Genomic DNA, 72,089 nt, shown 5'->3' on the forward strand with positions numbered 1-72,089 from the left:
ATGTGTTTCCCACTAGTTTGACTCTTCATTGCACCGAATTAAATAAGTGTAGGCCCTCCGACGCCCCATGGCAGCTTCCAAGTGCCAGGTTTGCACTTTGCTGCATTTTCATCTGCCGTCCACTTTGCAGCAGTTGACTCCATTACGCACGAGGTAACGCCAAAGAAGAAAGGCGGGTCTCCACCTCATCATAGAGGGGAGGAGTAAGTCAGCCCCACTCATCCAACCCAGAATGAGGGGTTTGGCTTGAGAGGGCAGAGAGAGAACGTTTGGGGAAGGTTCGAAAAGGGTGAAGGGCGGGGCCTATATAACCCGCTGCGGGATGCTCCCAAAAGGAGATGAGCTGAGAGGAGGGATGAGTTCTGGGTCCAGGAGATGCGCTGGAGATGAGCAGGTGTGACCGAACCGCCGTGAGACGTGCCGCGCTGCAGGAGAAACGGACCGGGGCAACGCAAAGAGCGCACAAGGCAGTACGGAGAAAGGAACTTCGCCCGCGCAGTTTGGGACCAAAGCTCGGCTTCTTGACGGCGGTGCCTTCTGGCCCGACCGTGCCCAGCACCCGCTGAACCTTCCTTGCCTCTAAAAGCCACCCATCTCCAAGCCATTCCTCCCTGCCTGCATTTCCCCGTGTAAGTGTGATCGTCCGTCTGTCTTTAATGTTGTCCTGCGGTTTATTAATTAAGCTTGAATAGGTAAGCTAATGATTTCACTGTGTGTCTGCTCCTTCCATTTTCTGTATATAACCGACTGCTCTCGTTGCTTTGGCTTGTGAAAATACTTAATAAATCCTGTTATTCCTCCGTACTTCTTCTTCTTCTTCATTCTCGTTCGGTCGCTTTAGAGGTTTCCATATTGAGTAGCTGCGGCGCGATACGGCCAAAGTTTGGGGTGAATCGGGTTTTAGTCAGGGAAGCACTGTTCGGTCGCGGAGCCTCCGCTCGGCAAACATACCATCTTTAACCGCGTACCGTAACAATATTATTACTGTTACGGAGTCCTCTACAATCTCCTGGTCTTGGTAACCTCCGAACCCTGAGAGGAACCTCGGCAAAAAGATAGAAATGTTATTCCGTGTCGAAATCAATAGGGAAACCACACCATGAGTTATCCACAACCAAAGAATATATTAAAGAGCACACAGGAATCACGATACAACAATAATAGTAATCAACACGACAATCAATATCTTAAGATGGTACCACCTTATCTAGTAACTTAACCCCAAACTCACGGCACTCCCAGGAAATGGAACCGAGCCCTCCTCAATGTCTCTATAACCCTCCAAGGCGAAGTTGATTCGCTCCAGCGATCGTTGGAACCATGTCCGATCCAGATCAAGTGAAGCGTAGGCGGTCGACGCGACACTGAAGTCACGTGGTCCAACACCCAGCAAACTCACGGTAGAATGGAAAATCTCCAAAGACGCGCGCCGACGTACACGTTTGCTGTTCAATCAGCGAATCGCCGTGTACTCCTCAAACGCTGCTTTATTGCACAGCCTTCCCTGGCAAACCACCAGAGGATAAGCCCAACCGACGCGACAAAAACCTTTTCCGATGAAGGTAGTGCGCGGGGCGAAATGGCGGACGGCTCTCACTTGAGCCAGAGCCTCTAGGCAAGGATTCTCCGGAATCTCAATGCCGATACCCGACTATGCAGGCTCCACAATACTCCGGCGATATCACCTATCGCACGAACTTCCTTTCAAGGACTCAAAGTCCACTCGCGACATTCGCTCAACCACGCTTGCAACGGAGCTTCAAGACACGTTTCGTCTTCCACCTTTTCCTCACTACTTCTTCTTCTTCACTGCCTTTTTCTTCCGGGTCGGTTTCCTGTATCATTTTACATTAACCTTTTAAACTTTAGATAGCTGTTCCTGAATAATAAACTTTTTGAGAATAATAATAATACATGATATCAGAAACATGTCAAGTGGGGGAAAACCCCAAACGGAAGTGACGAATCCATAACACTTCCCCCCCTCGAGAAAGAAAGTTTGGACACAGCGAAAACTTTCTTTGCAGACCACCTCAGATTTTTATTTTTTCATTTTTTTAATGAATGTTATGGGGCTGTGATCAAAATCCCAAGTCAAGCAAGTCCACAGCACTTTTCCCCGGGAGGCCGGGCTGAAAGCCAGGTTCCATGGTGGTTGGGTGGTGAGGCCTGGAAGTATTCACTACATGGATGCCTTTAGGAACGTGATGTTCACGGTTAATCCGTGTAGGAATCCTGGCTCAGCGGCTCCGCAGCATTCAGTGCTTCAACTTTTCCGAACTTTCATAATAATTATGGTGGGACCGCTTGTCACTGTAGTCACATGAATAGCGGTCTCCTTCTCGGCCACTACCCTGATAATCCTTCCTTCGGGAGCTGCCGTAACTCTGGGAGCCTCCATAATAATATCGATTGCGGCCACCACCAATACTACTACTCCGTTTTCCTCTTCTGTAGCTCCCACGACACCTATGAAATGCCTTTCCTACTGTTATGGTCCGAACCTCCAACTCCTTGCTATTCAGATCCTTGTCTGCCTTTCTGGCGTCCTTTGAGTTTTGAAACGTGACAAAGCCAAACCCCCTTGACTTTTGTGTCTCCCTGTCTTTTATCAGCAGCACTTCCAAAAGTGGTCCATATTTGCTGAAGGCAGACTCCAGAACATCTTCCTTTGTTTTGAAGTTCAGTCCACCTACAAATAACTTGCTAAATTTGTCGGCCTCCGTAACTGGTGTGGTGTTATTTTCCCAACTGGGCTTTTTAACAACCATCGGGTTACCATAAACTTGACCACCGGCCAAATCATTCCCGATAACAACAGATACTCCCTCTACAGGAATAGTGGCTTGTAAACCTACGGTGACCGGTCCTGACACCACATTGGACTCCAAATGGATGGCATGAAGTGGAGCTCTAACACAGCCACCAATCCCCTGTAAACGAACACTATCACCAGTTGCCGTCTCCTCTGACAATGGCAAGATGCCTTGAAGCATTAAAGATTGATGTGCTCCGGTGTCCCTCAATACCCTGACAGGTCTCCGGTTAGCCGAGGCTCCATCCAGTGACACAAACCCCTCTGAAATAAATGGTTGGTAACCCTTTTGAGGGCGATTACTCACATTTGCCATTGCATTCGGAGTGGTACTGGTCGAACTCCCCTCCTGATTTTCCTTTCCCAGAGCATAACAGTGGGACATCAAGTGTCCCGGTTTATGGCAAAAAGCGCAAGTAGGCCCGGAGGAGAACCTTGTGGTCTGCCTCGAGACCCCCGGAGGATACGCCTGCCTTGGAACTCTTGTCTTCGGATTCCTAGAAGTCGTGGTATCAGAGTGGTCCTCATAGTCATCTCGAGTCTGCACCCATGAATTTTCGTTCTCCACCCCTGATGTGCCATAGCTCCCCTGGCTAAGTCTAGGCGAGTAGGTAGGTTTGTGGAACCCCATCCTGTGTTTTAAGGCATAGTCATCTGCCAAGGTTGCTGCCTCATACAACTTTGGTACTTTCCTTTCCTCCAGATGTACTTTAATGTCCTCGTGGACACACTGTTGGAATTCCTCCACCAGTATCAATTGTCGTAATAGTTCGAAGTCTTTCCTAACCCCTTTTGAATCACACCACCTATCAAACATGGTTTCTTTCATTCTGGCAAACTCCACATGGGTCTCACTCTCCCTCTTCCTGGCGTTCCAGAATTTTTGCCGGTAGCTTCAGGGACCAATTAATAGGCCTTGAGAATGTTTTTCTTCAAAATCTCATAATCTGCACATTGGTCAATCGGTAAAGCCGAATAAATATCTTGAGCTTTACCCACCAGAACACTTTGCACTAATATGGTCAAGGACTCCTCAGGCCAGTTTATCAGTTGAGCCACCTTCTCAAAGTGTGAAAAAAATTGGCTACCTCCTTTTCATTGAAGGGTGGAACCAGCCTCACATGTCTGCCAACATCCCAGGTGTTCCGACTACGTGTCGAACCAGTCGGCATGGATGGTACCTCTCCCCGTTCTTTCATTACATCCAGCTCCTTGAGTCTAATTTCCTGCTGAAGCGCCATTTCACGGTCCTTTAACTCCCTGTCGGCTTTTCTCTCCTCTGCTTCGAGTTCCCTTGCAGCTCTCCTTTCCTCTGCTTTTTTCTCTTCTAACCTTTCCTGGAGTTCTCGTTCCTGTGCTGCTCTTTTTTCCTGGAGTTCTCTTTCCACTCTCCTTTCTTCTGCTTCTTTCTCTTCTAACCTTTCCTGGAGTTCTCTTTCCTGTTCTGCTCTTTCCTTTTCTGCTTTCCTTTCCTCTGCTTTTAACCTTTCCTGGAGTTCTCGTTCCTGTTCTGCTCTTCTTTCCTCGAGTTCTCGTTCCACTCTCCTTTCCTCTGCTTTTCTTTCTTCGAGTTCTCTTGCAGCTCTCCTTTCCTCTGATTTTTCCCTTTCCTGGCTCAGTAATTGCAACTCCAGTTTCCGGAGCTCCACATCTTCTGGTTCCTCGGGTAACCAATCCCAGGCTACCTCTTCCCATGTTCTTAATCCCACCATAGATTGTATCACCACTGTCTGCATCTCTGCCTTCCTCATATTAGTTCGGACCTCCAAGCTAAAATGTTTGGCCAATTTCAAGAGGTCCAATTTTACCAGCGCTCTGAACTGTGCTTCACTAGAGGTCACCGCAAACTTCTCTGCGTCAAACTCCATGGTGACTATTGTTAACACCTGTTAACCTTCACACAAGAAATAAATATATTGTTTGTTTTTTTGGAAAAATTTGGGAATGTTGGAACAAGTTCCAAATTTGGGAATTCTGGGAATGTTAGGGAATTCTTTCCCAGACTAAATTTAGGGAATTTTAGATCCCGGACGCAGACCCAATTTCGAGCCCACGAGTCAATTGGACGAGCCCCCAATTTCTGTTACGGAGTCCTCTACAATCTCCTGGTCTCGGTAACCTCCGAACCCCGAGAGGAACCCCAGCAGAAAGATATATATGTTATTCCGTGTCGAAATCAATAGGGAAACCACACCATGAGTTATCCACAACCAAAGAATATATTAAAGAGCACACAGGAATCACGATACAACAATAATAGTAATCAACCCTACAATCAATATCTTAAGATGCTACCACCTTATCTAGTAACTTAACCCCAAACTCACGGCACTCCCAGGAAATGGAACCGAGCCCTCCTCAATGTCTCGATAACCCTCCAAGGCGAAGTTGATTCGCTCCAGCGATCGTTGGAACCATGTCCGATCCAGATCAAGTGAGGCATAGGCTGTCGATGCGACACCGAAGTCACGTGGTCCAACACCCAGCAAACTCGCGGTAAAATGTAAAATCTCCAAAGACGCGCGCCGACGTACACGTTTGCCGTTCAGTCAGCAAATCCCCGTGTACTCCTCAAACGCCGCTTTATTGCACAGCCGTCCCTGGCAAACCACCGGAGGATAAGCCCAACCGACGCGACAAAAACCTTTCCCGATGAAGGTAGCGCGCGGGGCGAAATGGTAGACGGCTCTCACTCGAGCCAGAGCTTCTAGGCAAGGATTCTCCGGAATCTCAATGCCGATACCCGACTACGCAGGCTCCACAATACTCCGGCGATATCACCTATCGCACGAACTTCCTTTCAAGGACTCAAAGTCCACTCGCGATGTTCGCTCAACCATGCTCGCAACGGAGCTTCAAGACACGTTTCGTCTTCCACCTTTTCCTCACGACTTCTTCTTCTTCACCGCCTTTTTCTTCCGGGTCGGTTTCCTGTATCATTTTACGTTAACCTTTTAAACTTTAGATAGCTGTTCCTGAATAATAAACCTTTTGAGAATAATAATAATACATGATATCAGAAACATGTCAAGTGGGGGAAAACCCCAAACGGAAGTGACGAATCAGTAACATTACTCAGTAAAAATAAAGCGACTGAATACTGAAGTTCGCGAACAAACAGAAGTCTAATTATATTTTTCCATACCCCTGGGGTGTTTGTTTTAAGCAAATAAACTCTTTCCCAACCATCAAATTACACAATACAGTACTTCAAAAATGTACATAATAATGTAAACTAACTATGGAATACAATATTTATTAATAACGTTTAGTTTTAATATATTTTTTACTTTGTAAAGCGATAGGTTATCGATACATTCATGTAATGTATCAGGCTGGGAAGACAGTTTGAGTGCACCATCGGTCGTTTATTGCGCAGCCGGGGAAAACCACACGTGCCCAGCGTAGGCCCAGCTTCCTCTGCCATGCCGTATGCCCCGCCTCTTCTATGACCGCCTTCCGTTTAATCCCATGCAATATTACATAACATCTCCCCCCCCCCCCCCTCCTATTAACAGTGAAAATGCATACAACAAGCATACAAATGCATACAAGAATGCAAACATACAAAATTGCAAAATTACAAATGCAAAATTGAATGCAAAAATTGAATTGAATGAAATTGAAAATCGAATGCAATATGCATACAAGAATATTAGCTACAAGTCAAGGCGGATAGGCGCCTTTTGAAATCTGGATGATCGTCGGGGTGCGAATCCGCCACACGGCCCCACTGGTGATGCTGCAACAGCGTTATTGGGGTCAGCCTCAGGGAGTGGTGCAGTACTATCTGCGGCAACAATATCGCTGTTCAAAGGTTCAGGAAGTGGCGAGATATCATTTGTGAAAATGACAGGATCACAGGACCGATACCGGACGTGATCAAGGTGCCTCCGGACGACTCGATTGTCCTCTAGTTTGATAACGTAGGACAATGGTCCCTCATTTTTGTGAACCCGCCCTGGTAACCAAACCATTCCGCGACCAAAGTTTCTCACAAACACCGGGTCCCCGATCTTTATAGAGCGCTGTACAGCATGTTTGTCATGGTGAAGTCTCTGTTTCCACTGATTTTGATACACGACCGACCCCACGTCTGGTCTTAGACAATCCAGTCGTGTCCGCAAACGTCGTTTCATCAGCAGCTCAGCTGGTGTCACCCCTGATGTTGTGTGGGGAGTGATGTGGTGAGCGAAAAGCACATGTGATAGTCTGGTCTGAAGGCTTCCGCCGTATCTTACAGAGACCAGACTTTACAAAACTCACAGAGCTTTCAGATATTCCATTTGAAGCTTGATGGTATGGGCTCACAAACTTGTGAATTATACCATTCAGGCGGGTGAATTCAGTGAATTCAGAACTTGAGAAACAGGTCCCATTGTCAGTGACTATCAAGTATGGCAAACCATGAGTGGCAAAGCACTGGTGCAGCCTCTCTATGGTAGCATGTGAGGTTGCTGTATGTGTTACATAGGCGTCGATCCATTTAGTGTGAGCATCCGTAACAACAAGGATCATACGGCCTTCGATAGGTCCAGCGTAGTCAAGCTGAATCCTCTGCCATGGTTCAGTGGGCCATTCCCAGGGGTGTAGTGGTGCCTTAGCAGGGGCGTTTCGACTGCTTTGGCATGGATAACAATGTTTCACACACTGTTCGATATCAGAGTCGAGGTGAGGCCACCAGACATAGTTTCTTGCCAGCGATTTCATCCTTACAATGCCTGGGTGACAATCGTGAAGCTGATCCACAATCTTTGTGCGCAAGTTTGGGGGAATGACCACTCGGCATCCCCACAGCAAGCAGCCATTCTCCACACTTAGTTCATTTTGCCTGGCCTTGTAAGAATTCAATTCAGGGTCAGCATCGCGTAGAAGGCCCCACCCATGCCCAGTAGCACGAATGACCTTGGAAAGAAGTGGGTCACGCCTGGTGTAGGTCCGTATCTGGTTGGCATCAATTGGGTTGTCATTCAAAAAGTCCATCAGAGATATCACGCTGCCAGGTACCGGGGGGGGGGGGGGGGGGGGTCAAACACTGTATCCGGAAGTGGTAGGCGACTCATGGCGTCTACATTTGAAATTGTGGAGGCAGGTGTGTACGTAATATCGTAATCATAAGCCGAGAGTGAAAGTGACCAGCGTATGATCCGAGGCGGTAAGACCTCTGAGGTAGCCTTTGATGGACCAAACAAACTAATCAGTGGCTTGTGGTCCGTGTAAATCGTGAAATGCCGACAGAAAACGTACTGGTGAAATTTCTTAACACCGAATACAATGCCGAGTCCTTCTTTGTCCAGCTGACTGTAGTTCTTCTCAGCAGGAGACGGTGTACGAGATGCGAATGCTATTGGTCTCTCTGTGCGGTCTGGCATGATGTGTGACAAAACAGCACCAACCCCGTACTGACTCGCATCACACGACAGGACCATGTCTTTGTCTGAGTCGTAGTGAACTAGCACATTTGAAGACCGCAACATGTCTTTTGACTTCTGGAAGGCTGCTGACTCCGGAATGTCCCATTTCCAGCTGAGGCCTTTTTTTAACAGGCAATACAGTGGGCCAAACATGGTAGCGATGTTTGGAATATACCTGCTGTAGTACTGCAGCATGCCAATGTAAGCCTTGAGTTCAGTGATGTTGGTCGGAGCAGGGGCGTCTTTGATTGCTCTGACCTTCTCTTATGTGGGATGTAAGCCTTCGGCGTCGATACGATGGCCCAAATAGGTCACGGACGGAACCATGAACTCACACTTGTCTCTCCGCAGGCGTAGTCCGGAGTCGGAAATAATACGTAGAACACGTTTGAGGTTGTCCAGATGATGAAGCTCTGAGCGGCTAGTGACTAGGATGTCATCTTGGTAAACAACAACGTGTGGTTCAGCAGCGAACAGGCTATCCATACAACGTTGGTAGATTCCTGGCGCTGATTTGACACCAAAAGTCAAGCGGTTGTATCTGTAGAGCCCCCGATGCGTGTTGATGGTGAAATATTCTTTGGAATCCTCATCTAGAACGACTTGTAGGTAGGCCGATCTCATGTCGAGCTTGGTGAAGGACTGTCCTCCACTCAGTTTTGCGTATAAGTCATCGATCCTTGGTATGGGATATTTGTCCAAGGTGGAACATTTGTTGATCGACATTTTGTAATCCCCGCAAAGGCGTATCAATCTCTCTGCCTTCACAACAGGAACAACTGGAGCAGCCCAATTTGAGTACTGAACTGACGCAATGATACCTAACTTTTCCAGTCTGGCTAATTCTGCATCAACGTTTTCTTGCAATGCGAGAGGGACTGGGCGTGCTTTGCAGAAAATTGGCTTCACATCTTTCTCAACGTTGAGCTTGGCAGTGAAGCCCTTCAATGTCCCGAGTTAATCCTTGAAGATATCCGGGTATCTCACGAGGAGGTGCTGCAGTACAGTTGCTGGCTTGGAAGCCTGTAGTTGGTGGATGTGTTCCCGATTGAGTTTGACAACATCGAGCCAGTTTCGCCCGAGAAGTGTGGGTCCATCCCCAAGGACGACCAAGAGTTGTAATTGGTGAGTGCTGATTCCGTAGGTTACTGTGACATCACACGACCCGTGGGCTTGTATTGACTCACCAGTATAGGTGGTGAGTCGGATCGGGGACAAATGGAGGCTGGGTTGTTCACAATTCCCCCACAGGTTACGGAAAGCTGCTTCGCTCATGAGTGAGATGGCAGCCCCCGTGTCTATTTCCATTTCCACGTTCCGTCCGTCTATATCTACTATAACCAGTATTGGAGTAGACTGTCTGCCAGACTTTGTGTGGAAAAGGTCATACGACTGAACACTGTGGCTGTTAGGGCTGTCTCCATCAGTCACATCTTCTTGGTTATGCTCTGAGTCAAGGAGGTGGGTTTTGCATTCCTCTCTCCTTTCCCTCCGTTTTCGAGACAAGCACGCAGAGGCGATATGACCACCTTGTGGCAGTAGTTGCAAGCGGCATTCTTGAAACGGCACGTAGTGGGAGAATGCTCCCCATTTCAGCGGAAACATTTTGCCAGCACCAGCTGCCAAGCAGTTTCCAGGGGTTTTGGCGTCGGATTTTCTGGTCGGATGTTGTCCCACACGATTGACAGAAGACAGGTCAGCTCTAGGCTGGTAAGTGATGGAGCGTACAATATCTGCAGCATTTTTGTCTGCACACTCCATTGCGATAGCAATGTCCTTTGCACTGTAAAATGTCAGAGTCCGTTCAGCAAGTAGGCGCCGGCGAATTCGATCTTGCTCCACTCCCACTACGAGCAAGTCCCTTAGCATGTCGTCGAATGTAGCACCAAACTGGCAATGCTAGGCAAGGTGTTTCAGGTGAGCTATGAATGCCAAAATGGACTGCGTTGAGGTTTGGCGACACATGTAAAAATTGAATCGACTCACAATGACTGAGGGTGTAGGTTCGCAGTGCTCCTTCATAGCTGCGACAAGCTTGGCGTGTGTTAAATCCATCGTGGTCTTGGGCATGGCGAGTTTCTTTAGAATAGTAAACGTCTCGCTGCCGCATACCGACATCAGGATTGCTTTCTTCCTGGCATCATCCTCGATGCCGTTAGCTTGGTAGTAATACTGTAGAAGCTCAATGTACACCTCCCAGCTTCCTTCGCGCGGGTTGAACTCGTCAATCCGGCCATAGGACATGGTGATCAAGTCGCGTATTCCGTGAAATAACGAGTTGGTAGGCCAACAGCTAACTGCAATAGCTCAGCTTGCTTTGCATGCGTTCACCAGAATCCGATCCTCGTCGCCATGTAATGTATCAGGCTGGGAAGACAGTTTGACTGCACCATCGGTCGTTTATTGCGCAGCCGGGAAAACCACAAACGCCCAGCGTTGGCCCAGCTTCCTCTGCCATGCAGTATGCCCCGCCTTTTCTATGACCGCCTTCCGGTTAATCCAATGCAATAATACATAACAATTCAAGTTTTAAAATGAAGAAGAGTCATGGGCTCTATCGGCCTCCGAGCCGTCTCTGTATGCTCGGTATGTCTGTATGATTGGATGTGCATTTTAAGACTCAATCAACACGTCTTCGATCATGAATTACTTTTTGAACAACTCAAGCAAAGGAAACGAGGTAATGCCTGTTTCGTTCGGAGTGATTATACACCGCCCAAATAAAATGCGTTTCATAGCTACAGGTGTGTGTGTGTGTGTGTGTGCGTGTGTGAGAGAGAGAGAGACACTCCCCCATGTGCGAGTGTGTGTGTGAGACCCACTCTCACGTGTGCGAGTGTGACCCACTCCCCCATGTGCGACTGTGTGTGTGTGACCCATGTGTGAGAGTGTGTGTGACCCACGCTCCCATGTGTGAGTGTGTGTGTGTGTGTGTGATCCACTCTCCAGTGTGTGAGTGTGACCCACTCCCCCGTGTGTGTGTGTGTGCGCATGTACAGTGGGGAGAACAAGTATTTGATACACTGCCGATTTTGCAGGTTTTCCCACTTACAAAGCACGACAAGGTCTGTAATTTTTATCATAGGTACACTTCAACTGTGGAAGACGGAATCTAAAACAAAAATCCTGAAAATCACATTGTATGATTTTAAAGTAATTAATTTGCATTTTATTGCATGAAATAAGTATTTGATACATCAGAAAAACAGAACTTAATATTTGGTACAGAAACCTTTGTTTGCAATTACAGAGATCAGACGTTTCCTGTAGTTCTTAACCAGGTTTGCACACACTGCAGCAGGGATTTTGGCCCACTCCTCCATACAGATCTTCACCAGATCCTTCAGGTTTCGGGGCTGTCGCTGCGCAACACAGACTTTCAGCTCCCTCCAAAGATTTTCTATTGGGTTCAGGTCTGGAGACTGGCTAGGCCACTCCAGGACCTTGAGATGCTTCGTACGGAGCCACTCCTTAGTTGCCCTGGCTGTGTGTTTCGGGTCGTTGTCATGCTGGAAGACCCAGCCACGCCCCATCTTCAATGCTCTTATTGAGGGAAGGAGATTGTTGGCCAAGATCTCGCGATACATGGCCCCATCCATCCTCCCCTCAATACGGTGCAGTCGTCCTGTCCCCTTTGCAGAAAAGCATCCCCAAAGAATGATGTTTCCACCTCCATGCTTCACGGTTGGGATGGTGTTCTTGGGGTTGTACTCATCCTTCTTCTTCCTCCAAACACGGCGAGTGGAGTTTAAACCAAAAAGCTCTATTTTGGTCTCATCAGACCACATGACCTTCTCCCATTCCTCCTCTGGATCATCCAGATGGTCATTGGCAAACTTCAGACGGGCCTGGACATGCGCTGGCTTGAGCAGAGGGACCTTGCGTGCGCTGCAGGATTTTAATCCATGACGGCGTAGTGTGTTACTTATGGTTTTCTTTGATACTGTGGTCCCAGCTCTCTTCAGGTCATTGACCAGGTCCTGCCGTGTAGTTCTGGGCTGATCCCTCACCTTTCTCATGATCATTGAGGCTCCACGAGGTGAGATCTTGCATGGAGCCCCAGACCGAGGGAGATTGACTGTCATCTTGAACTTCTTCCATTTTCTAATAATTGCGCCAACAGTTGTTGCCTTCTCACCAAGCTGCTTGCCTATTGTCCTGTAGCCCATCCCAGCCTTGTGCAAGTCTACAAATTTGTCCCTGATGTCCTTAGACAGCTCTCTGGTCTTGCCCATTGTGGAGAGGTTGGAGTCTGATTGAGTGTGGACAGGTCTGGAGACGGCTTTGCGGTCGGTCTTTGCGGTCTTTGTGGTCGGAGACGGTCTGGAGACGTCTTTTATGCAGATAACGAGTTCAAACAGGTGCAGTTAATACAGGTAATGAGTGGAGAATGGGAGGGCTTCTTAAAGAAAAAACTAACAGGTCTGTGAGAGCCGGAATTCTTACTGGTTGGTAGGTGATCAAATACTTATTTCATGCAATAAAATGCAAATTAATTACTTTAAAATCATACAATGTGATTTTCAGGATTTTTGTTTTAGATTCCGTCTTCCACAGTTGAAGTGTACCTATGATAAAAATTACAGACCTTTACGTGCTTTGTAAGTGGGAAAACCTGCAAAATCGGCAGTGTATCAAATACTTGTTCTCCCCACTGTATGTGTGACCCACCCCCTGTATGTGTGTGTGACCCACTCCCCTGTGTGTGTGACCCATACCCCTGTGTGTGTGTGTGTGTGTGTGTGTGTGAGTGTGTGTGACACACTCGCCCCCCCCCAAGGTGTGTGTGACCCATTCCCCCCCCCCCCGTGTGTGTGAAGTGTGTGTGTGACCCACTCCCCCCCGTGTGTGTGTGTGAAGTGTGTGTGTGACCCACCCCCCTCCCCCCCGGGTGTGTGCGTATGCGTGTCTGACCCACTCTGTGTGTGTGTGTGTGTGTGTGTGTGTGTGTGTGTGTGCGTGTGTGTGTGTGTGTGTGTGTGTGTGTGTATGGCTCACTCCCCAGTGTGTGTGTGTGACCCACTTCCGTGTGTGTGTGTGACCCACTTCCGTGTGTGTGTGTGACCCACTCCCCAGTTTGTGTGACCCACTCCCGTGTGTGTGCGACCCACTCCTGTGTGTGTGTGTGTGTGTGTGTGTGTGTGTGTGTGTGTGTGTGTGTGTGACCCACCCCCACGTGTGTGTCTGACCCACTCCCCTGTGGGTGATCCACTCCCTGGTGCAGTGTGCGTGATGTGGAAGGGATGGGGAGTGGGGGTTGGGGGGGGGAGGGGGAGTATTTGAGCTCTTGAAGTCACGTTTTACATGAGATGTAACGACACATTTCAAACTGTATTTCCCATGTGCATGCACTTGCATTCACATGTTATCAGAAGTAAATACATTGTGTAGATTACATCATTTGTAGATCTGATAAATTGGCAGTAACCTTGTTGGAACCCATCTGTGGATCGGTCCCATCGGCCGATGGGTCTGACCCATCTGTGGATGCACGAGAAATGACAATGCAGACCCATCGGCCGATGGGTCTTCGCCATCTGCGGATGTGTTGTTCACCTTGAAGGAATGTGTTGACAGAATGGTGCTCTTCAATCAGGTACACAGTCATTGGAATTACATGTGGTAGGAATTTAACAGAGAAGATTTTTTAATGTTTAACAGATTAAACCACATGTCACGGACTGCTTTATAAACATTTATGACATCAATTGCTTATTTTTAGGTTCAAATAAACATACTCATCCACCATTGATGCATAGGAAACACAGATGGGTTCACCTTCAAGGTGAACAACACATCCGCAGATGGCGCAGACCCATCGGCCGATGGGTCTGCATTGTCATTTTTCGTGCATCCACAGATGGGTCAGACCCATCGGCCGATGGGACCGATGCACAGATGGGTTCCAACAACCTGTTTGTAAAACTGACTGTGCAGCAACTAAATAAAGACGTGCATGCCCGTGGGATTCCCACGGCTGACCCCACTAGTATATCAAATCGACTTATTGACCATATTTTTGAAATTCGCATCATTGATTGTGGATGTTATCAGCACATCATTAAATTATGGGCAATGTCGATGATCTAATACTTCTAAAAATACGAATAAACGACCCCAATCATTTCCACCTTCTTGTGCTGTGTGATCAGCCAGGGAATTATATGGGTCCAAGTCTTTCACGAAACGGTTGGCCACCTTGACGTTCGAATGAAGATGCTTTGGGCAGGAATTTGTAATTCGTTTAAGGTTCCGCTAATAATTTGCCTCGAGTCTCACATCCATCCGATGGACGACGTGCACATTGATGTCTTGGCTGCGAAACACCAGGATGACAGTTTTTAACTCGGTCGAGCACCATCATACTCCTTGGAGGTCTCCACGCCAATTATTGGAAGAAGAAGAAGAAGAAGAAGAAGATTAGGGGGAGGTGGAAACGGCAGGTGATGAAACGTTGCTGCAATTAAAAAAAAAATTGGGGTAGATTGTGTCTCGAGGGGGTCAGATAACAATATCAGTAAAATGAGCTCTTTATTTCCATTGATACACAATGTTCTCCACTCTACAGATACAGGACACTACGCTCGAATGTTATCAACAGACTACAAAGGCTACAAATGCCTGTTTGGTGTTCCATTCGGATCTTAAATCATGATGCTGGGACTCTCAGCTTTAAATCCGATGTCGGTTTTCCTATTGTCTACTGATGTCCTTGTAATTAATTTAAAAAGTACACTCATGTCTAAACGCATGTAATTCCCCTACATGTGATACAGAAACAAGCTCCTCCAGGAGCCTTTGAGCTTTGTCGAAAGAAGTCAGCACAATACGTCAAACATGAACACGGATAGGTAGGTATACAAAAAAACTTGTCTAAGGTGTGCATCTCACAAAGTTGTCAAAGGTATAACGATACAGTGGGACTAAACCAAGAAACAGGGTAATATCCTTCATGGATCAGTTTCACGATGGAAAGGCAAAGCGTTCTCCCATGACCTTGTACTGTCATTTGAAACTCACAGCTCCAAGCACTAAATTAATGACATATTCCTGCTTCTGGCTTTAGACAGCTAATTACACTACATACACTCATCGCTATTCATTACAATCTTCTGTTCTGTATGTAATATGTGTATATAACATGCAATATTTGTATATATGTATGTTTGTATATATGTGGGTGCATATAAATATATACAGACTTGGCATTTAATATGGAATATTTTTTTTGTGGGGGTGAACTTACTTTTCAAGATGACTTAGAACCAAAAGTTCATTGGAATTATGTTGAAATTATTCTAGATTTTGTTAATGTGACCTTTAAAAGAAGCAAAAACCACATTTGACATTTCGAAGCAAATAAATTGATCCTTGAAAGTGATGGAAACTGATATCGAACTCAATTCACGGACAGTACTGTGTTAAAGTTCTGTACGTTTTCCAGAAGTATCTCTTTATTTTACACATGACCCAAAAAAAATTTCAACAAAAACAAAAGTTAAATTATGACTGGGATTATGGACAGTAAAATTACAGTTCAGTACTTAGTGTAACCCCCACGAGCGTTCAGGAGAGCACGTACACGTCGAGGCATGCTGTTCACGAGATTTGCCAAGGTTTGGACAGGAATCGCTTGCGATGCAGTGACAATAGCCTGCTGCAATTCACGCACAGAGGTCGGCTGCTGGACCAAGTTGTCGATTTGACGCGTTAATTCTGCCCACAAGTTCTCTCGGATTCATATCCGGGGACATGGCAGGCCACTCCATATGCTCTACACCACGGTCAACAAGAAAGTGTTGGATCATGCGAGCACGATGAGGCCGTGCATTGTCATCTTGGAAGACAAAGTTTCCTCGAAAGGCTGCACGAGCAAATGGAAGCAATGTTTCTTCCAGAATGGCCCTGTGCTTGAACTGGTTCAGGTTTCCATTCAGAACAACCAGGTCCGTTTTGCCCCCTGCATGAAAAGCAGCCCAAACGGTCACCCCACCACCTCCAGCCTGGACTCTTGGCACTACACAATCTTCGTTGTAGGCTTCATGCACTTGTCTGCACACTCGGACGCGGCCATCTTGGCGATAGACCAGAAATCTAGACTCGTCACTGAAGGTCACGTGCTGCCATTGACGGTGCTCTCTGGCCCACTGCAATCGGCGCTGGCTGTGTTGTCTGGTCAGGCGTGGCTTTCTCAGGGGATGCCTGGCACGATAGCCTGCTTGAACCAGTCATTGGTTGACGAGCCTTCTGGATACAGGCACATTTGTCAGTTGCTGTCACTCAGCCCTCAGCCGATTATCTGACTTGGTACGGCCATTGCAGACTAACTGGTGCAGCTGGCGATCATCTCTCCATGTGATTCTGCGGGGACGTCCTGGCCTCGGTATTGGAGTAGGGACACCCCTCTGAGCATTTCGTTTCAGGATCTTTGACACCTGACCTTGAGTGATGCCATACTGCCAAGCAATAGCATGCTGTTTCATGCTGGAATTTCGTAAAGCCACCACTCCATGACAAACAGCATTGTCGAGTTGACAGACCATCTCCAGAGGAAGCGGCAATAACTTTTGTAGACGTGCAGCAGTTGTTTTCCAGTAACACAGAACGCAACAACCGTTATATACCCGATTGTGAAGCCAATCGTCAAATGTACCTGTCCTTACATTTTGTCATGCCACCTGTGATATTAGCCTGTTATTGACTTCTTGCTGCGAAAGACAATCAGTGACATGGTTCTTTTGACAAAGAAATCACCGAAGCGTAAAATAAACTCACCAGATTGATATACTGAGTTCAGAAAGTAAACCCAAGTCAAGAATAAAAAAAATATTCCATATTAAATGCCAAATCTGTATGTACAAAAGAAACACACATTATATTGTTATTAACCACACATTATATATATTATATATTATATTGTTATGTTTGTAGATGGTAGGCAATACCTTAGTCCAAGTACAATGCATAGATTGGGGTGCTCCGACTGTCGTGAAGAAGAAGAATCCTCGATTTATCATAAGTAGGAAATTTGTGTACACCGGATGTCGTGTAAGTGTATCTTCCATGAGAGGGGTGGGGTTTGTTAATTAGCGAGGGATTATGGGTAATTAATCCCCTGTATGTAATTGCCTCTGTAATCTTTTCCTGTGTCCTTATGACACCACACTAGACACCTTGTAAGAAATCGGCCATTAACCACACTAATTAAAAACTAACCGGAAACAAGACAATGAGCACTATCGCTGATAACACTGACTTGGTGAGCACACAGGACAGACAGGCCACGCCTCAAAGAGAAGTGATTGGCAGGGATTTGATTGGCACAGACTGCTAAGATGAGACTCGCTGATAGGAGCGGGGACACGGAGACGTCATGGGATGATGTCAGAGCCTCAAGTACAAAATAATTGGAGCGGCGGACATTTTGTCTTTTCGGGTTCTGGATCTAGTCGTGAACAGTCGTGTGACGACATTTCTCTTCTCGCCCCTTCTCGTTCTGGATCCCATAGCGAACAATCGCATTTTGTCTTCTTGCGCAAGGGAGATTGATCACGAACGGTCGTGTTCCGACATCTTGCTAGTGGTCGTGAGGAGGAAGAGCTGCAACCGAGAGCTGCGGTTTCCCAAGTGAGAACAACGAGTGGACAGGCACTGTCTGCTCGCTGGCTCTCGGTGAAGCCAGGAGTGAGCTGACACGCAGCAAGGCCAAGTTTGTGAGCACGAACGCATTTTCTTGCCAAGATATCAGACGATCTTTGACGATTCCTGATGAGATACACCAGCCGATTTGAGCTAAGTGGCACAAACAACACATTTATTTTTCAGTTCTTTTATCCCTTGTCTGTATTCGGGTCTGTGGACCTCGCTTTGCACACAGGGGCATTGCCATGCTAAAACAGGAAAGGGCCTTCCCCGAACTGTCGCCACAAAGTTGGAAGCACACAATTGTCTGGAACATCATTGTATGCTGTAGCGTTATGATTTCTCTTCACTGGAACTAAGGGGCTGGGCCCGAACCATGAAAAACAGCCCCAAACCATTATTCCTCCTCCACCAAACTTTACAGTTGGCACTATGCATTTGGCCAGGTAGCGTTCTCCTGGCATCCGCCAAACCCAGATTCGTCCGTCGGACTGGCAGATGGTGAAGCGTGATTCATCACTCCAGAGAATGTGTTTCGACTGCTACAGAGTCCAATGGCAGCGAGCTTTACACCACTCCAGCCGACGCTTGGCATTGCGCATGGTGATCTTAGGCTTGTGTGCGGTTGCTCGGCCATGGAAACCCATTTCATGAAGCTCCCGATGAACAGTTGTTGTACTGACACTGCTTCCAGAGGCAGTTTGGAACTTGGCAGTGAGTGTTGCAACCAAGGACAGACGATTTTTACGCACTACGCACTTTAGCACTGGATGGTCCCGTTCTGTGAGCATGTGTGGCCTACCACTTTGTGGCTGAGCTGTTGTTGCTCCTAGACGTTTCCACTTCACAATAACCGCATTTAAAGTTGACCGGAGAAGCTCTAGCAGGGCAGAAATTTGACGAACTGACTTGTTGGAAAGTGGCATCCTATGACAGTGCCACGCTGAAAGTCACTGAGCTCTTCAGTATGGCCCGTTCCACTGCCAATGTTTGTCTATGGAGATTGCATGGCTGTGTGCTTGATTATAATATATAATGTCAGCAATGGGTGTGGCTGAAACAGCTGAATCCACTAATTAGAAGGGGTGTCTGCATACATTTGGGCATGTAGTGTATGTAAATATATAAATATATAAATATAAATAAATATATATATATATATATATATATATATATATATATATATATATATATATACTAGCTTGGCTCGGCTAGCTGCGCTCGCCTCACCAAGCGTTGTTACTGAGGAACGGGCTTATTTTAGCTGAGAATAATGACTGTACCTGAGTTGCTGTGTTGTCATGATTTACACCAATCATAATACAAACAATTATTTTGCACAAATGTATTTGTTGTGTTTGTGATATTACATTTTTATAAGCAAATTAGGTTGAAGATTCAGGTTGAATGTTTCTTTTTTCAAGAAAGAACCCCTCAGCACATACATAGGGGAGGGGGTAGGTGCAGACTGTAAGTGGGACGATTACACCTCACCAACACGTAATTCAAAACACCTCACCAACACGTAATTCAAAACACCTCACCACCACGAAATTGAAAACACATCACAGCCATAAAACACGGAATAAAAACACCTCACAGCCATAAAACACGAAATAAAAACACATCAGAGCCATAAAACACGTAATAAAAACACCTTACCACCACGAAATTAAAAACACCTCACAGCCATAAAACACATAATAAAAATACCTCACAGCCACAAAATTAAAAACACCTCACCACCACATCATTTAAAAACACCTCACCACCAAGTAATTCAAAACACCTCACCACCACGTAATTCAAAACACCTCATCACCACAAAATTAAAAACACCTCACCACCACGTAATTATAAATACCTCACCACCACGTAATTCAAAAGACCTCACCACCGTGTGATTTAAAAACACCTCACCACCATGTGATTTAAAAACACCTCACCAGCACGTCATTTAAAAACACCTCACCACCATATAATTCAAAATACCTCACCACCACGTGATTCAAAACCACCACAACGTTATTAAAAACACTTCACAACCACGGAAACAAAAGTTTGAGGGAGTCGTTAAGTGACAACACAGACACTGCCCAGATGTGTAGATATATAGATGAATGACTGTACCCGAGTTGCCGTTTTGTCATGGTTTAAACCAATCATAATTCAAACAATTATTTTGCACAAATGTATTTGTAATATACGTGATATCACATTTTATAAACAATTGAAGTTGAAAAAAAAAATTCCCCCAAAAAATTCCCCCCCAAAAAAAAAAAATCGAAATTTTTTCAAAATAAATACCCTTAGTACAGGGTCCGGCTGGGAGGTGTGACGATTTTCAGAAAACTCGTACACAGTTATTTTTAGTCGAATTTCAATTTTTATTTTTCTTAAAGACTACATAATATATAATGCCATGTAATACACTGTAACAAAGACATTTTAAAAATGTAATTCATGTTTGAATTGGGTATAAAAATGCAAGTGGGGGGTCTAGCGCATGCGTGATGGCTGTTGGTTACTCGTTGTTAGATGCCATTTCAGTAGCCATGGAGCTGTGGACGATTGAACATCGCATCTTTGTTGTTGAGACGTTTATTCAAACGGGTAGTTTGGTGGTGCTTACACAGCACAGATTTCGTACTCACTTCAATGTTGGTCGACGTGGCGCCATTCCGTCTCGAAACACGATATTGAAGTGGGTAAAAAAACTTCAGGACAACTGGATCTGTGAGGCCGGGAGCAGCTCGGGGAGGTGATCGAACCGTTAGGACCCCGGAAAACATCGAAAGGGTTCGACAAGCTGTGGAGGCCAGCCCTCGTCGGTCAGCGGTACGGCACGCTCGCGCTCTACGGATGTCAGACAGATCAGTTCGTCGAATTTTGCACTTGGACCTTCATTATCACACGTACAAAATCATGGTGGTTCAAGAACTGCAGCAGAATGATTTCGTACGGCGGTTTACGTTCGCAGAAAGAATGCTGGAACTGCTGAGGGATGCTGCTGTGCTGAGAAATGCTGGAACTTTTCCGCGTGTCTGCAAGAATGCTTGGACAAGAACGGCCGCCATTTAGATGATGTCATTTTTCAAACATGAATTACATTTTTAAAATGTCTTTGTTGCAGTGTATTACATGGCATTATATATGTAGTCTTTAAAAAATATATAAATTGAAATTCGACTAAAAATAACTGTGTACGAGTTTTCTGAAAATCGTTACACCTCCCTGACGGACCCTGTACATACCGACTGGAGAGATATGTGCATACCAGAAGTTTGGTACGATTTCACAAAAGTTTGAGAAAGTAGTTCAGTGACAAGACAACACAAGACAACACAACACAAGACAGACACTGCACAGATATATATATATATATATATATATATATATATATATATATATATATATATATATATATATATATATATATATATATATACATATACATATATATATATATATATATATATATATATATACATATACATATATATATATATATATATACATATATATATATATATATATATATATATATATATATATATATATATATATATATATATATATATATATATATATATATATATATATATCCGACCGAGTATCCGACCTTTATTTTTCGTGCGTAAAAAAAATAGAAGCTAGGGAGGCGTTGATTGGTGCACGTATGTAGGCGATCCTAATGCACACGCGTGAATTTTTTCCCACCTGCAGAAGCTGTCATTCGACGGCAGACCACCGATGAGTGAGGACATGTAAGTGAGCGCCGTCGGATTTTCGTTTTTGACAAAATGACCTCCACCCCCCCAAACCTTCACTTCCGTTTCCGGTCTTGCTGGCGACGGTTCGTTTTTTCGCAGGTCTCCACGCTCTCCATCGAAATCGAAGTTAAGTCATTGTTCCAATTTGTATTTTCGTTATAACTGTATTTCTTTTATGGTGTATGTACGTATATTGTCCCGCCAAAGATTTTCGGTGCAAATCTTTCATACCTGTATTGAAAATCGCGTTAATTCGTGTCGTCTCGAGGCCCTGTACAGTGTACACTGTACAGTGTACAACCTTGAGGCTTTGTTTTTCTCTCAGCGCCTGTCGTTTGTGATTCAATAACTTTCGTTCTCTGTTTTCGCAGTCTTTCCACCCCAAAGCCTACTTCCTTATGTAAATCTCAACTCAAAAAAACAAAAAAAAAAGACATTACCTTCTCTGTGCTCATTCGTTTATTCTTTCTTATTCGTTCGTTCGTTCGTTCTTCGACCACGTGTTTCTCCCCCATTTCCCCAGATAGATTGTCAAATTTCAATTCGTTATTTTATCGTCCATGTGATATTGTTTGATTATAGTTAGTTTTGGTTTGAATTTCCTGTAACTCGTATTTAATTAATCGTGTTCTGCTCCTCGTGTGTGGCCTTGTACTGTAGTTGTACCCCCGTCGGTGTTTTGTTAACTTAAGTGTGTTTTGCTTGGCTCTTGGTTTTTTCCCTTCTACCCCGAACATAATACTGTCTAACGTTCTAAATCCCCACCCCCCCCCCCCCCCCCAAAAAAAAAAAAAACCAAAAACATTTATTTTATTTTCTCCACGTGTACTGTTGTCTCATCCTGTATTTTCTGTCCAGGTGTGCTGTTCGCCCCACCCCCATTATCTCCTTGCCATCCACCGTTTGCCCTGTTCACGTGACTCGTGGTGGTCCCTCTCGGCTCTCCCCCCGTTGGTATTTTTGTGCATATAAGATTGTTCATAGTTCTGTTTAAATATTTTTAAATATGTTTAACCTTTCCCCTTCTGTTTTTTATTCAGTGGTATATTACAACACGCTGTTTTTCTTCCTATTTAGAAGGCTTTTCTCAATTTCCTCTCCAACTCATTCCACTTCAAAAAAAAGAAATTCAATATCTTATACGTCTCCCTCACTACATGGTCTAAATTCACATTCATTCCATCCCTCCTCCATCATCCTGAACCGGATTGCTAACTTGAAAATCACAACAAACCCAATTTGTTATCAATGTTCGTCTTTCATTAATCATCCACTTTCTAAACTCCCCTCTTGCCCCTCCCATCCAAATCCCCCCCCTTTCACCTACACTCCGAAACTTCCCCCTTGCCCCTCCACTCTTAAACTCCCCCCTTGCCCCTCCACTCCTGAACTCCCCCCTTGCCCTTCCCCTCCTAAACTTCCCCTTTGCCCCTCCCCTCCTAATCCCCCCCCTTGCCCCTCCACTCCTGATCTCCCCCCTTTCCCCTTCCCTCCAAAACTCCCCCCTTGCCCCTCCCCTCCTAAACTCCCCCCTCACTCCTCCCCTTCAAAACTCCCCCCCAATCCCTCCCATTCAATTCTCCCCCCATACCATTCCTCTCCAATTCTCTCTCCTCCCCCCTCCTCCTCCAAGCTGCCTCCTCCCCACTTCGTCTCCCTTCTATCTCATACCTCCACCCCCCCAAACCTTCTACTTTCCTCTGCCCCCCCTCAAACAACCCCTCACTGTGCCGCATCCCTTCACCAGCAAACCTTTCATCCTCCTCATCCTTCCCTTTCTTGGAACTCTTCTGCAACATCTGAAACACTATCAACTGCTCTCCCTACCTCCCCCTCTCATCCTTCATCTTACCCTACTCCTCCCCTCCCCTGTCCTGTACCCGATGCTCCCCCTCTCTCTTCAGTAACGGTATGGACCTCAAACATCCGGGGCCTTCGCTCAAACCTGACTGATCTCTCCATACAGGTTGCTTCTGACAATCCAGACTTGATCTGCTTAACAGAGACTTTCCTCCTTCAAGATGTCTCTGATTCCTTAATATCTCTTCCTGGTTACTCCCTCCTCCGGTATGATAGACCTGAGCCTCGGCCTGGTGGTGGGGTGGCTATCTTTGTCAAAAACTCTCTTCCTCACTCTCCTTGCACTGCTCTCTTTCCTCCTCACCCGCAGGAGTACCTCTGGTTACGGCTTCCTCTCCGCTCCCACCTTTTGTTCATATGTGTTCTGTACCGTCCCCCAAACAGTGATGACTCCATCTACATTTCAATGTCTGACAACATGGACCAACTTCTATCCACTCATCCCAACTCTCTCTTCCTCATATGTGGTGACTTCAACTGTCATCATGCCACCTGGTTGGGTGTGGGTTCCTCTCTCACTAGTCATGGCACCTCAGCAAAGGACTTCTGTGACTCACTGGGATTGACACAATCTGTCAATTTCCCGACCCGGATCTCAGCCAATGGAGTATCTTCTCTTCTAGACTTGGTTATGACAAACTTCCCTGCTAATGTCTGCTGCTCTTCTTCTGCTCCAATCGGTTCTTCTGATCATGTGCTTGTCAAAGTGGACATCTCTCTGGCCATTCTCAGAGAGCCTCCTCAGCGTCGACGAGTCTGGCATTTCACTCAGGCCGACTGGGACGGTCTTCAAGCAGCCATCAATCGTCTGGATTGGTCTCCCATCTCCACTGCCTCTGACATCAATTCCTCCTGGGAATTCTTCCAAAGCAAACTGATCTCTCTCATGCACAGATTTATCCCATCTCGCCTTCAATTGTCTTACCCTTCCTCCCGTCCATGGTACACTGAATCTTGTGGTGAGGCAGTTGCCCTGAAACAACTTGCCTTTGCCTCTTGGAAGGCTAATCCAACTGAAGGAAATCTCAGTTCCTTCCACCAAGCTCGGAACAAGTGTGTGTCTACCCTCAGGAGTGCCAGGAAGCACTATCTCTCCTCACTCAAGAATGAACTCTCAAACCTGTCTCCTTCCTCCAAATCCTGGTGGCGTCTGGTCAAATCCGTTTCTGGTGTTTGTTCCCCCTCCATCCCCTCCCTTACCTCAAATGGCCACACAGTTGACATCGCACGTGACAAAGCCGAATGCCTCAACTCTGTGTTCGCCTCGAAATCCTTAGTCCCAAACCCATCTCTCTCTGTTCCCACCTTTCCCAGTCGAACCCAACTGCTCCTGGACTCTGTGTCCTTCTCTCCTGACAAGGTGGAGGAGTTTTTGTCAAACCTCGACTCTGATTCTGCAACTGGACCAGACGGCATCAGCCCACGGGTCTTAAAATCCTGCTCTGCCGCTCTATCTCACCCTCTCTCTGTTCTTTTCACCCTATCTTTTGCTCAAGGTCATCTGCCAGCATCCTGGAAATCAGCTAACATTACCGCTTTACACAAAAAAGGTGCAAAAACAGATCCTTGCAACTACAGACCAATCAGCCTGCTCCCAATTATCAGCAAAGTCATGGAATCCATCATTGCTTCGGATATGAAATCTTTCCTCTTCTCCAATGGCTTGATCTCTGATCATCAATTTGGTTTCAGACCAGGTCACTCTACTCTGGACATGCTGCTTCTGCTGTCTCAACAATGGATGGAGGTCCTCAATGCCAAACAGGAAATCAGAGCTGTCTCCCTTGACATATCAAGGGCCTTTGATACGGTCTGGCACCCAGCTCTGCTCACCAAACTCTCCTCCTATGGTATCCATGGAAATCTCCATGCATGGCTTGCGGACTTCCTCTCTGGTCGTAGTCAACGTGTGGCCCTGAATGGATTTCTCTCATCTCCCCTTCCTGTTCAGGCTGGAGTTCCCCAAGGAAGTGTGCTGGGCCCTGTGCTTTTTCTGGTCTTTATCAATGATCTCTCTGACTCTCTGGAAAATCCTCTCTATCTCTTTGCTGATGACTCCACTCTCTGCCGCTCCATTCCTCTTCCCTCAGATCGGCAGTCTGCAGCCTCCTCACTCTCTGAAGACCTGGACAAAATCACAGACTGGTCAAACAAGTGGAACATGTCTTTCAATCCTGCCAAATCTCACTCTCTTACTATGTCTCTCCGAAAAGATCGACTGGACAACCCTCCCATCTACTTTCTCAACAATCCTCTCCAAGAAGTTCTGTCACTCAAGCTTTTGGGTCTCACTATCTGCCATGATCTTTCTTGGGAAAACCACATTTCCAAGCTGGCCTCCAAAGCCAGTCGCCGACTGGGCATCCTCCGTCGTGCGAAGTCCTTCCTTGGCACACCTGAGCTCCTCACCACTTACAAGGCTTTCATCCGCAGCTCAATGGAATACTGTTCTCCCCTATGGGCTGGTGCTCCTGCCTCACACCTGGCTCGGCTTCATGCTGTTGAATCCAAAGCTTTCAAAATCATTGGAATCTCCCGCGATGAAGCTATCTCTGAGGGCCTTTCACTCACTCACCGCAGGCAGGTAGGTGGTCTTTCTGTCTTCTACCGACTCCTCTCCGGCCTTGCTCCCCCAGCTCTCTCTGTGCTCTGTCCCCCAAATATTCCTACAGGTCGCACAAGATCTGCCAGCAACCCTCTGATGGTTAAACTGCCGAAATCTCGGCTCTCTGCTCACCTTCACTCTTTCATTCCTCTTTTCTCCCGCCTGTGGAACAAACTCCCACACTCCCTTCAATCCCTCTCCTCCCTCCAGGTCTTTAAAACAGCTGTTCACCACCATCTCTTATCTTCCCCCATCCATAACCTTGATCTTTTCTACCCCCACTAATTCACCCCAGATCCACCTTGTTTGAAATTCCAACTTATTTCCTGGAAATCCTGGCAGTGTCCATATGTTTATACCTCTCCCACCCCCCCCCCCTTCACATGCCTCCCCCCCTTCACATGCCTCCCCCCCTTCACATGCCTCCCCCCCAAAGCCCTCTCCCTCCCACAGATCTCTCGATGTCTCCACGTCTCTCGGTCCCTGCTCTCAAATGTTGTGTTTGTGTCCTTCCCCCTCTCTCCCCATCTTGTCTACCGCTCCCGATGTTATTTGTTTTATGTGTCTGTTTGTCTTTCTGTGTGATTAATGTTCGCTCTTTCACGAGCCTCGATCTTGTATACAAAAAAAAACAAAAAAAAAAAAAAAAAAAACCAACGCTACTGCATCAAATTTTGTGTAAAGCTAGGCGATTCCCAAGTGGAAACGATCCGCAAGATTCAACACCGTTCATTCCATTATGAAGGAGGATTTGGGCTTCAGGAGAATCTCAGCGAAGTTCGTACCAAAGCTGCTAACGATTGAGCAGAAGCAACTCCGTTTGGAGATCGCACAGGACATGCTGGAGACTGTGAACAGCGATCCCAGCTTCCTCAACACAGTGATCACTGGCGATGAGTCCTGGGTTTATGGGTACGACCCAGAAACCAAGTTGCAGTCATCACAATGGAAGCATCCAACATCCCCGAGGCCAAAAAACACAAAATTTGATGCAGTAGCGTTGTTCAAGTTTTTCCGTCATTTTGTCAAAAACGAAAATCCGACGGCGCTCACTTACATGTCCTCACTCATCGGCGGTCTGCCGTCGAATGACAGCTTCTGCAGGTGGGAAAAAATTCACGCGTGCGCATTAGGATCGCCTACATACGTGCACCAATCAACGCCTCCCTAGCTTCTTTTTTTTTACGCACGAAAAATAAAGGTCGGATACTTTTTGAACACACTACGTATATATATATATATATATATATATATATATATATATATATATATATATATATATATATATATATATATATATATATATATATATATATATATATACACACACACATATACATATACACATATACATATACATATTGTCCTGCCCGTAGCCGATGAACACCAGCCGTGGACGAATAGCCGGAAAGGTCCTTAATTCCGAGGTGAACAGCCGAAATTGGCTGTTGGTTTTGCTGCGCACGGGATGGAAGGAAGTGAAGTGCTTACCTGAACAGAAGCACACCGGTTTAATTCAGAACCCACAATGAATGAGAAATGTCACACAATGAATTTAATGAAGTAAATCAAGGAATAAAAATGAAAGTTGAGGTAAATCTAATATTTCCTACAGCAAGACGTCTCGACCCAGTTACAAATACAACACACTGGGAAAATATAATGAAAATAAAATGTTTTTTAGATGGCCCGCACTCAGCTTTGGCCTCAACAAGGACTTTTAGGAGCTTGATGGTCATTGAAGCTCGAAGCCCCACAGGCAGGAAGCACGCAATATGGCCGCAGAGTCGCACTCCTCGTCGCCATGAATGTGAGTTACTTTGTGCGGGCGGTCCTCTTTCGGGTCCTTCTGCCGTATTGGGGAAGCACAACGCGGACCCAGTCCACCACAACCTCAGCAGTGTCCGAAAAACCCTTCAAAATCCTGCCGACTCTGCAAAAGCGATCCTCCCGAGTGCACACACAAAAGAAAAGACGCAGCTACTCCAACAACGTCCGTTTCTCTCCATAACCCACACCGAGAGAGCGAGCGAGACGCACTCTTCTCCCTCTCACTCCTCTCGAACCTTCTCTCCTGACGTCATGGTGACCAATGGCCGAGCTTTATTGAATCACCCCACGGTCTTCTCGTCTAATCATGAACTTTGGATCGTAGCCTGCCGGCTTTGCTTGGCATGACTGTTAATTAAGGCGGGATTTACTTGCCGATCGGCAATGTCTGGGAATTGTTGGCGGTTGTTGTGGTTTAATGGAGGTTTTGCATGGCTGGCTGTGTAAATGAAAAACGTAAGGGAAAGCGACAAAGGGAATTCACATACTGGGGAAAACTAACCTTAATCCCTAACTAGTTAACACAGCTTCACCCCTCGTGTGAAGACACATAAACAATCATACACGTTTGAAGACACAGAAGAGGTTAAGCTCCAGTTTCCCTACTTAAATACATCGAGACGTCTCCTACGTGTCCACAGTCCATGCTATAACTACACAATCCTATCGTTACTATGGGATTCCTCCATCTGCCTCCATAACCATGACAATATTTAGAGTCACGTGAAAAAGTAGGTACACCCCATGTAAAGTTTTGACTTTTTCAACATATTTCAACATACAGCTATTTGGTCTTCATTTCAACAATATTGATAGATAAAGGTGATATAATATAACAAATATCATGAAACATTTACATTTTGTAGTCCATTGTATAATTTAAATAAACATAAATGCAAATTTCGCATGTGGAAAAAGTAAGTACACCCCTACATTTATCACTACTTAAAATACCGAAAATTAGAATCAGGTGCACCAGCTCAGGTGCAAATGATTAGAACATCGTCAGAGAGGATCTTGGAGGTACCCGTCTTATATAAACCTCAGACATTTTGTTTGGTTTGCTCTTTGTTGCTGAAGTGTGCGGCGTCACCATGCCTCAATCAAAAGAGCTCTCTGAGGCCTTCAGAAAGCAGGTTTTAGATGCCTACGAGTCTGGGAAGGGATTTAAAAAGATCTCCAAACAATCTGAAATCAATCATTCGACTGTCCGGAAGATCATCTACAAGTGGAGAAGATTCCAAACAACTGCCAACTTTTTCAGGCCAGGCCGCCCCAGCAAGTTCAGCCCGAGAGCAGACCGCAAGATGCTGAAAGAAGTCTCTAAGAACCCCAGAATGTCATCACGGGACCTACAGGTAGCTCTTGCCACTGTTGATGTCAAAGTGCACGAGTCTGCCATTAGAAAGAGGCTGCACAAATTTTATCTGCATGGGAGGTGTGCCAGGAGGAAACCTTTGCTGTCCAGAAAGAACATCAGGGCAAGACTAACGTTTGCCAATGAACACCTAGGCAAAGACCAGCACTTCTGGAACAATGTGCTCTGGATAGATGAGTCAAAGGTAGAGCTATTTGGCCACAGAACCAGAAGACATGTTTGGCAAAAAACAAAAACAGCATTTGACCACAAGAACCTGATACCAACTGTAAAGCATGGTGGTGGAAATATTATGGTTTGGGGCAGCTTTGCTGCATCAGGGCCTGGGCAGCTCACCATCATAGAATCCACTATGAATTCTTCATTGCACCAGAGCGTGCTTGAGGATAATGTGAGGCCATCTGTCGGAGAGTTGAAGCTCAACCGAAGGTGGACCTTGCAACATGACAATGACCCTAAACATACCAGTAAATCCACCAAGGAATGGCTGAAAAGAATGAAATGGAGGGTTCTGAAATGGCCAAGTCAAAGCCCGGATCTAAATCCCATCGAGATGTTGTGGGGGGATTTGAAACGAGCTGTGCATGCAAGAAACCCCTCAAATATCGCACAGCTGAAAGAATTGTGCATGGAGGAGTGGGCAAAAATTTCTCCCAGTCGATGTCAGGGACTGTTAGACAGTTCTAAGAAACGACTACTTGAGGTTGTTTCTGCCAAAGGAGGCAATACCACCTATTAGAGCCAAGGGTGTACTTACTTTTTCCGCATGCGAAATTTGCATTTATGTTTATTTAAATTCTACAATGGACTACAAAATGTAAATGTTTCATGATATTTGTTATATTATATCACCTTTATCTATCAATATTGTTGAAATGAAGATCAAATAGCTGTATGTTGAAATATGTTGAAAAAGTCAAAACTTTACATGGGGTGTACTTACTTTTTCACGTGACTGTATACATACACACATACAGTCGTGGCCAAAAATATTGGCACCCTTGCACTTTTTTCAAATAACTCACAATTTTCTCTAAAAATCAGTTGAAATTGACAAAAGTGTTTGGTCTCCACAATTGTTTATTTCACTGTTAATATTACACAACCTTTGTTTTTGATTCAGTACTTGATATATCCTTTTAAATCAGAAAATAATAAGAAATGGCATTGACAAAATTATTGACACCGAAGACGTAATATTTGGTATCACGGCCTTTGGACAAAATAACCGCAGTCAAGCGCTTCCTGTAGCCATGAATGAGCTTCCTACACCTCTCTACTGGCAGTTTGGTCCACTCTTGTGCAAACTGCTCCAGTTCTCCCATATTTGAATGGTGTCTTCTCCCATCTGCTGTTTTCAGATCTAGTGGAAAACCTTCCCAGAAGAGTGGAGGCTGTTGTAGCAGCAATGGGGGGGACCAACTCCATACTAATGCCCATAATTTTGGAATGAGATGTGTGATGTACTGGTGTCCACATACATTTGGTCATGTAGTGTGCATACAGGGTGTTTCAAAAAGATTGATAAAACTTTGACTTCCTGCCATTTCTTTGTTTTTTGACCTATACCGTTTTTCTTTTCAGGGTTTGGTGGTGTTATCGTGGTATCTGTTCCCTGGGATTTCTAGCTCCGTAGCTCAACTATGCCATTGACATTGGAGCAGAAGACAAAAGTGGTGGCTCTGTGGTATGAGACTAAATCATATGTAGATACCCGCTGGAGGTTCTGCCGGGAATATGACCTCAGAACACATGATGGACCCACAAATTGTGCCATTCAACGTTTTGTGAAACATTTTGAGCACAAGGGTACAGGGCACAACCAGAGCAAGGGCAACAGTGGCAGGTCAGCATCAGTAACCAAGAGCCAAGCCAACATCGACGCCGTGCGAGATTCTGCAGTGGACAGTCCCAAGAAGTCCCACCGCCGGCGCTCCCAGGAGCTGGGCGTCAATCCAACATCTGTCTGGCGTATCCTCACTAAGGAACTGAAGCTTTTCCCATACATCATCTGTATTCAGCATAAACTGAGTCAAGAAGACATGAGAAGGAGACTTGATATGTGTAATTGGCTCAGTGGCAGGATGGAGTGGTACCCAAACTGGGTCAACCTGTTGTGGTTCAGTGATGAAGCCCATTTCCACTTGAACGGTGAAATCAACAACCACAACAACATCTTCTGGGGGGCAAAACCACCTGGGACCGACAGGAAAGTTGTACAGTACTTTGAAGTCAGGATCAATGCCTGTCTGAACCGCGGAGGGCCACACATCGAGAACGTCAATTACAAGGATTTTGTGTAAATGCCAATTTCAGACCTTTGGCTCTCACTAACTCTCGCAGTGACTTATTGCAATATAAATCAGTGCTAGAAAATACCATGTCATAAGCTTTCAAGAAATGTTTGGTTCACGTTCCTGAGGTTTCTGTTTCTTTGTAAATAAACGTTTAAAGTTAAGTTGTATCACTCTTTTTGAAACACCCTATGACCACCTTTAGAGGCCATTTTTTTCCCTGCAGGGCAGGGGTTGTTCTTTTTAGGGCACGGTGGTACCCTTTTTGAAGCAATGTTTTACGGCCGGATGCCCTTCCTGCCACCAACCCTGTTAGTCGCCTCTTGCGACACACAGGGAATTACCAGTGAACTGAGATACTCAATTTGCCGACCTTGGAAGGACGACAGGCTGAGTCAACCCCCCTGGCGTTAATTCAGTGATTGACTGGGATTCAAACCCAGGATCCTAGAATCGCAAGCTGGCACCCGAACCGCTAAGCCAACACCAGGCTTTTTAAAACTATCTATATATATATATATATATATATATATATATATATATATATATATATATATATATATATATATATATATATATATACAGTATATATATATATATATATATATATGTACACGTTGTTGCCTGCTATCTCCACACTTGTGTTTCAGGAGATGGAATGGAGACCTACCAGCTGTCCAAGTATCCACCTCTGCTCGTGTGTGTGTGTGTATGTGTGTGTGTGTGTGTGTGTGTGTGTGTGTGTGTGTGTGTGTGTGTGTGTGTGTGTGTGTGTATGTGTCGCCATTTTTCTCAGAGCTGGTCAAACGGATCTTTCTCAAACTTTCAGAGGTTCATCAGTGATTGCCAGGGGACGTTTTAAGCAAAAAAATTGAAATTTTTGAAAAAAAAAGTTGGCTTGTTTTTTTAACCTCCCTATAGAGCTGAGGACTTTGTAGCTATGTGAAAGGTCATATTAAATGATCACCGATCCCATTCTTTCGTGAGTCTTAGGTGCCTCTCCAGATATTCCCACAAATGAATCATGGGATTGATGTGCGGCGATGGGAAGGCCATGGGCGATGGGTACCTTTGGTCCTCGTACTCCACAAACCACTCAGTGACAACACGTGCCCTGTGGACTGGAGCATTGCCCTTATGAGAGACACCCCTCCTGCAGGTAAGAAATTCCGCATCATGAGATACAGATGATCGCTCAGGACGGTAATGTACCGTGCTCCATCAATCCTGCCTTCTATTGGATGAGTGGACCCAGTCCATGCCAAGAAAACTGGCTCCACACCATTATGGAACCAGCAGAACCTTATACTGTTGGGACGAGGCACGCAGGGCTGTAGAGCTCCCTGAGCTGTCACCACACATGCACAAGTCCATGTTTCGAGAACATGGTGAGGACGACTCATCACACATTCCTCCAACACTCTGCAGTCCATTGCCTATGCCCCTTGTACTACTGGACCAGGTGTTATTGGGCAGTGTCAGGTGTTATTAGTGTTTTTTGCATTCACAATCTGGCTATGGTAACCCACCCTGTGAAGTTCTATTCTGACTGTGTATGACCATACAGAATTCTCACGACTCGTATTGAACTCCTCACACAGATTGCCCGCCATTGCTCTCATGTTTTGCTGGACTAATGCCGGTGCATCACGATTATTGATTACTAGCAGAAACCCGTGGAACATCCACGGAAGGGAGGATGTGGTGTATGGATAGAGTGTACCATTATGGATGGCATCGGGGATTTGCTTGTCCGAGTAAGAGTTAGGAAGAAAGATGAGAATGAAGAGTGCGTATATGAACAATGATCACGGACACCGGCACAAATGCATGCTCTGGATTGTCCACTCAGTGGACGGCTTGCTTTCACCTTCGCCTGTCCAATCAGCGGACGGCTTGCTTCGCCTTCGCCCAGCAGACGCCAATACGATGGCGTCGTAAGATGGCGTCGTATCGGCAGTTAATCGGATGCTTTTGGGCCCCAACGTCGGCTAATTCAGATTTTTCGAGTATGTCTGTACGTGATAAACAAAGAGCGTGGTTCGTAGATCATAAATCCATTAGTGCCGTGGGCATCGGGTCACTGGGTGCGGCGTAAAAGGGATAACAAAGTCGAGTCCTTACGCTATTATTATATAGACTCACCGAAACCCGTGGAACATCCACGGAAGGGAGGATGTGTTGTATGGATAGAGTGTACCATTATGGATGGCATAGGGGAGCGCTCATGGGATCTTCCTCTTCCATTAAGCTCCAATTTTTTCTCTTTAAGTTAAGTCCAATCAGTCCTCTCTGCTCGAAGTGCTCAGGCCATGCCTTCCCGCTCTCATACTTTTATTGCCGTTCGGTGTAGAAAGGGATTGACATATCGTTCGTCTGTTTCAGCTCGTTATCTTTAAGCTTCCTTACGTCTCGCCACCTGCTACACCTCTCTGAGTTACGAGGATTTATGCAACGCACCCCGAGTATCGCAACGTCACTCCATTTAACTTTATTACAATGACGATAAAGACGTTTCCTTATATATCCTAATTTAAAATGTTCAAGGGAATAAAAAGACCATTTGGTTCACACCACCCATGTTCACACCACTCGACTGTCCAATCAGCGGATGGCTCGCTTTGCCTTCGCCCAGCAGACGCCAATACGATGGCGTCGTAAGATGGCGTCGTATCGGCAGTTAATCGGATGCTTTTGGGCCCCAACGTCGGCTAATTCAGATTTTTCGAGTATGGCTGTACGTGATAAACAAAGAGCGCGGTTCGTAGATCGTAAATCCATTAGTGCCGTGGGCATCGGGTCACTGGATGCGGCGTAAAAGGGATAACAAAGTCGAGTCCTTACGCTATTATTATATAGATGTGCCTTCGCCCACTGTTGTCCTTTAATGAAAACAAACATCTTTCCTTGTTTTTCCCAGGCTCACATCACCTTCGGGACAGTTCCTCGTAACATGTTAACAAATTCCGCAGTCTTTGTCACTGAAGCATACTGGCTCTTAATATTTATTTATTAACTTAAACTATAATTGGTACCCCATGTCCCATACCCACTTGTGCTCCAATATACCCCATAACATCTCACAAGAACTGCATTGATTATCTCATATGTCCAATAGCAAGCAGGGCTCCGCAAAATTACTCAGAGCGTCCTTAAATAGCATAAGTTGATCGACTTGTGCTGTAAATATTATAAACATGTATTTGTTCAAAGAACAATAATCAAATTACACTCTTGGTACAAAAATAGTTATTCTCTTACATCAACAGCAACTTGATCAGGATTCCTTTCGTTTCAATCTGGAATATTTAGGGGGTTTCCCCACATCTCAGAATGAGGCATTCCTGGAAATCCCCTCTGAGGTTTCCCAGAAAGGTGTGTCCAGGTGTACCATTTGGTAGCTGGAGGGGGTGGGGTATTATTATTTTCAAAACAAAAACTTTCAAGAATTTTCCCCAAACAAAAAACATATCCAACCCAATTTTGGGCTTCTGCCAATTTAGATGACCTTTTGACCTCTGAAGACCCAGAAATTAAATTTATTGCCAAACTACTATTTTTTGACTTCTACCTTGTGTTCATACAACTTATTTCACACAAAGATTGTGAATAAAGGGGCATAAGTAGTGGGACGGTGCCCAATTTACTTTCCGCTACCACTTAAAAAGGGGACGTTTTCAGACTCAATCCTGGTATTCTTAAAACTAGCAACGGTACCTGGCCTACGGGCGGGGCTTCAATTGGGAGGCCCAAATGAAAAGGTAAAATATCAGAAATTGAAGGCTTTTTTATTTTAAACGATTTATATAAACATCCGTTAAATCATATCACACGCAAATCATCAAAATCTAAACTATTTGTAGAATTTCAATAAAAGCCACATCACTGTTCATATCGGTAAATATTATTCCATCGTGTTTGGAAAAACTGGAAAATTGGAAAAAATAGGAAAAATAATATTTTACTCCAATGGGTCCCAGGATTACCCACTCAAAAATCAGCCGTTTTTGCAGTGCCTGGTAACAGACAGACAGACAGACAGACAGACAGACAGACAGACATTTGGTGAATTATAGTAGGATGGCTGTATTTAAAAAATATTCAATGATGACAGAGTGTCATACAGTTTCTGGTGCAGGAGGCCTTAAATTACCAGAAACCGTTTAAGAACATTGTATGTACCTTTCATCAAGGTTCATATAAAATATATGCATCTGGCAACTGGAATATTAAATATATAGGTCCCAGAATGCTTTTCTTCCATGCCCTTGGAATTTCCTCTCATATCATAACGCAGTTAAATAGATTATAATGACAAGGCAGGTCCATACTTCCACTGGTATCTTATCAGGTCCCACTGATTTGCCAATTTTCATTCCTCTTAAGTCGGCTGTCTTGTGTTGCAGCACGTTTTTGTATGAATCAAAAATTCCAGGAGTAGCCTTTAAAAAGGAGTAGGCCAGTGAGTGTCAGTGCACAGTTGTAATCCCATATTTAATATTCCTTCTCTGATGTTTAAATTGTTGCGATCCATCTTTTCCATGAGGATGTGATGAGGAATATAAAGAGAGTATATCTTCGGTTGGAAACTTCAGGTTAATTTTCCCCACCAAGCAAAGTTGCAATTTGTACCCTCAAGACCAAATCTCCATCATGGTCGTGTCCATGGAGGAATCTTCACGGTAAGTATACTTTTGTGTAAATAGTAACACACATTGCACTCGTTTGTGTCGTGGAAATTGATACCGAGAAACTACATCCCAGGGCTGGCAGAGCTTAGCAGTTTGCACACTCACCTCTGAGGTGCCTTACCTGGGTTCGAATCTCGACCCCTCTATAAACTGCCACCCTGGTGGGTGCTTCACATGCAGAGTCGTACATCAATGTGTGGAGGAACGTTAAACCAACCAATGGAGGAACGTTAAACGTTAAAGAGGAACACAGAAAAACGTCCTGCGCTCACTGGTAAAGAACACACGTGACTTTTCATCAATATTTATATGGCCTCATCCAATGGGAAAAGATAGACTCGGAAATTTGAAACGAATTTCCATTAAATTATTATGAATAATCAAATCTGACAAATCTGTCTGGTCCAGTGACAACAGGGAGTACCAGAACATGGAGCCTGGTCTCCTTGGAAGGTGACATTTAGTCACCAGTCACACCTGTCGAGGACACATGGAATAATGTTACAGTCATCCCGAACAGGGCAAGTTTCCTGTCCGAATCCTGACAAAGCACGGTTAAAGTGGTCACACCGATCGACCGGTTCAGATGCTCCGAGCAGAGTCGAGGGCCTACAGTCACGTGAAAAGGTAAGTACACCCCATGTAAAGTTTTGATTTTTTCAACATATTTCAACATACAGCTATTTGATCTTCATTTCAACAATATTGATAGATAAAGGTGATATAATATGACAAATATCATGAAACATTTACACTTTGTAGTGCATTGTATAATTTAAATAAACATAAATGCAAATTTCGCATGTGGAAAAAGTAAGTACACCCCGACATTTATCAATACTTCAAATACCTAAAATTAGAATCAGGTGCACCAGCTCAGGTGCAAATGATTAGAACATCGTTAGAGAGGATCTTGGAGGAACCTGTCTTATTTAAACCTCAGACATTTAGTTTGGTTTGCGCTTTGTTGTTGAAGTGTGCAGCGTCACCATGCCTAGATCAAAAGAGCTCTCTGAGGCCTTCAGAAAGAAGGTTATAGATGCCTACGAGTCTGGGAAGGGATTTAAAAAGATCTCCAAACAATTTGAAATCAATCATTCGACTGTCTGGAAGATCATCTCCAAGTGGAGAAGATTCCAAACAACTGCCAACTTGTCCAGGCCAGGCCGCCCCAGCAAGTTCAGCCCGAGAGCAGACCGCAAGATGCTGAAAGAAGTCTCTAAGAACCCCAGAATGTCATCACGGGACCTACAGGTAGCTCTTGCCAATGGTGATGTCAAAGTGCACGAGTCTACCATGAGAAAGAGGATGCACAAATTTGATCTACATGGGAGGTGTGCCAGGAGGAAACCTTTGCTGTCCAGAAAGAGCATCAGGGCAAGACTAAAATTTGCCAATGAACACCGAGGCAAAGACCAGCACTTCTGGAACAATGTGCTCTGGACAGATGAGTCAAAGGTAGAGCTATTTGGCCACAGTACCAGAAGACATGTTTGGCAAAAACCAAAGACAGCATTTGACCACAAGAACCTGATACCAACTGTAAAGCATGGTGGTGGAAATATTATGGTTTGGGGCAGCTTTGCTGCATCAGGGCCTGGGCAGCTCACCATCATAGAATCCACTATGAATTCTTCATTGTACCAGAGGGTGCTTGAGGATAATGTGAGGCCATCTGTCAGAGAGTTGATGCTCAACCGAAGGTGGACCTTGCGACATGACAATGACCCTAAACATACCAGTAAATCCACCAAGGAATGGCTGAAAAGAAAGAAATGGAGGGTTCTAGAATTGCCAAGTCAAAGCCCGGATCTAAATCCCATCCAGATGTTGTGGTGTGATTTGAAACGAGCTGTGCATGCAAGAAACCCCTCAAATATCGCACAGCTGAAAGAATTCTGCATGGAGGAGTGGGCAAAAATTTCTCCCAGTCGATGTCAGAGACTGGTAGACAGTTATAAGAAACGACGACTTGAGGTTGTTTCTGCCAAAGGGGGCAATACCACCTATTAGAGCCAAGGGTGTACTTACTTTTTCCACATGCGAAATTTGCATTTATGTTTATTTAAATTATACAATGGACTACAAAATGTAAATGTTTCATGATATTTGTTATATTATATCACCTTTATCTATCAATATTGTTGAAATGAAGATCAAATAGCTGTATGTTGAAATATGTTGAAAAAATCAAAACTTTACATGGGGTGTACTTACTTTTTCACGTTACTGTATATGTCGCTCTACCGTACTTCGGTGGAACGTCTGAGACGGTCGAGGGATGTGCCGGTGTTTCCCTCATGCCCAGCACCGAATTGGCGGCATTTTTCATCAATATTTATAATGCATCCAAGGGGACAATATTGAACATCCAAGGGGACAAGATAGCTCAGAGATTTGCAACGAGTTTACATTAAATTATTTCGAACAATCAAGTCTTGGAATTACACAAGTTGATCACACACATTATAATGCAGGAAGATATGGGATTCGGAGTGGAAATTAAATGGGGAAAAAATTTGTATTCTTTAAGAGACATGTTGGAGGTCAAAGGAGGAACAGGACAAGGATAAAATATCTTGGAATAAATGTAAAGAGTTAGGAGGTAGGTATCCCAACAAACAGGTATGTGCCAAGGGCAGTAAAGGCAGGTGTATTTAGCCTGTACAAGGGTAGCCCTAGTGTATGGAAGTGAAACTTGGGCCATGAGGATGGAAGGTGAAATAAGAATACAAGGAACAGACATGGGGATGTGTAGAAGGATGTTTGGTATTTCATTGAACGATAAATGGCGGTGCGTATATCTCAGAACTACGATGAAATTTGCAGAATAGAGATTGAATTGAGAAGGAGAAGGTTTCGATCGTTCAGTCACGTTGCCACATAGACAGGTGATGAAACGACTAAGGTGATTGTAAGTTTTGAGGGAAATGGAAAACATGGCAGGAACGGATGAACAACAACATGAAAAATATTGCGTTTGTCGAAAGAAGATACAAATGGAGATATTCCATCAATCTACCAACCTCCTGAAAGAGGAGAACTGTGGTTGAAGGAATCTAATGATGATGTATTTGCTTGTTTTATATTTTAAAAAGAAGCAATATTTTAAACAATATCCTTAATTGTGGAGATAATTGTAATTATAATTTTCCTGGGAAAGGTCACTTATTGTCATGGTCATCTCCATGTGGAATAAATAACAAGAACTTTAACTCCCATCGATTGGATGAGATCACCCGATTCACTTTTTCATCGATTACCTGTTCCATCCATGCATTTCCTTCTGTTTCCTTTCCTGAAGAAGTTATCAAACTGATGAAGATATCGATGTGTTTAATCTTTCATATTTCTCAGAAGAGGTGCTCGCTCGTTCCCTCCTCCAGCTCCTCACCTGAAACCATCCTACCCGTTGGAACGTAGTGTTGTCAGGATTCTTGCCTTGCATTACAAATTATTCCAAACGTTGTTCAAACTACATGTCCTTCACCTTCATCATTTCCCATTTTGTCTATGCCTCAGACGTCAGGCCGGAGCAGCGCGTCACCTCATACACTTTCTGACGGTACTCCAGGAGCCTCCGTCTGGGCATCCCCCAGGCTGATGACTAGCCCATCCCGATCTCCTTGAGGTGCCGATCAACCTGCTGCAACCACGAGGCACGCGGTCGGCCGTTGGCCTCCACTCATGAGGAACCCTTGCTGAGAGTATCTTGTGAGCTGGATTAGCGTCTGGAAAACGAGCCACATGTCCATACAGCTGCAGCTGAAGCTCACGGACCATACAGGAAACAAATCTCATCTGGGTCTCTCTCAGCAACCGCTCATTGGACATAAAGTCCGACCAGCGATAGCCAAGGATTCTCCGAAGAGACTTGGTTCCAAAGGAGTTACGTCTCATTCTCTGGCCCCTGGTAAGGGTCCAAGTCTCGCATCCGTAGAGCAAGACTGGCCCAAGGACATACAGACTCTGACTTTCATCCTCCTGCATAGATACTGACAGCGCCACACCCCATGATCCAGTGAAGCCATGACTCCCCAGGCCCTATCCAGACGTCTATCAACCTCTGTCTCACAACATAAGGAGACATGAATAACACTGCCAAGGTAAGTGAATCTCTTCGTGACCTCAACATCTTCGCCATAAACAGGCACAGACAAGACAGTAGCATCCAAGATGTCATTGAAAGCCTGGATCTTGGTTTTGACCCAGGAAATCCATAACCCCAGCGGCTCCGGCTCCTCATTCAGTGCCTGAAGGGCCCCTGTAAGAATATCCAGCGTTTCCGCAAAGATGACTGCATCATCTGCGAAATCAAGGTGAGAGATATTGACACTCCCAAACGATGCACCGCAGCCTGACCTTTCCGACATCCTCCCCAGAATCCAGTCCATACAAGTGTTGAAGAGTGTGGGAGCCAGTACTCACCCCTGCCAAACTCCAGTAACAACTGAAAATAAGTCAGAGATGGAGCCACCACACCTCACAGCACTCTCAGTACCAGAGTATAGTTCAGAGATCAGATTTATCAGCGTTGGAGGCACCCCACGAAGACCAAGAATCCTCCAGAGGGCATCTTGATTCACCGAATCAAACCCTTTGTGGAGATCAACCTAGTCTGCAAGCAGCCCCGGACGAAGCTCTCTTGCGTTCGGTGAAAACCCGAAGCACAAGGATACGGTCAATCGTTGACCTCTTTGGTGTAAAGCCCGACTGCTCTGGTCGCTGGTGCTCGAGCAGATGGCGGCGAACCCTCTAAAGAATGATCCAAGCAAAGATCTTGCCCGGCACCAAGAGTAGCATCACCCCTGGATAGTTGTTGCAGTCCTGGTGATCATCCTTCCCTTTCCAGAGGGGGACAACAAGGCCCCTCTTCCAGTCAGTTGGGATGATGCTTGTGCTCAAAACAGAGCACAGAACTGTATGCAACGACTCAAGTACAGCATTTCCACCAGCCTTGAGAAGCTCAGCATGGATGCCACAAATCCCAGGACCTTTGCCCCCTTTCAGCCGGTTTAGCACCGCCTGTGTTTCCACCAGTGAAGGTGGTTCACAGTTAATTGGGGGGCCAACATTTTGGATAGTCAGTCAGCTCAGCCTCAGAAGTGTGGAGAACAAATGAATATTGTGAACTTGAATCCAGACAAGCACCAAACAGATCTTCCAATTGGTGGAAGTCTGGCATGAGTGTTAATGTATCCGTATAAAAGGACATCTTGAAGTAAAATTTATTTAAAATAAAAATAAAAAAGAATTATAATAATTAATAATAATTAATTAATTTAATAATTAATAATAATAATAATCATAATCATCATTTAATAACTAAAATTAAAATTACTTGATTGAAAATCTTGAGTGCAAATCCAGTGGGTTTAATAGCTAATAATAATTTATTATTATTATTTTTGTAATAATAATTAATAATGATGTAATAATTAAAATTTATTGATGGAGATGTTTTGTGCAAATCCAGTGGGATTAATAATTAGTAATAATTAATAATAATTATTCTTATTATAATAATAATTAATAATAACGTAATAATTAAAATTTATTGATTGAAGATCTTCAGTGCAAATCCAGTGGGATTAATAATTAGTAATAATTAATAATAATTATTCTTATTATAATAATAATTTATTATAATGTAGTAATTAAAATTTATTGATTGAAAATGTTTAGTGCAAATCCAGTGGGATTAATAATTAATTAGTAATAATTATTCTCATAATAATAATTAATAATAACGTAATAATTAAAATTTATTGATTGAAAATGTTTAGTGCAAATCCAGTGGGATTCATAAATTAGTAATAATTAATAATAATTATTCTTATTATAATAATGATTAATAATAACGTAATAATTAAAATTTATTGATTGAAGATGTTCAGTGCAAATCCTGTGGGATTAATAATTAGTAATAATTAATAATAATTATTCTTATTATAATAATAATTTATAATAATGTAATAATTAAAATTTATTGATTGAAAATGTTTAGTGCAAATCCAGTGGGATTAATAATTAGTAATCTATCTATAATTCCAGTAATCTCTGTTTGTTTGTACGTTTGTACGTTTGTTTGTCTGTGACCGCTGTTTCTCGACAACCACGGGTCCGATATACTTTTAACTTGCCAGGTATATTGCTGGGGACCCGAGGATGTGCCTTTTCAAGGTTTCATATTAATCGGACAATTACTTACCGAGCTATGTCCAAAAAACGATTCAACCAATCAGAGAGCAGCGAACTATCGCGTGTGCCGAACGTGGCGGACACACTCTGCCTCGGATGGCACATTTGAGAGCGTATTCATTTATTTCACGTTTGCAAACTATGTTGGCGTTAAACTATGTTTTAAAACTAATAAAAACGAATTTGCGATTCATTCGCTTTCCTGCGCGTTTGTGCACGCGATGGCAATTTCTTTACCAAACTCCGGAAGCCGTTCGCTTTGGACCAAACCATTTCATGTAAATAGAGGGGGGGGATATAATTTTAGATATAGATATAGTACGGGCAATGCCCTAGTAATTAATAATAATTATTCTCATAATAATAATTAATAATAACGGAATACAACAAAACAACAACATGCATTTTAAAGGCCATTTTCCCTGCTAGAGCGGGGGTTAGCCTTGCGGTCCCCATGACAATCTTCTCCATTTTGCCCTATTTTCTGCATCTCTCCTTGTTAACCCCCTTGCCCGCATTTCTTCTTCCACCATCTTTAGCCAAGTCTTTCTCGGTCTTCCCCGTCCTCTACTTCCTTCGACATTCATTTCCATCACTCTTCTCAACCAGTCACTTTCATCCTTCCTCAACACATGACCAAACCATCTCAACCTGTTCCTCTTCACAGCATCAATCACAGGCTCTATTCCCATCATCTTTCGCAATTCATCATTTGTCTTCCTCTCTCCAAACGATACTCCACACACCCGTCGAACCATTCGCATTTCCACCCTTTCCAACCTTCGTTGCTGCTCCACGTTCATTACCCATGTCTCGCTCCCATAAATCATAACACTTCTCACACATGCAGCATACACCTTTCCCTTCAGCTTCAACGACACTCCCCTCCTCATTAGCACGCCATTCAGTTCCCGAAACTTCTTCCATGCACATCTCACTCTAGCAACCATTGCCGAGTCTGATCCACCTTCTCCATTCAGCATGTCTCCGAGGGAGCAAAATGTTTTAACACCTTCCAGCTTCACGCCGTCTCCAAGATCCAACTCAACATTTCCCCCATCTGCAGCTCCCTCTGTGGACACCTTACATTTGAATGTAGCTGCCACACTGGTTAATGACCCTCTCAGACCACTACATTTTTGATGAACCCACTCAGCGCACATTGTACATTGAATGGAGTTCACTCCGACACCCTTCCTGCACACAGCACACGGCAACTTCCCAGTTCTTTCCACCTCACCACATGCTTTACCACTTGCCATCACCTTCGTCTTTCCGATATTCACCTTCAGACCTTTTGTCTCCATACATTCCATCCAATAATAACGTAATAATTAAAATTTATTGATTGAAAATGTTTAGTGCAAATCCAGTGGGATTAATAATTAGTAATAATTAATAATAATTATTCTTATTATAATAATAATTAATAATAATGTAATAATTAAAATTTATTGATTGAAAATGTTTAATGCAAATCCAGTGGGATTAATAATTAGTAATAATTAATAATAAATATTCTCATAATAATAATTAATAATAACGTAATAAATAAAATTTATTGATTGAAAATGTTTAGTGCAAATCGAGTGGGGGTTTGTGATGAAGAAAATCAAGATGTGACATTGAAGGCAAAAGAAAAGAAAAATTGAACTGAGATGCAGAAAGCAATGGAGAGAATACAGTATTTCCTGGATTGTGTTGTAAGGCATAATAATAACAAGCGTTACGCCTAGGTCCCCCGTCGGTGAAGTGATGTGAATTGACAAAGTAGAAGACGCAAGGCGGCCATCTTGGATTTTGACGTGGCGACCCAATTTTCAATAGCGTTCTCCCTTATGCGTAGATACACCCACACACCAGATTAGAAGTGAGTAGTTCGTTTATTAGTCACCTACCGGTGTACACCGGAGGGGACTATAGGTTTGCACGCCGTCCCTCCGTCTGTCAGTCCGCCAGTCCGTCGGTCCGTCACGCAAAGAACAGTTTTCCGGACTTGTTTTCTAAACTCTTAATGCTAATGATTTCAAACTTGGCACATGGTTTGCTCATGATAAGTTACAGATCAAGTTCGAACTTCATGACGTTTCGATCATTTTTGACAAAGTTATGGCACTTTGAACTTTGGTAATTCTGATAATTCTGAGGATCCTTAACTTTGTGCCATTATAAGTTTTAATTTCCTTTAAAAAACATTTTCTCTGCAATAATGGGACCGATTGAGATCAAATTTTCACCATAGGAGTGACTCGGTCTGTAGAATATTTTAATGGTAAATATGAAGTCATAGGTCATGTGGTTCGGCCGCCATATTGTTTTTCGTGAAAACACGAAAACCCATTTTTCTCTGCAACGGCTGAACAGATCGAGGCCAAACTTTGCAGGCAGAATCGCATACCCAGGACGAACACAAAAGTCAGCGAGCATGACGTCATGCGTCACATGGTTTCAGAGTTATGACGTTTTTAAGCATGAAACTTTAAAACCGAGCTCCTCCCTCATTTTTGATCCAATCGAGGGGAAACTTCACAGATCTGTTCAGCATATCAATCTACTAAAATGTGCTTTTGGAATTTGCGATAGGGAAAGTGGTTTGGCAGATATCGTTAATTAAACGAAAATATTTTTTAAAAACTTGATATCTCTTGTTTGTTCTCGAGTTCTCCTCAAGCCGCACTGCGCGTCCTCAGCCTCGTCTCGCGAATGTCAACAGCGCGACACAGCGCGCGCTTTCCGGAGGGGCGGAGCCAAGCCGAGCAACATATATATACACATCGATCATTGATCATGAACCGAAAAATACAATAAATTACTGATGGTTTCAGAGTTATGACGTTTTTAAGCATGAACCTTTAAAACCGAGCTCCTCCCTCATTTTTGATCCAATCGAGGGGAACCTTCACAAATCTGTTCAGCATGTCAGTCTACTAAAATGTCCTTTTGGAATTTGCGATAGGGCACGTGGTTTGGCAGATATCGTTAATTAAACGAAAATATTAAATAAAATGGATATCTCTTGAATCGCTAGTACCTCAGACCATGAGTTGGTAATAATCTATCTATAATTCCAGTAATCTCTGTGTGTATGTGTGTGTGTATGTGTGTGTGTATGTCTGTGTGTCTGTGTGTTTGTCTGTGACCGCTGTTTCTCGACAACTACCGGTCCGATATACTTGAAACTTGCCAGGTATATTGCTGGGGACCCGAGGATGTGCCTTTTCAAGGTTTCATATTAATCGGAGAAGTAGTTACCGAGCTATGTCCAAAAAAACGATTCAACCAATCAGAGAGCAGCGAGCGATCACGTGTGCCGAACGTGCCGAACAGACTCTGCCTCGGACGGCACATTTGAGAGCGTATTCATTTATTTTACGTTGGCAAACTATTTCGGTGCTTAGTTGGCGTTAAATTATGTTTTAAAACTAATTAAAACTAATTTGCGATTCTTTCGCTTTCCTGCGCGTTTGTGCACGCTATGGCGATTTCTTTACCAAACTCCGCAAGCCGTTCGCTTTGGACCAAACCATTTCATGTAAATAGAGGGGGGGGATTGTCACCGTACTCGCAAGCCGTTCGCTTTGGACCAAACCATTTCATGTAAATAGAGGGGGGGGGGATTGTCACCGTACTCGCAAGCCGTTCGCTTTGGACCAAACCATTTCATGTAAATAGAGGGGGGGGGATTGTCACCGTACTCGCAAGCCTTTCGCTTTGGCTTTGCGAATGGACCAAACCATTTCATGTAAATAGAGGGGGGGGATATAATTTTACATATATATATAGTACGGGCATGCCCTAGTTTATATAATTCACACAGTGCAATACGTGCAGGCCGCTCCACGGAGCGACCTTGGGGGCTTATCAATGAGGCGAGGTGTGATACACATGTGTCTCAGCATACCTCAGATCAAGTTTGAAAACCAGCATCAACCGTGCATAAATTTGCATATTCGAGCATTTTTGACAAAGTTATGGCACTTTGAACTTTGGTAGGGGACATGTATTGCAGCGCAATAATCAGAATGCTTGTTTTTCAAGATATTCCGCTCACAAGATTCAGACATACATGGCGGCGGCTATCTTGGATTTTGACGTGGCGACCCAATTTTCAGTAGCCTTCTTCCTTATGTGTAGATACACCCACACACCAGATTAAAAGTGAGTCGTTCGTTTATTTTTCAAGATATTTCACTCACAAGGTTCAGACATATATATGGTGGCGGCCATCTTGGATTTTGAGCTGGCGACCCAATTTTCAATAGCGTTCTTCCTTATGCATAGGTACACCCACACACCAGATTATAAGTTGGTACTTCGCTTATTTTTCAAGATATTCCGCTCACAAGGTTCAGACATATATATGGCGGTGGCCATCTTGGATTTTGACGTGGCGACCCAATTTTCAATAGCGTTCTCCCTTATGCCTAGATACACCCACACACCAGATTAGAAGTTGGTACTTCGCTTATTAGTCCCCTACCGGTGTACACCGAAGGGGACTCTAGGTTTGCACGCCGTCCCTCCGTCCGTCAGTCTGTCAGTCCGCCAGTCCGTCAAGCAAAGAACAGTTTTCCGGACTTTTTTTCTAAACGCTTAAGGCTAATGATTTCAAACTCGGTACATGGTTTCCTCATGGTTAGTTACAGATCAAGTTCGAGCTTCACGACGTTTCCATCATTTTTGACAAAGTTATGGCACTTTGAACTTTGGGAATTCTGATAATTCTGATGATCCTTAACTCAGTGCCATTTTAAGTTTTCATTTCGTTTAAAAACCAATTTCTCTGCAATAATAGGACCGATTGAGATAAAAAAAATTCACCATAGGAGGGACTCGATCTGTAGAATATTTTAATGGTAATTATGACGTCACAGGTCACGTGGTTCGGTCGCCATATTGTTTTTCGTGAAAACACAAAAACCCCGTTTTCTCTGCAACGGCTGAACAGATCGAGGCCAATCTTTGTACGCAGAATCACATACCCATGACGAACAAAAAAGTCAGCGAGCATGACGTCATGCGTCACATGGTTTCAGAGTTATGACGTTTTTAAGCATGAAACTTTAAAACCGAGCTCCTCCCTCATTTTTGATCCAATCGAGGGGAAACTTCACAGATCTGTTCAGCATGTCAATCTACTAAAATATGCTTTTGAATTTGCGATAGGGAAAGTGGTTTGGCAGATATCATTAATTAAACGAATGTTTTTTTGTTTGTTTAAGGATATCTCTTGTTTATTCCAGAGTTCTCCTCTAGCCGCACTGCGCGCCCTCAGCCTCGTATGGCGAATGCCAACAGCGCGACACAGCATGCGCTTTCCGGAGGGGCGGAGCCAAGCCGAGTAACATATATATATACACATCGATCATTGGTCGTGAACTGGAAAATATAATAAATTACTGATATTTTGCGACTCGAAAGGTTCTTTATCAACAACTTATTTTCTCGTGCTTCTGCTGACCTGTCTGCAAGGTGTATAAATCGAAGTCCCGAGTGCGAATCACAGGTGAGCCCGTCCTGAGGTAATTAGCGATTGGGAGCGATTCAGAACCTGTGGATAAATAACCCTTGGTAATTTCCCCAACAGTTTTCCGGACGACAGACTGCCGGTAGGGGACATGTATTGCAGCGCAATACTCAGAATGCTTGTTAGTCCCCTACAGGTGTACACCGGAGGGGACTAAAGGTTTGCTCTCTGTCCCTCCATCCGTCAGTCCGTCAGTCCGTCAAGCAAAGAACAGTTTACCGGACTTTTTTTCTAAACGCTTAAGGCTAATGATTTCAAACTCGGTACATGGTTTCCTTATGGTAAGTTACAGATCAAGTTCGAGCTTCACGACGTTTCCATCATTTTTGACAAAGTTATGGCACTTTGAACTTTGGGAATTCTGATAATTCTGATGATCCTTAACTCAGTGCCATTTTAAGTTTTCATTTTCTTTAAAAACCAATTTCTCTGCAATAATAGGACCGATTGAGATACAATTTTCACCATATGATGGACTCGGTCTGTAGAATATTTTAATGGTAATTATGACGTCACAGGTTACGTGGTTCGGTCGCCATATTGTTTTTCGTGAAAACACGAAAACCCATTTTTCTCTGCAACGGCTGAACAGATCGAGGCCAATCTTTGTAGGCAGAATCACATACCCATGACGAACAAAAAAGTCAGCGAGCATGACGTCATGCGTCACATGGTTTCAGAGTTATGACGTTTTTAAGCATGAAACTTTAAAACCGAGCTCCTCCCTCATTTTTAATCCAATCGAGGGGAAACTTCACAGATCTGTTCAGCATATCAATCTACTAAAATGTGCTTTTGGAATTTGCGATAGGGAAAGTGGTTTGGCAGATATCGTTAATTAAACGAAAATATTTTAAAAAAAATTGATATCTCTTGTTTCTTCTCGAGTTCTCCTCAAGCTGCACTGCGCGTCCTCAGCCTCGTCTCGCGAATGTCAACAGCGCGACACAGCGCGCGCTTTCCGGAGGGGCGGAGCCAAGCCGAGCAACATATATATACACATCGATCATTGATCATGAACCGAAAAATACAATAAATTACTGATGGTTTCAGAGTTATGACATTTTTAAGCATGAACCTTTAAAACCGAGCCCCACCCTCATTTTTGATCCAATCGAGGGGAAACTTCACAAATCTGTTCAGCATGTCAGTCTACTAAAATGTCCTTTTGGAATTTGCGATAGGTCACGTGGTTTGGCAGATATCGTTAATTAAACGAAAATATTAAATAAAATGGATATCTCTTGAATCGCTAGTACCTCAGACCGTGAGTTGGTAATAATTTATATAATTCACACAGTGCAATACGTGCAGGCCGCTCCACGGAGCGACCTTGGGGGCTTATCAATGAGGCGAGGTGTGACACACATGTGTCTCAGCATACCTCAGATCAAGTTTGAAAACCAGCATCAACCGTGCATAAATTTGCATATTCGAGCATTTTTGACAAAGTTACGGCACTTTGAACTTTGGTAGGGGACATGTATTGCAGCGCAGTAATCAGAATGCTTGTTTTTCAAGATATTCCACTCACAAGATTCAGACATACATGGCGGCGGCCATCTTGGATTTTGACGTGGCGACCCAATTTTCAGTAGCGTTCTTCCTTATGTGTTGATACACCCACACACCAGATTAAAAGTGAGTCGTTCGTTTATTTTTCAAGATATTTCACTCACAAGGTTCAGACATATATATGGTGGCGGCCATCTTGGATTTTGAGCTGGCGACCCAATTTTCAATAGCGTTCTTCCTTTTGCCTACGTACACCCACACACCAGATTATAAGTTGGTACTTCGCTTATTTTTCAAGATATTCCGCTCACAATGTTCAGACATATATATGGTGGCGGCCATCTTGGATTTTGAGCTGGCGACCCAATTTTCAATAGCGTTCTTCCTTATGCCTAGATACACCCACACACCAGATTAGAAGTTGGTACTTCGTTTATTTTTCAAGATATTCCGCTCACAATGTTCAGACATATATATGGCGGTGGCCATCTTGGATTTTGACGTGGCGACCCAATTTTCAATAGCGTTCTCCCTTATGCCTAGATACACCCACACACCAGATTAGAAGTTGGTACTTCGCTTATTAGTCCCCGACCGGTGTACACCGGAGGGGACTCTAGGTTTGCACGCCGTCCCTCCATCCGTCAGTCTGTCAGTCCGCCAGTCCGTCAAGCAAAGAACAGTTTACCGGACTTTTTTTCTAAACGCTTAAGGCTAATGATTTCAAACTCGGTACATGGTTTCCTTATGGTAAGTTACAGATCAAGTTCGAGCTTCACGACGTTTCCCTCATTTTTGACAAAGTTATGGCACTTTGAACTTTGGGAATTCTGATAATTCTGATGATCCTTAACTCAGTGCCATTTTAAGTTTTCATTTCCTTTAAAAACCAATTTCTCTGCAATAATAGGACGGATTGAGATAAAAAAAATTCACCATAGGAGGGACTCGATCTGTAGAATATTTTAATAGTAATTATGACGTCACAGGTCACGTGGTTCGGTCGCCATATTGTTTTTCGTGAAAACACAAAAACCCCGTTTTCTCTGCAACGGCTGAACAGATCGAGGCCAATCTTTGTACGCAGAATCACATACCCATGACGAACAAAAAAGTCAGCGAGCATGACGTCATGCGTCACATGGTTTCAGAGTTATGACGTTTTTAAGCATGAAACTTTAAAACCGAGCTCCTCCCTCATTTTTGATCCAATCGAGGGGAAACTTCACAGATCTGTTCAGCATATCAATCTACTAAAATGTGCTTTGGAATTTGCGATAGGGAAAGTGGTTTGGCAGATATCATTAATTAAACGAATGTTTTTTTGTTTGTTTAAGGATATCTCTTGTTTATTCCAGAGTTCTCCTCTAGCCGCACCGCGCGCCCTCAGCCTCGTATGGCGAATGCCAACAGCGCGACACAGCATGCGCTTTCCGGAGGGGCGGAGCCAAGCCGAGTAACATATATATATACACATCGATCATTGGTCGTGAACTGGAAAATATAATAAATTACTGATATTTTGCGACTCGAAAGGTTCTTTATCAACAACTTATTTTCTCGTGCTTCTGCTGACCTGTCTGCAAGGTGTATAAATCGAAGTCCCGAGTGCGAATCACAGGTGAGCCCGTCCTGAGGTAATTAGCGATTGGGAGCGATTCAGAACCTGTGGATAAATAACCCTTGGTAATTTCCCCAACAGTTTTCCGGACGACAGACTGCCGGTAGGGGACATGTTTTGCAGCGCAATACTCAGAATGCTTGTTAGTCCCCTACCGGTGTACACCGGAGGGGACTAAAGGTTTGCTCTCTGTCCCTCCGTCCGTCAGTCCGTCACGCAAAGAACAATTTTCTGGACTTTTTTTCTAAACGCCTCATGCTCATGATTTCAAACTCGGTACATCGTTTCCTCATAATAAGTCACAGGTCAAGTTCCAACTTCACGACGTTTCGATCATTTTAAACAAAGTTATGGCGCTTTGAACTTTGGTAATTCTGATAATTCTAATGATCCTTAACTCAGTGCCATTTTAAGTTTTAATTTCCTTTAAAAACCAATTTCTCTGCAATAATAGGACCGATTGAGATACAATTTTCACCATATGATGGACTCGGTCTGTAGAATATTTTAATGGTAATTATGACGTCACAGGTTACGTGGTTCGGTCGCCATATTGTTTTTCGTGAAAACACGAAAACCCATTTTTCTCTGCAACGGCTGAACAGATCGAGGCCAATCTTTGTAGGCAGAATCACATACCCATGACGAACAAAAAAGTCAGCGAGCATGACGTCATGCGTCACATGGTTTCAGAGTTATGACGTTTTTAAGCATGAAACTTTAAAACCGAGCTCCTCCCTCATTTTTAATCCAATCGAGGGGAAACTTCACAGATCTGTTCAGCATGTCAATCTACTAAAATGTGCTTTTGGAATTTGCGATAGGGAAAGTGGTTTGGCAGATATCGTTAATTAAACGAAAATATTTTTAAAAAAATTGATATCTCTTGTTTCTTCTCGAGTTCTCCTCAAGCCGCACTGCGCGTCCTCAGCCTCATCTCGCGAATGTCAACAGCGCGACACAGCGCGCGCTTTCCGGAGGGGCGGAGCCAAGCCGAGCAACATATATATACACATCGATCATTGATCATGAACCGAAAAATACAATAAATTACTGATGGTTTCAGAGTTATGACATTTTTAAGCATGAACCTTTAAAACCGAGCCCCACCCTCATTTTTGATCCAATCGAGGGGAAACTTCACAAATCTGTTCAGCATGTCAGTCTACTAAAATGTCCTTTTGGAATTTGCGATAGGTCACGTGGTTTGGCAGATATCGTTAATTAAACGAAAATATTAAATAAAATGGATATCTCTTGAATCGCTAGTACCTCAGACCGTGAGTTGGTAATAATTTATATAATTCACACAGTGCAATACGTGCAGGCCGCTCCACGGAGCGACCTTGGGGGCTTATCAATGAGGCGAGGTGTGACACACATGTGTCTCAGCATACCTCAGATCAAGTTTGAAAACCAGCATCAACCGTGCATAAATTTGCATATTCGAGCATTTTTGACAAAGTTACGGCACTTTGAACTTTGGTAGGGGACATGTATTGCAGCGCAGTAATCAGAATGCTTGTTTTTCAAGATATTCCACTCACAAGATTCAGACATACATGGCGGCGGCCATCTTGGATTTTGACGTGGCGACCCAATTTTCAGTAGCGTTCTTCCTTATGTGTTGATACACCCACACACCAGATTAAAAGTGAGTCGTTCGTTTATTTTTCAAGATATTTCACTCACAAGGTTCAGACATATATATGGTGGCGGCCATCTTGGATTTTGAGCTGGCGACCCAATTTTCAATAGCGTTCTTCCTTTTGCCTACGTACACCCACACACCAGATTATAAGTTGGTACTTCGCTTATTTTTCAAGATATTCCGCTCACAATGTTCAGACATATATATGGTGGCGGCCATCTTGGATTTTGAGCTGGCGACCCAATTTTCAATAGCGTTCTTCCTTATGCCTAGATACACCCACACACCAGATTAGAAGTTGGTACTTCGTTTATTTTTCAAGATATTCCGCTCACAATGTTCAGACATATATATGGCGGTGGCCATCTTGGATTTTGACGTGGCGACCCAATTTTCAATAGCGTTCTCCCTTATGCCTAGATACACCCACACACCAGATTAGAAGTTGGTACTTCGCTTATTAGTCCCCGACCGGTGTACACCGGAGGGGACTCTAGGTTTGCACGCCGTCCCTCCATCCGTCAGTCTGTCAGTCCGCCAGTCCGTCAAGCAAAGAACAGTTTACCGGACTTTTTTTCTAAACGCTTAAGGCTAATGATTTCAAACTCGGTACATGGTTTCCTTATGGTAAGTTACAGATCAAGTTCGAGCTTCACGACGTTTCCCTCATTTTTGACAAAGTTATGGCACTTTGAACTTTGGGAATTCTGATAATTCTGATGATCCTTAACTCAGTGCCATTTTAAGTTTTCATTTCCTTTAAAAACCAATTTCTCTGCAATAATAGGACGGATTGAGATAAAAAAAATTCACCATAGGAGGGACTCGATCTGTAGAATATTTTAATAGTAATTATGACGTCACAGGTCACGTGGTTCGGTCGCCATATTGTTTTTCGTGAAAACACAAAAACCCCGTTTTCTCTGCAACGGCTGAACAGATCGAGGCCAATCTTTGTACGCAGAATCACATACCCATGACGAACAAAAAAGTCAGCGAGCATGACGTCATGCGTCACATGGTTTCAGAGTTATGACGTTTTTAAGCATGAAACTTTAAAACCGAGCTCCTCCCTCATTTTTGATCCAATCGAGGGGAAACTTCACAGATCTGTTCAGCATATCAATCTACTAAAATGTGCTTTGGAATTTGCGATAGGGAAAGTGGTTTGGCAGATATCATTAATTAAACGAATGTTTTTTTGTTTGTTTAAGGATATCTCTTGTTTATTCCAGAGTTCTCCTCTAGCCGCACCGCGCGCCCTCAGCCTCGTATGGCGAATGCCAACAGCGCGACACAGCATGCGCTTTCCGGAGGGGCGGAGCCAAGCCGAGTAACATATATATATACACATCGATCATTGGTCGTGAACTGGAAAATATAATAAATTACTGATATTTTGCGACTCGAAAGGTTCTTTATCAACAACTTATTTTCTCGTGCTTCTGCTGACCTGTCTGCAAGGTGTATAAATCGAAGTCCCGAGTGCGAATCACAGGTGAGCCCGTCCTGAGGTAATTAGCGATTGGGAGCGATTCAGAACCTGTGGATAAATAACCCTTGGTAATTTCCCCAACAGTTTTCCGGACGACAGACTGCCGGTAGGGGACATGTTTTGCAGCGCAATACTCAGAATGCTTGTTAGTCCCCTACCGGTGTACACCGGAGGGGACTAAAGGTTTGCTCTCTGTCCCTCCGTCCGTCAGTCCGTCACGCAAAGAACAATTTTCTGGACTTTTTTTCTAAACGCCTCATGCTCATGATTTCAAACTCGGTACATCGTTTCCTCATAATAAGTCACAGGTCAAGTTCCAACTTCACGACGTTTCGATCATTTTAAACAAAGTTATGGCGCTTTGAACTTTGGTAATTCTGATAATTCTAATGATCCTTAACTCAGTGCCATTTTAAGTTTTAATTTCCTTTAAAAACCAATTTCTCTGCAATAATAGGACCGATTGAGATACAATTTTCACCATATGATGGACTCGGTCTGTAGAATATTTTAATGGTAATTATGACGTCACAGGTTACGTGGTTCGGTCGCCATATTGTTTTTCGTGAAAACACGAAAACCCATTTTTCTCTGCAACGGCTGAACAGATCGAGGCCAATCTTTGTAGGCAGAATCACATACCCATGACGAACAAAAAAGTCAGCGAGCATGACGTCATGCGTCACATGGTTTCAGAGTTATGACGTTTTTAAGCATGAAACTTTAAAACCGAGCTCCTCCCTCATTTTTAATCCAATCGAGGGGAAACTTCACAGATCTGTTCAGCATGTCAATCTACTAAAATGTGCTTTTGGAATTTGCGATAGGGAAAGTGGTTTGGCAGATATCGTTAATTAAACGAAAATATTTTTAAAAAAATTGATATCTCTTGTTTCTTCTCGAGTTCTCCTCAAGCTGCACTGCGCGTCCTCAGCCTCGTCTCGCGAATGTCAACAGCGCGACACAGCGCGCGCTTTCCGGAGGGGCGGAGCCAAGCCGAGCAACATATATATACACATCGATCATTGATCATGAACCGAAAAATACAATAAATTACTGATGGTTTCAGAGTTATGACATTTTAAAGCATGAACCTTTAAAACCGAGCCCCACCCTCATTTTTGATCCAATCGAGGGGAAACTTCACAAATCTGTTCAGCATGTCAGTCTACTAAAATGTCCTTTTGGAATTTGCGATAGGTCACGTGGTTTGGCAGATATCGTTAATTAAACGAAAATATTAAATGAAATGGATATCTCTTGAATCGCTAGTACCTCAGACCGTGAGTTGGTAATAATTTATATAATTCACACAGTGCAATACGTGCAGGCCGCTCCACGGAGCGACCTTGGGGGCTTATCAATGAGGCGAGGTGTGACACACATGTGTCTCAGCATACCTCAGATCAAGTTTGAAAACCAGCATCAACCGTGCATAAATTTGCATATTCGAGCATTTTTGACAAAGTTACGGCACTTTGAACTTTGGTAGGGGACATGTATTGCAGCGCAGTAATCAGAATGCTTGTTTTTCAAGATATTCCGCTCACAAGATTCAGACATACATGGCGGCGGCCATCTTAGATTTTGACGTGGCGACCCAATTTTCAGTAGCGTTCTTCCTTATGTGTTGATACACCCACACACCAGATTAAAAGTGAGTCGTTCGTTTATTTTTCAAGATATTTCACTCACAAGGTTCAGACATATATATGGTGGCGGCCATCTTGGATTTTGAGCTGGCGACCCAATTTTCAATAGCGTTCTTCCTTTTGCCTACGTACACCCACACACCAGATTATAAGTTGGTACTTCGCTTATTTTTCAAGATATTCCGCTCACAATGTTCAGACATATATATGGTGGCGGCCATCTTGGATTTTGAGCTGGCGACCCAATTTTCAATAGCGTTCTTCCTTATGCCTAGGTACACCCACACACCAGATTATAAGTTGGTACTTCGTTTATTTTTCAAGATATTCCGCTCACAATGTTCAGACATATATATGGCGGTGGCCATCTTGGATTTTGACGTGGCGACCCAATTTTCAATAGCGTTCTCCCTTATGCCTAGATACACCCACACACCAGATTAGAAGTTGGTACTTCGCTTATTAGTCCCCGACCGGTGTACACCGGAGGGGACTCTAGGTTTGCACGCCGTCCCTCCATCCGTCAGTCTGTCAGTCCGCCAGTCCGTCAAGCAAAGAACAGTTTACCGGACTTTTTTTCTAAACGCTTAAGGCTAATGATTTCAAACTCGGTACATGGTTTCCTTATGGTAAGTTACAGATCAAGTTCGAGCTTCACGACGTTTCCATCATTTTTGACAAAGTTATGGCACTTTGAACTTTGGGAATTCTGATAATTCTGATGATCCTTAACTCAGTGCCATTTTAAGTTTTCATTTCCTTTAAAAACCAATTTCTCTGCAATAATAGGACGGATTGAGATAAAATTTTCACCATAGGAGGGACTCGATCTCCAGAATATTTTAATGGTAATTATGACGTCACAGGTCACGTGGTTCGGTCGCCATATTTTTTCCGTGAAAACACAAAAATCCCGTTTTCTCTGCAACGGCTGAACAGATCGAGGCCAATCTTTGTAGGCAGAATCACATACCCATGACGAACAAAAAAGTCAGCGAGCATGACGTCATGCGTCACATGGTTTCAGAGTTATGACGTTTTTAAGCATGAAACTTTAAAACCGAGCTCCTCCCTCATTTTTGATCCAATCGAGGGGAAACTTCACAGATCTGTTCAGCATGTCAATCTACTAAAATGTGCTTTTGGAATTTGCGATAGAACACGTGGTTTGGCAGATATCATTAATTAAACGATTTTTTTTTTGTTTGTTTAAGGATATCTCTTGTTTATTCCAGAGTTCTCCTCTAGCCGCACTGCGCGCCTCAGCCTCGTATCGCGAACGCCAACAGCGCGACACAGCATGCGCTTTCCGGAGGGGCGGAGCCAAGCCGAGTAACATATATATACACATCGATCATTGGTCGTGAACTGGAAAATATAATAAATTACTGATATTTTGCGACTCGAAAGGTTCTTTATCAACAACTTATTTTCTCGTGCTTCTGCTGACCTGTCTGCAAGGTGTATAAATCGAAGTCCCGAGTGCGAATCACAGGTGAGCCCGTCCTGAGGTAATTAGTGATTGGGAACGATTCAGAACCTGTGGATAAATAACCCTTGGTAATTTCCCCAACAGTTTTCCGGACGACAGACTGCCGGTAGGGGACATGTTTTGCAGCGCAATACTCAGAATGCTTGTTAGTCCCCTACAGGTGTACACCGGAGGGGACTAAAGGTTTGCTCTCTGTCCCTCCGTCCGTCAGTCCGTCACGCAAAGAACAATTTTCTGGACTTTTTTTCTAAACGCCTCATGCTCATGATTTCAAACTCGGTACATCGTTTCCTCATAATAAGTCACAGGTCAAGTTCCAACTTCACGACGTTTCGATCATTTTAAACAAAGTTATGGCGCTTTGAACTTTGGTAATTCTGATAATTCTAATGATCCTTAACTCAGTGCCATTTTAAGTTTTAATTTCCTTTAAAAACCAATTTCTCTGCAATAATAGGACCGATTGAGATACAATTTTCACCATATGATGGACTCGGTCTGTAGAATATTTTAATGGTAATTATGACGTCACAGGTTACGTGGTTCGGTCGCCATATTGTTTTTCGTGAAAACACGAAAACCCATTTTTCTCTGCAACGGCTGAACAGATCGAGGCCAATCTTTGTAGGCAGAATCACATACCCATGACGAACAAAAAAGTCAGCGAGCATGACGTCATGCGTCACATGGTTTCAGAGTTATAACGTTTTTAAGCATGAAACTTTAAAACCGAGCTCCTCCCTCATTTTTGATCCAATCGAGGGGAAACTTCACAGATCTGTTCAGCATGTCAATCTACTAAAATGTGCTTTTGGAATTTGCGATAGAACACGTGGTTTGGCAGATATCATTAATTAAACGATTTTTTTTTTGTTTGTTTAAGGATAACTCTTGTTTATTCCAGAGTTCTCCTCTAGCCGCACTGCGCGCCCTCAGCCTCGTATCGCGAACGCCAACAGCGCGACACAGCATGCGCTTTCCGGAGGGGCGGAGCCAAGCCGAGTAACATATATATATACACATCGATCATTGGTCGTGAACTGGAAAATATAATAAATTACTGATATTTTGCGACTCGAAAGGTTCTTTATCAACAACTTATTTTCTCGTGCTTCTGCTGACCTGTCTGCAAGGTGTATAAATCGAAGTCCCGAGTGCGAATCACAGGTGAGCCCGTCCTGAGGTAATTAGTGATTGGGAACGATTCAGAACCTGTGGATAAATAACCCTTGGTAATTTCCTCAACAGTTTTCCGGACGACAGACTGCCGGTAGGGGACATGTATTGCAGCGCAATACTCAGAATGCTTGTTAGTCCCCTACCGGTGTACACCGGAGGGGACTAAAGGTTTGCTCTCTGTCCCTCCATCCGTCAGTCCGTCAGTCCGTCACGCAAAGAACAATTTTCCGGACTTTTTTTCTAAACGCCTCATGCTCATGATTTCAAACTCGGTACATCGTTTCCTCATAATAAGTCACAGGTCAAGTTCCAACTTCACGACGTTTCGATCATTTTTAACAAAGTTATGGCGCTTTGAACTTTGGTAATTCTGATAATTCTGATGATCCTTAACTCAGTGCCATTTTATGTTTTAATTTCCTTTAAAAACCAATTTCTCTGCAATAATAGGACCGATTGAGATCAAATTTTCACCATATGATGGACTCGGTCTGTAGAATATTCTAATGGTAATTATGACGTCACAGGTGACGTGGTTCAGTCGCCATATTATTTTTCGTGAAAACACAAAAACCCCTTTTCTCTGCAACGGCTGAACAGATCGAAGCCAAACTTTGCAGGCAGAATCGCATTCCCATGACGAACAAAAAAGTCCACGAGCATGACGTCATGCATCACATGGTTTCAGAGTTATGACGTTTTAAAGCATGAACCTTTAAAAACGAGCTCCTCCCTCATTTTTGATCCAATCGAGGGGAAACTGCACAGATCTGTTCGGCATGTCTGTCTACTAAAATGTGCCTTTTGGAATTTGCGATAGCTCACGTGGTTTGGCAGATATCGTTAATTAAACGAAAATAATTTAAAAATGGATATCTCTTGAATCGCTTTATTGCTCGATGTGAAACTTCATACTATAGTTGAGGTCATGAAGGGTAACAAGTGTGCAAAATGTCAAGATGATTGGATGTACGGTCTGGAAGCTAGAAGTTGTTATTGCGTGAAGAAGAAGAGGCGTCAAGTGTGCGGATTTAATTATTTATCACACGTACAGACTGAAAGCATCATTGGACACGACCTGTCGCGGTCATTTTAACCTCAAATAAAATTCTAATTTAAGATTTGTCAATAGCTGAGGTATATTAACAAACGAATAAAACAGATTTGGTCAAATTCTGACTTTTTTAACTCGATCGCATTTGACAGAGTTGTGACAAGCTGAGGAAGAAGAAACCTCGCATTGGCTTCTCCAATGTGCCATAAAAAAAATGGATATCTCTTGAATCGCTAGTACCTCAGACCGTGAGTTGGTAATAATTTATATAATTCACACAGTGCAATACGTGCAGGCCGCTCCATGGAGCGACCTTGCGGGCTTATCAACGAGGCGAGGCGTGACACACGTGTCTCAGCATACCTCAGATCAAGTTTGAATACCAGCATCACCCGTGCATAAATTTGCATATTCGATCATTTTTGACAAAGTTTTTGGCACTTTGAACTTTGGTAGGGGACATTTATTGCAGCGCAATACTCAGAATGCTTGTTTTTCAAGATATTCCGCTCACAAGTTTCAGACATACATGGCGGCGGCCATCTTGGATTTTGACGTGGGTTGCACCCACACACCAAATTAGAATTCGGTCTTTCGCTTACGCACGCACGTACGCATGCATGCACGCACAGGCGGACGGACGCACAAACGGACGGACGGACGCACGGACGGACGGACGGACGCACACACGGACGGAGGGGAAAACCATAGTCCCCCTTTCACTCCGCGGTGCGACGGGGGACAATAATGGAGATTTATGATGACAATGCTTTTGAGTGGTTTTGACTGCCTTCTGTGGATGTGTGTTGTCTGCAGAGGAAGAAGTTGCAATAGCGGCTGCTGGAGGAGAAGATGCGATGTTTGGCAGTGGATCTATCATCGCTCCGTCATACAAGCACTCTAGGAATGCCAGACAAAATATCAGACTGTTGCAGATGGCCGATCCAAGATTTAAAAAAAATAAGCATCAGTTTCCAGAACTACATATATTTAATATAGACCTCATTACCCCACGCGAACGAAGCAAAGAGCAGGGTCAAGCAATCAGTCATGTACATACATGTCTGCATTTTGTTAAGAGCACACATCAAAAACCGTTCAATGGAGGAAATTGAAACTTTACCACATGTTACATGACCATTTGATATAGTGCATATTGAGCGTACATTAAAAACCATTCAACGGAGGAAATTGAAACTTTACCACATGTTACATTACCATTTGATATAGTGCATATTGAGCGTACATTAAAAACCATTCAACGGAGGAAATTGAAACTTTACCACATGCTACATTACCATTTGATATAGTGCATATTGAGCGTACATTGAAAACCGTTCAACGGAGGAAATTGAAACTTTACCACATGTTACATGACCATTTGATATAGCGCATATTGAGGCTACATCGAAAACCATTCAACGGAGGAAATTGAAACTTTACCACATGTTACATGACCATTTGATATAGCACATGTTGAGTGTACATCGAAAACCATTCAACGGAGGAAATTGAAACTTTACCACATGTTACATTACCGTTTGATTTAGCACATGTTGAGCTTACATCGAAAAACCATTTATGAAGGAAATTAAAACTTTACCACAATACCACATCTTACATAACCATTGATATAGCGCATATTACTTGGAAGATGCCCGCCCCCTCAGAACTTACATAGTAATTTAAACAAAGCATAATGACCAGAGATAAAATTTTAAAAAATAACAGAAAAGTTAGCTCGCACCAAGCCCGTCTTAAGACAATGCAGGGCAAGTAATCTATGTATGCCATCTACATTTAATATAGAATGAAGACCTTGTAGGTCATTTGCACCCTTTTTGAGTCCATGTTTGCCAATATGTCACTTCCTTGCATGTTCAACATATCATGATGAGAATTTAATATTGCTGAGTGAAGATAATTAAATAATTCGAATGAATACATCAAGCAGGTGAGGTCTCTCCCTGATTCATACAATTAATGTCACTCATGAAGGGAACTGCAGCCATTAACCCTTGGGGTTTGCTGTGTGACGTCATTTCTGTACATCATGTATAACCATTATTTACTGTACATCATGCGTGACCTCCTTACTGTACATCCTACGTGACTTCATAACTGTACATTGCATGACTTCGTTACTGTACATTGTGTGACTTAATTACTGTACCTCATCTCAGGCATGACTTAAAGACTGTACATCATGCATGACTTCATTAATGTGCAGTATGTGACTTCATTACTGTAGATGGTTTATATTTTGGAGTCGTGGCAAGTGGATTCTATCCGTAGACTTGGAGGGTGGGTTCTATCCCGTAGACTTGGAAGGTGGGTTCTCTTCCATAGACTTGGAAGGTGGAATATAATCCGTAGACTTGGAAGGTGGGTTCTATTCCATGGACTTGGAAGGTGGTTTCTATTCCGTAGACTTGGAAAGTTGGTTCTATTCCGTAGACTTGGAAGGTGGGTTATATTCCATGGACTTGGAAGGTGGTTTCTATTCCGTAGACTTGGAAAGTTGATTCTATTCCGTAGACTTGGAAGGTGGGTTCTATTCTGTAGACTTGGAAGGTGGGTTCTATTCTGTAGACTTGGAAAGTTGGTTCTATTCCGTAGACTTGGAGGGTGGGTTCTATTCCATGGACTTGGAAGGTGGGTTCTATTCCGTAGACTTGGAAGGTGGGTTCTATTCTGTAGACTTGGAAGGTGGGTTATATTCCGTAGACTTGGAAGGTGGGTTCTATTCTGTAGACTTGGAAAGTGGGTTCTATTCCGTAGACTTGGAAAGTTGGTTCTATTCCGTAGACTTGGAGGGTGGGTTCTATTCCATGGACTTGGAAGGTGGGTTCTATTCCATGGACTTGGAAGGTGGTTTCTATTCCGTAGACTTGGAAGGTGGGTTCTATTCTGTAGACTTGGAAGGTGGGTTATATTCCATGGACTTGGAAGGTGGTTTCTATTCCGTAGACTTGGAAGGTGGGTTCTATTCTGTAGACTTGGAATGTGGGTTCTATTCAGTAGACCTGGAAGGTGGGTTCTATTCTGTAGACTTGGAAGGTGGGTTATATTCCATGGACTTGGAAGGTGGTTTCTATTCCGTAGACTTGGAAGGTGGGTTCTATTCTGTAGACTTGGAATCTGGGTTCTATTTCGTAGACTTGGAAGGTGGGTTCTATTCCGTAGACTTGGAGGGTGGGTTTTATTCCGTAGACTTGGAGGGTGGGTTCTATTCCGTAGACTTGGAAGGTGGGTTCTATTCCATGGACTTGGAAGGTGGTTTCTATTCCATAGACTTGGAAGGTGCTTTGGAATAAAATGTGCTTTGGAATTTGCGATAGGGAAAGTGGTTTGGCAGATATCATTAATTAAACGAATGTTTTTTTGTTTGTTTAAGGATATCTCTTGTTTATTCCAGAGTTCTCCTCTAGCCGCACCGCGCGCCCTCAGCCTCGTATGGCGAATGCCAACAGCGCGACACAGCATGCGCTTTCCGGAGGGGCGGAGCCAAGCCGAGTAACATATATATATACACATCGATCATTGGTCGTGAACTGGAAAATATAATAAATTACTGATATTTTGCGACTCGAAAGGTTCTTTATCAACAACTTATTTTCTCGTGCTTCTGCTGACCTGTCTGCAAGGTGTATAAATCGAAGTCCCGAGTGCGAATCACAGGTGAGCCCGTCCTGAGGTAATTAGCGATTGGGAGCGATTCAGAACCTGTGGATAAATAACCCTTGGTAATTTCCCCAACAGTTTTCCGGACGACAGACTGCCGGTAGGGGACATGTTTTGCAACGCAATACTCAGAATGCTTGTTAGTCCCCTACAGGTGTACACCGGAGGGGACTAAAGGTTTGCTCTCTGTCCCTCCGTCCGTCAGTCCGTCACGCAAAGAACAATTTTCCGGACTTTTTTTCTAAACGCCTCATGCTCATGATTTCAAACTCGGTACATCGTTTCCTCATAATAAGTCACAGGTCAAGTTCCAACTTCACGACGTTTCGATCATTTTAAACAAAGTTATGGCGCTTTGAACTTTGGTAATTCTGATAATTCTAATGATCCTTAACTCAGTGCCATTTTAAGTTTTAATTTCCTTTAAAAACCAATTTCTCTGCAATAATGGGACCGATTGAGATACAATTTTCACCATATGATGGACTCGGTCTGTAGAATATTTTAATGGTAATTATGACGTCACAGGTTACGTGGTTCGGTCGCCATATTGTTTTTCGTGAAAACACGAAAACCCATTTTTCTCTGCAACGGCTGAACAGATCGAGGCCAATCTTTGTAGGCAGAATCACATACCCATGACGAACAAAAAAGTCAGCGAGCATGACGTCATGCGTCACATGGTTTCAGAGTTATGACGTTTTTAAGCATGAAACTTTAAAACCGAGCTCCTCCCTCATTTTTGATCCAATCGAGGGGAAACTTCACAGATCTGTTCAGCATATCAATCTACTAAAATGTGCTTTTGGAATTTGCGATAGGGAAAGTGGTTTGGCAGATATCGTTAATTAAACGAAAATATTTTTTAAAAAATTGATATCTCTTGTTTCTTCTCGAGTTCTCCTCAAGCCGCACTGCGCGTCCTCAGCCTCATCTCGCGAATGTCAACAGCGCGACACAGCGCGCGCTTTCCGGAGGGGCGGAGCCAAGCCGAGCAACATATATATACACATCGATCATTGATCATGAACCGAAAAATACAATAAATTACTGATGGTTTCAGAGTTATGACATTTTTAAGCATGAACCTTTAAAACCGAGCCCCTCCCTCATTTTTGATCCAATCGAGGGGAAACTTCACAAATCTGTTCAGCATGTCAGTCTACTAAAATGTCCTTTTGGAATTTGCGATAGGTCACGTGGTTTGGCAGATATCGTTAATTAAACGAAAATATTAAATAAAATGGATATCTCTTGAATCGCTAGTACCTCAGACCGTGAGTTGGTAATCATTTATATAATTCACACAGTGCAATACGTGCAGGCCGCTCCACGGAGCGACCTTGGGGGCTTATCAATGAGGCGAGGTGTGACACACATGTGTCTCAGCATACCTCAGATCAAGTTTGAAAACCAGCATCAACCGTGCATAAATTTGCATATTCGAGCATTTTTGACAAAGTTACGGCACTTTGAACTTTGGTAGGGGACATTTATTGCAGCGCAGTAATCAGAATGCTTGTTTTTCAAGATATTCCGCTCACAAGATTCAGACATACATGGCGGCGGCCATCTTGGATTTTGAGCTGGCGACCCAATTTTCAATAGCGTTCTTCCTTTTGCCTACGTACACCCACACACCAGATTATAAGTTGGTACTTCGCTTATTTTTCAAGATATTCCGCTCACAATGTTCAGACATATATATGGTGGCGGCCATCTTGGATTTTGAGCTGGCGACCCAATTTTCAATAGCGTTCTTCCTTATGCCTAGGTACACCCACACACCAGATTATAAGTTGGTACTTCGTTTATTTTTCAAGATATTCCGCTCACAATGTTCAGACATATATATGGCGGTGGCCATCTTGGATTTTGACGTGGCGACCCAATTTTCAATAGCGTTCTCCCTTATGCCTAGATACACCCACACACCAGATTAGAAGTTGGTACTTCGCTTATTAGTCCCCGACCGGTGTACACCGGAGGGGACTCTAGGTTTGCACGCCGTCCCTCCATCCGTCAGTCTGTCAGTCCGCCAGTCCGTCAAGCAAAGAACAGTTTACCGGACTTTTTTTTCTAAACGCTTAAGGCTAATGATTTCAAACTCGGTACATGGTTTCCTTATGGTAAGTTACAGATCAAGTTCGAGCTTCACGACGTTTCCATCATTTTTGACAAAGTTATGGCACTTTGAACTTTGGGAATTCTGATAATTCTGATGATCCTTAACTCAGTGCCATTTTAAGTTTTCATTTCCTTTAAAAACCAATTTCTCTGCAATAATAGGACGGATTGAGATAAAATTTTCACCATAGGAGGGACTCGATCTCCAGAATATTTTAATGGTAATTATGACGTCACAGGTCACGTGGTTCGGTCGCCATATTTTTTCCGTGAAAACACAAAAATCCCGTTTTCTCTGCAACGGCTGAACAGATCGAGGCCAATCTTTGTAGGCAGAATCACATACCCATGACGAACAAAAAAGTCAGCGAGCATGACGTCATGCGTCACATGGTTTCAGAGTTATGACGTTTTTAAGCATGAAACTTTAAAACCGAGCTCCTCCCTCATTTTTGATCCAATCGAGGGGAAACTTCACAGATCTGTTCAGCATGTCAATCTACTAAAATGTGCTTTTGGAATTTGCGATAGAACACGTGGTTTGGCAGATATCATTAATTAAACGATTTTTTTTTTGTTTGTTTAAGGATATCTCTTGTTTATTCCAGAGTTCTCCTCTAGCCGCACTGCGCGCCCTCAGCCTCGTATCGCGAACGCCAACAGCGCGACACAGCATGCGCTTTCCGGAGGGGCGGAGCCAAGCCGAGTAACATATATATACACATCGATCATTGGTCGTGAACTGGAAAATATAATAAATTACTGATATTTTGCGACTCGAAAGGTTCTTTATCAACAACTTATTTTCTCGTGCTTCTGCTGACCTGTCTGCAAGGTGTATAAATCGAAGTCCCGAGTGCGAATCACAGGTGAGCCCGTCCTGAGGTAATTAGTGATTGGGAACGATTCAGAACCTGTGGATAAATAACCCTTGGTAATTTCCTCAACAGTTTTCCGGACGACAGACTGCCGGTAGGGGACATGTATTGCAGCGCAATACTCAGAATGCTTGTTAGTCCCCTACCGGTGTACACCGGAGGGGACTAAAGGTTTGCTCTCTGTCCCTCCATCCGTCAGTCCGTCAGTCCGTCACGCAAAGAACAATTTTCCGGACTTTTTTTCTAAACGCCTCATGCTCATGATTTCAAACTCGGTACATCGTTTCCTCATAATAAGTCACAGGTCAAGTTCCAACTTCACGACGTTTCGATCATTTTTAACAAAGTTATGGCGCTTTGAACTTTGGTAATTCTGATAATTCTGATGATCCTTAACTCAGTGCCATTTTATGTTTTAATTTCCTTTAAAAACCAATTTCTCTGCAATAATAGGACCGATTGAGATCAAATTTTCACCATATGATGGACTCGGTCTGTAGAATATTCTAATGGTAATTATGACGTCACAGGTCACGTGGTTCGGTCGCCATATTATTTTTCGTGAAAACACAAAAACCCCTTTTCTCTGCAACGGCTGAACAGATCGAAGCCAAACTTTGCAGGCAGAATCGCATTCCCATGACGAACAAAAAAGTCCACGAGCATGACGTCATGCATCACATGGTTTCAGAGTTATGACGTTTTTAAGCATGAACCTTTAAAAACGAGCTCCTCCCTCATTTTTGATCCAATCGAGGGGAAACTGCACAGATCTGTTCGGCATGTCTGTCTACTAAAATGTGCCTTTTGGAATTTGCGATAGCTCACGTGGTTTGGCAGATATCGTTAATTAAACGAAAATAATTTAAAAATGGATATCTCTTGAATCGCTTTATTGCTCGATGTGAAACTTCATACTATAGTTGAGGTCATGAAGGGTAACAAGTGTGCAAAATGTCAAGATGATTGGATGTACGGTCTGGAAGCTAGAAGTTGTTATTGCGTGAAGAAGAAGAGGCGTCAAGTGTGCGGATTTAATTATTTATCACACGTACAGACTGAAAGCATCATTGGACACGACCTGTCGCGGTCATTTTAACCTCAAATAAAATTCTAATTTAAGATTTGTCAATAGCTGAGGTATATTAACAAACGAATAAAACAGATTTGGTCAAATTCTGACTTTTTTAACTCGATCGCATTTGACAGAGTTGTGACAAGCTGAGGAAGAAGAAACCTCGCATTGGCTTCTCCAATGTGCCATAAAAAAATGGATATCTCTTGAATCGCTAGTACCTCAGACCGTGAGTTGGTAATAATTTATATAATTCACACAGTGCAATACGTGCAGGCCGCTCCATGGAGCGACCTTGCGGGCTTATCAACGAGGCGAGGCGTGACACACGTGTCTCAGCATACCTCAGATCAAGTTTGAATACCAGCATCACCCGTGCATAAATTTGCATATTCGATCATTTTTGACAAAGTTTTTGGCACTTTGAACTTTGGTAGGGGACATTTATTGCAGCGCAATACTCAGAATGCTTGTTTTTCAAGATATTCCGCTCACAAGTTTCAGACATACATGGCGGCGGCCATCTTGGATTTTGACGTGGGTTGCACCCACACACCAAATTAGAATTCGGTCTTTCGCTTACGCACGCACGTACGCATGCATGCACGCACAGGCGGACGGACGCACAAACGGACGGACGGACGCACGGACGGACGGACGGACGCACACACGGACGGAGGGGAAAACCATAGTCCCCCTTTCACTCCGCGGTGCGACGGGGGACAATAATGGAGATTTATGATGACAATGCTTTTGAGTGGTTTTGACTGCCTTCTGTGGATGTGTGTTGTCTGCAGAGGAAGAAGTTGCAATAGCGGCTGCTGGAGGAGAAGATGCGATGTTTGGCAGTGGATCTATCATCGCTCCGTCATACAAGCACTCTAGGAATGCCAGACAAAATATCAGACTGTTGCAGATGGCCGATCCAAGATTTAAAAAAAATAAGCATCAGTTTCCAGAACTACATATATTTAATATAGACCTCATTACCCCACGCGAACGAAGCAAAGAGCAGGGTCAAGCAATCAGTCATGTACATACATGTCTGCATTTTGTTAAGAGCACACATCAAAAACCGTTCAATGGAGGAAATTGAAACTTTACCACATGTTACATGACCATTTGATATAGTGCATATTGAGCGTACATTAAAAACCATTCAACGGAGGAAATTGAAACTTTACCACATGTTACATTACCATTTGATATAGTGCATATTGAGCGTACATTAAAAACCATTCAACGGAGGAAATTGAAACTTTACCACATGCTACATTACCATTTGATATAGTGCATATTGAGCGTACATTGAAAACCGTTCAACGGAGGAAATTGAAACTTTACCACATGTTACATGACCATTTGATATAGCGCATATTGAGGCTACATCGAAAACCATTCAATGGAGGAAATTGAAACTTTACCACATGTTACATGACCATTTGATATAGCACATGTTGAGTGTACATCGAAAACCATTCAACGGAGGAAATTGAAACTTTACCACATGTTACATTACCGTTTGATTTAGCACATGTTGAGCTTACATCGAAAAACCATTTATGAAGGAAATTAAAACTTTACCACAATACCACATCTTACATAACCATTGATATAGCGCATATTACTTGGAAGATGCCCGCCCCCTCAGAACTTACATAGTAATTTAAACAAAGCATAATGACCAGAGATAAAATTTTAAAAAATAACAGAAAAGTTAGCTCGCACCAAGCCCGTCTTAAGACAATGCAGGGCAAGTAATCTATGTATGCCATCTACATTTAATATAGAATGAAGACCTTGTAGGTCATTTGCACCCTTTTTGAGTCCATGTTTGCCAATATGTCACTTCCTTGCATGTTCAACATATCATGATGAGAATTTAATATTGCTGAGTGAAGATAACTAAATAATTCGAATGAATACATCAAGCAGGTGAGGTCTCTCCCTGATTCATACAATTAATGTCACTCACGAAGGGAACTGCAGCCATTAACCCTTGGGGTTTGCTGTGTGACGTCATTTCTGTACATCATGTATAACCATTATTTACTGTACATCATGCGTGACCTCCTTACTGTACATCCTACGTGACTTCATAACTGTACATTGCATGACTTCGTTACTGTACATTGTGTGACTTAATTACTGTACCTCATCTCAGGCATGACTTAAAGACTGTACATCATGCATGACTTCATTAATGTGCAGTATGTGACTTCATTACTGTAGATGGTTTATATTTTGGAGTCGTGGCAAGTGGATTCTATCCGTAGACTTGGAGGGTGGGTTCTATCCCGTAGACTTGGAAGGTGGGTTCTCTTCCATAGACTTGGAAGGTGGAATATAATCCGTAGACTTGGAAGGTGGGTTCTATTCCATGGACTTGGAAGGTGGTTTCTATTCCGTAGACTTGGAAAGTTGGTTCTATTCCGTAGACTTGGAAGGTGGGTTATATTCCATGGACTTGGAAGGTGGTTTCTATTCCGTAGACTTGGAAAGTTGGTTCTATTCCGTAGACTTGGAAGGTGGGTTCTATTCTGTAGACTTGGAAGGTGGGTTCTATTCTGTAGACTTGGAAAGTTGGTTCTATTCCGTAGACTTGGAGGGTGGGTTCTATTCCATGGACTTGGAAGGTGGGTTGTATTCCGTAGACTTGGAAGGTGGGTTCTATTCTGTAGACTTGGAAAGTGGGTTCTATTCCGTAGACTTGGAAAGTTGGTTCTATTCCGTAGACTTGGAGGGTGGGTTCTATTCCATGGACTTGGAAGGTGGGTTCTATTCCATGGACTTGGAAGGTGGTTTCTATTCCGTAGACTTGGAAGGTGGGTTCTATTCTGTAGACTTGGAAGGTGGGTTATATTCCATGGACTTGGAAGGTGGTTTCTATTCCGTAGACTTGGAAGGTGGGTTCTATTCTGTAGACTTGGAATGTGGGTTCTATTCAGTAGACCTGGAAGGTGGGTTCTATTCTGTAGACTTGGAAGGTGGGTTATATTCCATGGACTTGGAAGGTGGTTTCTATTCCGTAGACTTGGAAGGTGGGTTCTATTCTGTAGACTTGGAATCTGGGTTCTATTTCGTAGACTTGGAAGGTGGGTTCTATTCCGTAGACTTGGAGGGTGGGTTCTATTCCGTAGACTTGGAGGGTGGGTTCTATTCCGTAGACTTGGAAGGTGGGTTCTATTCCATGGACTTGGAAGGTGGTTTCTATTCCATAGACTTGGAAGGTGAGTTCTGTTCTGTAGACTTGAAAAGTTGGTTCTATTCTGTAGACTTGGAGGGTGGGTTCTATTCCGTAGACTTGGAAGGTGGTTTCTATTCCGTAGACTTGGAAGGTGGGTTATATTCCATAGACTTGGAAAGTGGGTTCTATTCCGTAGACTTGGAAGGTGGTTTCTATTCCGTAGACTTGGAGGGTGGGTTCTATTCCATAGACTTGGAAGGTGGGATCTATTCCGTAGACTTGGAAGGTGCTTTCTATTCCGTAGACTTGGAAGGTGAGTTCTATTCCGTAGACTTGGAGGGTGGGTTCTATTCCATAGACTTGGAAGGTGAGTTATATTCCCTAGACTTGGAGTGTGGGTTCTATTCAGTGGACTTGGAAGGTGGGTTCTATTCCGTAGACTTGGAAGGTGGGTTCTTTTCAGTAGACTTGGAAGGTGGGTTCTATTTCGTAAACTTGGAAGGTGGGTTCTATTCCGTAGACTTGGAGGGTGGGTTCTATTCCGTAGACTTGGAAGGTGGGTTCTATTCCGTAGACTTGGAAGGTGGGTTCTATTCTGTAGACTTGGAAGGTGGGTTCCATTCCGTAGACTTGGAAGGTGGGTTCTATTCCATAGACTTGGAAGGTGGGTTCTATTCCGTAGACTTGGAAGGTGGGTTCTATTCCGTAGAATTGGAAGGTGAGTTCTATTCCGTAGACTTGGAGGGTGGGTTCTATTCCGTAGACTTGGAAGGTGGGTTCTATTCCATGGACTTGGAAGGTGGTTTCTATTCCATAGACTTGGAAGGTGAGTTCAGTTCCGTAGACTTGGAAAGTTGGTTCTATTCCGTAGACTTGGAGGGTGGGTTCTATTCCGTAGACTTGGAAGGTGGGTTATATTCCATGGACTTGGAAGGTGGTTTCTATTCCGTAGACTTGGAAGGTGGGTTCTATTCTGTAGACTTGGAAGGTGGGTTATATTCCATGGACTTGGAAGGTGGTTTCTATTCCGTAGACTTGGAAGGTGGGTTCTATTCTGTAGACTTGGAATGTGGGTTCTATTCAGTAGACCTGGAAGGTGGGTTCTATTTCGTAGACTTGGAAGGTGGGTTCTATTCCGTAGACTTGGAAGGTGGGTTATATTCCATGGACTTGGAAGGTGGGTTCTATTCCGTAGACTTGGAGGGTGGGTTCTTTTCCGTAGACTTGGAAGGTGGGTTCTATTCCATGGACTTGGAAGGTGGTTTCTATTCCATAGACTTGGAAGGTGAGTTCTGTTCCGTAGACTTGAAAAGTTGGTTTTATTCTGTAGACTTGGAGGGTGGGTTCTATTCCGTAGACTTGGAAGGTGGTTTCTATTCCGTAGACTTGGAAGGTGGGTTATATTCCATAGACTTGGAAAGTGGGTTCTATTCCGTAGACTTGGAAGGT

This window comes from Myxine glutinosa, chromosome 8, assembly GCF_964187855.1.
Source record: "Myxine glutinosa chromosome 8, kmMyxGlut1.1, whole genome shotgun sequence".
In the NCBI taxonomy this organism is placed as follows: Eukaryota; Metazoa; Chordata; class Myxini; order Myxiniformes; family Myxinidae; genus Myxine; species Myxine glutinosa.